Source organism: Homarus americanus, unplaced genomic scaffold, assembly GCF_018991925.1.
Source record: "Homarus americanus isolate GMGI-L3 unplaced genomic scaffold, GMGI_Hamer_2.0 scaffold17820, whole genome shotgun sequence".
In the NCBI taxonomy this organism is placed as follows: domain Eukaryota; kingdom Metazoa; phylum Arthropoda; class Malacostraca; order Decapoda; family Nephropidae; genus Homarus; species Homarus americanus.
The window spans coordinates 622,824-694,912 of NW_024741913.1; the positions used below are offsets into that span (position 1 = coordinate 622,824).

Below are 72,089 nucleotides of genomic sequence, written 5' to 3' on the forward strand. Positions count from 1 at the left end.
ACAGATTTTCGCTAGTTTTGAATCTATGAGGACACAAGATAATAAAAGGAACTCAAGAAAACGAGATGAATGCGATAAAGTCGCTAAAAATATAAAAATTAGAAAAAAACGATAACACGAAAAACAAGAAAAAATTAAAACATCTAAATTAAGCAATCGAAAGCAAAAAATGTGACAAACTGAAAGAAGAAAAAATGAATTGGTGAAAGAAATAGGCGAAAGTGGAAGTAGAGAAGAGAGGGACAGTGATTTAGGCAGAACACAAGAACCAAACCAGTTCCGGAACCACAAAAACAAGTATTTAATTCACTCGACGTTTTTACAAGGTCGAGGATATGACACCAACACTTTACGCCACTGTGTCAACCGGTATCTAGAGTCAGGAGTGTTCAACCGGTATCTAGAGTCAGGAGTGTGTCAACCGGTATCTAGAGTCAGGAGTGTGTCAACCGGTATCTACTGTAGTCAGGAGCATGTCAACCGGTATTTAGAGTCAGGCGTGTGTCAACCGGTATTTAGAGTCAGGCGTGTGTCAACGGGTATCTAGAGTCAGGCGTGTGTCAACCGGTAATTGGGGTGAGTCAGTGTGTATAAATCAGTAAATTGAACCAGGTGCCTGGTGTCTCCATGACCACGTTAGGTCCTTCATATCAACACCCGAGGACGAGTTACTACACCACGTGAACACCACACCACCTGGTGTCTCCATGGCCAGCCCAGGCCCGGGCCATCAACTGTAAACTATAATAATTTGTATGTTCAATCATTGTTCCTTCTCCTTTCAGTAATGAAAGCATGTGTGTGTGTGTGTGTGTGTGTGTGTGTGTGTGTGAACCAGCATCAAGACTCGACAGTGTGTGACAACCACCACCACCACAATCTGCCTCACAAACACATTGTTTAGTAACAAAAGGGGGTAACCAAGATACATTAATTTAAAGTTCACCCTCTACCACACACTGCTGAGAAAAACATACACACACTAAGAACACGCACGAAAATACACACATACACTCTCACGCAGAGAATAAGTAAACATACACAGTACAACACACATATACTGTACAGCACAAGACATAAATGCACACTACAAAACGCATACACAAACAGTACAACACACATACTGTACATTTTACAAACACGTACACCCTTCCCAGCCAATCCCTTTACACCCTCATGCTTCCCAACCAATCCCCTTTTAGGCCCCATACTTATTCAGCCAATCCCTTTTATATCCCATGTTTGTTTGTTTTTTCCGAGCCAATCCTCTTCCACCCTCAGCAGTAGCACCATTACAGCAGACTTCCATCACACGGTCACCCAAATTAAATTAAAAACAAATAGTTGTTTACACACACTGTTGTTCCTCAACGACTGTCTCGTCCCCTTTTAAATCAGGATCTTCCAGGCTAAATTAAAAACAACCTGTTTACCGACGCTTTAAACACTCGAGGCTTACGTCGGCGATGCTAATTTGTTTTTTTGTTGTAATACCTTGATGTTAATTCAATTAATTTTGGTTCTTTTGTCAAAAATTTCGTTGAACGTCAAATTGAATCTCTCGTGATTTCAGAGTTTCAAACACTTCTCGTCTTTCTGCTTCTCTCTTCTCATTCAATCCAATTTGTTTATCGAACTTTACTCTTATTATTTTCTTGGTTAGTAAAATCATTAGCGTAAACCAATTTCCGGGTGTCTTATTATTATTATCATTACCAGTCACTATTCTTATCGCTTCAATTCCTATTTTGTACACTTATTCTCCTGTCAGTTCTCTATTTCATTATCATTATTTGTTTACCTTCAAATATTTCACCTATTTACATATTCCATGATATATTACTATTACCCTTAGTTATCACTATTATTATACAAGATTATTATTTCATTCTCTTATCAGTTCATTAATTATCTGCTTAATTTCCCTTATTTGAATAGATAATGATAAATGATAAATAAAGGATTGTTTTTCAACTAGAATACAGTATGAAGCGGTGATCAATACACATACAGTCCTTAAGAACTAACAGTAAAGTCTGGGCTTAATAACTTATGTGGGAAGAACTCGAGGGACTTTTAGTGGCTTCAAAGTAAAGTTTGGATTACAAGTTAATTCTTCATCCGGCGACGTAAAGACAAACACGGACTTTCCAGAACGCTCCCAGGAATCATTTAAAAACAATGCAATGAAAAGGAGAGAAAATGAGATACCAAGATAAAATAACAGGGTAGGCGACTTCAAAAAAGGTGAATAATTTCGTATTAAAATCTAAAAAAACAAACAAAAACAAATGAAAGTTGATATCTCACTCACAGCAGGAGGTAAACGAAGTGAAACATTACCAAGTGTTCAGATCTATACAAGGAGAAGCCTGGGATAATATTTTGTTAATAAGGGTCCATACTCATGTTCTATCTCCAGGTTGCAGGAGATGAAGGAACACCGCGAGGCATATTTTATTAAGAAAAGGCGGGTAATATAAAAAACAAAAATGACGTCACAGCAAAGACTCCAGCGTATTGTCCAAGGGATAATAAACTTAATTCCTCACACCCATATCTAGTTTTTCATCAACATTAGATCGTAATAAAATGTTTAATCAATATTTTTCCTTCAACGTTTAGAGAAATGCTTGAAATGTTGATTGTCGAGATGATGTAATTAATATTAGTGGTTGCATCTGGTATTTTTATTCCAGGGTGCCAGATACTAATTTTGCCGGAATTTCCCACGAGACAAGAGAGTGAAGTGTAAGGGCACCTTCACTTCTCTACCTCACTTTAATTGTTGACGTTTAGTGTATTGTCTAGTGTACATTACGAGCTCCAAGGCCTTAACTTAGACGTTTAAGCACACGAATACATTAAAACATCAACACTTGAGAAACACGAAGAGGAAATATCTCGATACGCTTAAATTTCAATGGTTGATATCAATAAAATAATCATTATTTTAGCGACGAAAAACAAATCACATGAAATAATCACCTATTCTTAAGTAGTATAAATAAACTAAAATTTGGTTTGTGACTTTTTCCCTACGTTCTTGCGTTTCGAAGACCTCAGTTGTCGGAGTACAGACAGGCACAATAACATCAATAGCCGCTGGATAATAACAATAACATCAATAGCCGCTGGATAATAACAATGACCCAGTATCCTGCCCGACCTCCGCGTGTGTATGTGTGTGAGAGAGACAGAGAACACACGATAACACTTTTACTGTTACATCTTCAAGCCGAGGTAGGCAGATATCCTGTTATGTAGTCTTGTAATCGATTACATTGTATTCTCCCGGTTATATTGTATACTCGTACTTAAATCACATTACATACGCTCGATTAACATTGTATACATTCGATAACATTACATACGCCCGATTACACTGTATAGTGTTTTAAAACCTTTCAAATCTAGTAATCAAGTATATTCATATCCTGGGGCGACGTCCTTTTGAGACAGCTGCTCCACCACCAAACCCAGACATTAGGAACACACTGATAAATACTCAAAATAGATCGTACCACTGAAAAAATAATTATTATCTATCATTTCAAACAATGTATTCAAAATTTAAACATTGTCTTAAGTTTGTAAACCTAGCAAGTTCGCCACGGAAATGAATCACAAGAGAGCAAACACTGCCAGCTGCATCCAAGAAGTCGAGGGCCACAGTTGCAAACACACAGTAAACATAGATTCGAGCTGACTCGTACAGTAACTCACAGGGTCACTCAAAAAAATCAGGAAAATTAACAACAGCAATAATAGTTATACCCTAATGAAAATAAATAAATGACTTGTATAACATGTTACTGAATAAATATCTATATGTCTCAGCCACTGAATCAGCCCATATTTAGTTACAGTATACGCTTAACTCGCCCAAACAAGCTCCCTCTCCCCTCCCAGGTATAACACGTATTAAATAACTAGGTGTAAGAACCTCTCGTCCTCGCTAACCCTGTGGACATTTCAGACACACCTCGCCAGTGTTGTTCAAGGTCTTCGTGTGTCTTCCAACTCTGGTCAGATGTATGATGGTTGATTAACGCCTTGCCAAACATGAATGAATCTCCCGACACACACGTCACCTAGCTATTTTTAGTTCAGGAAAAATTATTATCATTATTGTTGTTGTTGTTGTTAGTATTATTATTGTTATCATTATTAACGATATTATTATCATTGTTATTATTACAGTATTGATGTTATTACGATTTTTATTATTATTATTGTTTCTCGTGATGAAAATTATTAATATGAATACAGCAAGATTAGCTGATGTACCCACAGACATACACGAATATGTATATTACACCAGACAGTAAACATACACACCCACGATACACACCATACAGGCTATAGTATGAATGTCCCTAATCGGATTGTCAAGCGGGACCTGCAGCCAGTAACCCCCCCCCCCCACCACGACCTACATTAACCATTTTACTGCCTATTTCTTCTCCTTTTGGAATTTCTAAATCAATATAACTTTAATATTTAATATATAATTGCCACTCCCTCCCCTGTCCCCTCCTCCCTATCCACGATTAGGCGTAGCAGGAGGAAGACTGGGTGGGGAGGGGGAGGAAGACTGGGTGGGGAGGAACACGGGGTGGGAGGGGGAGAGACAAGGTGGGAAGGGGGAAGAAAACGGTGTGGGAAGGGGAAAAGGCACGGGATGAGAAGGGGGAGGATATGTTTCCACCCCTCCCCCTTACGACCAACGAATCCTCAATTCAATATCTTCCTTCCATACTGTAAGGCAAATTTCCCAAGGTATATTAACACAAGAAGGAATGACACTAGAGATATTATTTCAACATTAAGCTGCTATCTGCACTGTGATAGGTGGACCGCTCCTCTCTTTCATGTTTATTTGTCCTACTGGTTTGTAATTACACACAGGCGGGACTTGATTGGCTCGAGGTCGACAGTGATTCAGAGAGAGAGAGAGAGAGATGACTATAGCTAATATTAAGATTGTCTTTACTCTAATGTCAGTCCGCCTATTGAATTATCTGGGTCAATAACCTAAAGCAAAGCCATAGACTGACCTTCAGCCTTGCATCATCACCAAACACTGCCTCACACCACCAAACCTTCCCATACTATATAACTTTCACCGGACCTAAGATGACGAAAGCGTGTGTCACAAGCTCTTAACACTGTACAGTACATTAACTAGTACAATGAGAATGTTTTTTTAGTACAAGATCGTGGATATGGTACACACACACACACACACACACACACACACACACACACACACACACGATGTATGTTTTTCACTTCCTTGCATCACATACAGATTTCTTGGTAGAGATGTCAAGGTCGCGGGAAAAGAAGTTGTGTACAGTACTTAAAGATCGTGTGTCGTAAGGGAAGAGAAACCTTAAGATACTGCTATTTCTTGTTTATATTGTCGACATCAGCATTGCCGTAACATCTTGCAACAGGGAAAATATCGCAATGTTGCAGAGTGAAGGGGAATATTCCCCTTTTTTGCCATCAGTGTATTGGGAAATAACTTCTCTCCAGGAACAATATAATGAAATTATGTATATAAAATGTTCACATAGTGCTATATTTGGGTCGTATATTTTATCGCATTGCGAATTTTTCGGTCCAAGTAAATTTTTTATTACAAGATATCTCCTGCTGTTAACTACCACCGAGAATTGTTAGTACACCAAATAATGTATACTATTATTATTAATATTATTATCACTATCTTATATTACTAATATCATCACTATTATTAGATTATTGGTGTTGTTAAGAATACACATCATAACAAGTAACACTCGCCCCCAAGAGTATCTATACGGCGGGTATTGTAGGTGTGTTGGTTAGGTTAGGTTGAGGGACAGACTAAAGTGACCACACTATCAATTACCATTTCTACAGCCCTTCTCCACCTCTCTCTCTCCACCCCCTTCCCTACCCCATCACACCACCACTGCCACGTGAAAGGGAGAGAGAGGGAGAGATTAATAAAGTATTAACCTAACCTAGAGACGTACAGTAAATAACAACACCATAAACTCAGTGTTATTGAACGCCTGTGAAAGCTGAGTAAATATTAACTTGAATAACCATGTAAACAACTGTATCCACCCACTAAATACAATTTCACACAACGGTAAAAATACAATACTGATTAATGAAAGCTTTGGTCTGATAATACCCCCAAAAAGTCTTCTACTTTAATGTTTCTTTTTTGTTTACTGATATTCCACCAGACACACAGGAATAAATGTAATAATAGAAATTGATAAACACACTGCCGCCATATTGGTAAACCTTACTGAGCCAGAATACTATATAAATACCCGGTTTATTATTGATATATCTATTTCATCAAAGTTAAAAGTAGATTATTTTATATAGTGTCATTACATACAAAATAGTTATTGTTGTACATGTATGTACAGTCAAAGAAAACTATCTATACAAAATTATGTTGAGAAAATATGACACAACGGATGAAGGATTTTGACAACCCTACTGAGACAACAGGAGTCTCAGTGTTCATTCTGAAATTCAACGATTACCCCCAAGTACAAATAGTTTTGCGAGACTCTACCTCAAGCTTTATACTGTATAATGTGTTAAGATCTCTTGTTCTGATAATCTTGCCTTAATACATTACATTTATGATAACGTCGTTATTTTTATCCCAACTATACTTTTTATGGCTAATATTTATCTTAGTTAATACATTACACTTTTATGAAACTTTAATCATCTTAATTTAAATCTATACATTTTAATCATAATGCTATCTTATCTACAGGGTAGGTTAATGCACCACGTTTAGGGAACTGCCAACATAGAAATTACTCAACATATCCTTAATGTACTCCTAACATAGCACGTGGTCTGGTATTCATCAGTAAACTCTCACATAACACGTGGTCTGGTATTCATCAGTAAACGTGGTCTGGTATTCATCAGTAAACTCTCAGGTTCTGGGCAATGACCGCTCTGGAGGTGGTAATCCCTAAGGCCAGGAGAAAATCACTCGTTCCCGATGTCACTTGCTGGCCTAAGAAGGTTCAGAGGAATGGTATTATGTAAACAAAGAGAGGAGGACTGCCATTGTGTTGGTCACGTCTCCTGAGAATCACACAGGTTATGTACAAGGACCTATGATACAATTCTGTACCCCTCCCTCTACACTGCTCTCATTACTGCTGTATGTAACTCCTATCATTCATTTTCCTTATACCTCCCTTGTTTCTCTCTCTTTCTGTTTATCTCTTTTTTTTTCTCCCGATCACGTTACGCCATGACCCAACCAAAATTAATTTGATTATTATAGTACTCTCTCTCTCTCTCTCTCTCTCTCTCTCTCTCTCTCTCTCTCTCTCGACAACGGATATGAATTACTCCCCCAAGAAAACAGGATACCTAACCCCATTTTCATATCTCCCCTAAAACAGATACCCTCCCTCTCCTCTAAAACGGATACCCTCCCTCTCCTCTAAAACGGATACCCTCCTCTCCTCTCCTTAAAACGGATACCCTCCTCTCTCTCTAAAACGGATACCCTCCCTCTCCTCTCCTTAAAACGGATACCCCTCCCTTCTCCTCTCCCCTAAAACAGATACCCTCCCTCTCCTCTCCCCTAAAATAGATACCCTCCCTTCTCCTCTCCCTAAAACGGATACCTCCCTCTCCTAAAACGGATACCCTCCCTCTCCTCCCCTAAAACGGATACCCTCCCTCTCCTCTCCCTAAAACAGATACCCTCCCTCTCCCTCCTAAAACGGATACCCTCCCTCTCCCTCTCCCTAAAACGGATACCCTCCCCTCTCTCCCCTAAAACAGATACCCTCCTCTCCTCTCCCTAAAACGGATACCTCCCTCTCCTCTCCCTAAAACGGATACCCTCCCTCTCCTCTCCCCAAACGGATACCCTCCCCTCTCCCCTAAAACGGATACCCTCCCTCTCCTCTCCCCTCCCTCCCTCTCTCCCTAAAACAGGATACCCTCCCCTATCCCCTAAAACGGATATACCCCCCTCTTCCACATCTCCGGTCCGCCACGTGAGGTGTGGAATGGGTGATCTCCCCTCCCAACTTTCAAGGTCAAGGTCCTTTTCACAGTGGCTGGTGGGACAGAAGGAAGGAAGGAAGGAAGGAAGGAAGGAAGGAAGGAAGGAAGGAAGGAAGGAGGGAAGGAAGGAAGGAAGGGAGGGAGGGAGGGCACGTCTGCGAATGAATAGGAGTGTCAGGGGAGGAGGGGAGAGCCGGATGCTGCACGGGGGAAAGGTGGAAGGAGGGGAAGGGAAGGAGAAATGAAGGAAGGGAAGAATGGAGAGAGAGAGAGAGAGAGCAACCAGGCAAGTCAGTCTTCCTTCTGTTGATTGCCACAGTTTGAACCGTACAGGCAGAGATGGTGATAACCCCCACCCCTCACCATCACAACTCCACCCTCACCATTACTCCCTCAAAACACCACCTTCACCCACACCCTCACGCCCTCGTGGTAAAGTGGTCATCCATAACAACGAGTCAACCATCAATATCACACCCACCCACACGCTCGCTCGCTCGATCACCACCCGGCCGCCCACACGCCCAAATCTCTGTAGCTCACCTCCCACCACCCGGCTAGACTGGAACAAATACCCTCATGACCACGCCCTCACCACCATATCACCCTTCATAACGCCCACAACCACACCCTCACCATTATAACGCCCACAACCACACCCTCACCATTATAACGCCCTCACCCCTATAACGCCCACAACCACGCCCTCACCCCTATACCGCCCACAACCACGCCCTCACCACTATACCGCCCACAACCACGCCCTCACCACTATAACGCCCATAACCACACCCTCACCACTATAACGCCCATAACCACGCCCTCATCACTATAACGCCCACAACCACACCCTCACCATTATAACGCCCACAACCACACCCTCACCATTATAACGCCCTCACCCCTATAACGCCCACAACCACGCCCTCACCCCTATACCGCCCACAACCACGCCCTCACCACTATACCGCCCACAACCACGCCCTCACCACTATAACGCCCATAACCACGCCCTCACCACTATAACGCCCATAACCACACCCTCACCACTATAACGTCCATAACCACGCCCTCATCACTATAACGCCCACAACCACGCCCTCGTTATACTTTACTATTATGTCGCCATTAAATGTAAATCAATAAAAAACACTGATGCAGAATTACTGTTTAATGTCAAAGGTAACAGTCGGGGTCATATACGCCCTTACCACACGTAGCTTTAAGGTGTGGCACTGTGCCTCTGATTCCTGGAGCTACAGTACAGTAAACCCTCTCAATACCGGACTAATTCTAGCAAGCCATGTCCATTATTGAGAGGATTCTGTTAATGAGAATATCTAGTAATAAGAAGTCCGTTATTGAAAGGGTTAACAGTACAGAGGTAAGTCAGTGCGAAGCGACGACGCCATCCTCTTTGGTTGGGTTAATAGACGGTACATACTTGTATCCCTACCTGCTTCACCCCCTTCCTATCCCTCTCTATTATCTGTCCTTTTTACTCTCTATAACCCTGTCTCTCTTGCTGTTTTTTATCCTCGTCTTCCCATCCGCCCTTTGCCTTATTTTAAGTTCTCTCTGTCTCTTTTGTCTGTCTGCATCTCCTAACGATGTTTTTTCCCGTTCATTCTTTCTCTGTCTAATTTGCTTCTTTGGAGGAAAGTTAGGAGGTGGGAGACAGGGTGATAAAGAGAGGAATGCCGATGGAGGGGCTTGAAGAAGAGAAGAGGATGATAAGATAGTTGTAAAGGAGGAAAACAGGAGATAGTTGTGGAGAAAATGATGTACCCACTTCCTTCCCCCCCCCCTCTTTCTCTCCTCCACCATCCTCCGTACGCTCTCATGCAACTCCACATTTAATTGCTTCACCACATAAATCTCCTCAAAGTAAAAACAAACCCTGTTTGGGCCACGGTCAGGTTAAGTTGGGTTCGGTTAAGTTGGGTTAGGTTAAGTTGGATTACGTTAAATTACGCTAGGTTAGGTTAGGTTAGGTTAGGTTAGGTTAGGTTAGGTTAAATTTGGCTCTAACCACCCAAGCCCAAACGTCCTACATTCGCCCATACATAAATAACAGCCCACGCGGTACCCAAACCATGAGTCACGTGTTTCCATCTACGAGACGAGAAACGCTTTATCTTATAAGGTATACAGTACATGTTAATGGAGTAGATGAGTAGAACCACCTTGTTTACTTATATTTCACTATACTGCACTTATCTCACGTCTCAGGCCAGCGTTAAACGAATATACGACTTTGGTATTACTAACTTAATTCATTACTAACCATTACACACGCTACAGCACAATAAATGAAGGCTAAAGTATGAAAATAAATTTCCATCCGCAATTCACATCGTTCACTTATTCTTGTCTATGGGTAAAAAAAAATAATAAATATATAAAAAGTGAACACGTACCTAAGAGAATATGGCGCATGAAAACTGTGAAATATGATCGCGGGCGGACATGTTGACAGCGTGTGTTGACTGGGAGTCGCAAATTCCCTAAACCTTACAGACGCTTCTTGAGAAATACCGCCACCAAAACATTCTCATAAATCAGCTCTCGGCAACCCTAAACAGACCCTGATATTTTCATTGATACTTAACTTTCTTCTATTTTTTTTTACCTATGCACTGAATTTACGCTCCGTCACGAATATATATGGTGAAGATGCATAAGATGTTACACTGTGACTATCGTTACTAGTTAACTAACGATACCTTTAAATATCAATAGTTAAGTGAGAAAGAAAAAACAAACAGAATACGACTTTTTAAATCCGGGTTCAATCGTCTAGTGAAGAGTTAAAGGGGACCATTTTTCGTGTCTGGCACCAAAATGGCGGGAAATTTTGAACGTTTTTATTATTAGTGCGTGTGCTTGTGTATGTGTTTGAGTGTGTGTGTGTGTGTGTGTGTGTGCGTGTATGTGTGTGTGTGTGTGTGTGTCAACAAGACCGGCCGGTTGTCGTTGCGAGTCGTTCTAGTTGTTTCATGGCGACAAACGCCCCACGCAGACCAGTAGGTATGACCCGCATGATATAATTCAAACTTTCCGTTCTCAGCCGCCTGGTCAGGGTACCCAACCTGTAATATACAGTGACGGGGGGAAGAGTCGGCGAGGGGGGAGGGAGAGTCAGCAAGGACAGTGATGGAGAAGGAAGGAATGGGGGAGAAGGGAGGAGAGAAGGAGATAAAAGAGTGAGGGGGCAAGAGAAGGGGGAGAAGTAGGGAAGGGGCGAGGGAGAGGATAGGAGTGAGACAGGTAGAGAGTGAGGAAGGGAGGAGGGAAAGAAAGAGGGAGAGAGGGAACGGTGAAAAAAGTAGGGAGGGAGGGAGTGAGGGAAAGAAAGGGAGAATAAAAAAAGGACTGAGAATGAGAAAAAAGTAACAGTGGGAGATAAATACCAAGATACAGACAGACAGATATAAAACAAAACAAAGAAATGGAACAGGAAGAATATGTCAAACTTACGCACCACAACAGTTATAAGGATCCACAACCATAATAATAATAATAATAAAAAACTACTACTACTAATAATAATAGTACCATTAACAACAACTACTACTACTAATAATAATAATTAGTAATTACCCGCATAAATAAATCAACAACGATGAAGAGATAACACAATAATAACCCGCATAAAATAAACGATAATAACACGAGCACAAGACATAAATTAGACAACGAACGCTGATGAACGAATGCGATATACCAACCAACTTATGTTTACGAAGGTGAATAAATAAATAGACATGCATAAAATTAATATAAAAATACTATTGCAACAATACATATTATAACAGGACGTATTTCTTAGCATAAATTTATATAAGTATCATGAAAATAATACGCCTTTTTAAAGAGCAAGTATTTACAGTAAATTGTGAGGAAATTAAAAAAGAGGACAAATAATATTGTAAATAAACATACAATCAACCATCATACATACATAGTAATATCGCTTGGATTAAAACAAAACCAAATATATTAATAACTGCTAAGAGTTAAATAAGAAAAATTCACAAAACAAACAGACCATCAGTATCACCACCCGTAGCAGACCTCGCTAGTGTGATAATCCCCGCTTATTACCAACGCTGGGTGAGAGTTTATCCTTAGAAAGATTAGATTAAACAAAGGAATGAACACATGTTATGAGTGAACTACTGGTACTTAAAATGATGTTTTGGAATACGTGTAGTGGAAGGTGGAGTTTGTTATTCTGTACACACATAATCAAGACACTCGTGTATTGAGGTACACACGAACATTTTTTTTGTTTTTTGTTTTTTACGGGAATTAGCCCACCCGGGCACAGGTCAAACGACCCACAACGGAGCCTGGGGGGCGAAAAAAAAAGAACGGAAAGAAATTGTAAATATAGAAAAAAAGGTTATACTGTATTAATCTACACCGCGTATACAGTACATATATAATGACACTCACATCCATACAAACGTATCTACACTTGAAGGCGAACTTATATAAATACATACACACATTTATATACATATAAACACATACACGAACCTAAAAACCCACACACTACACATACACACAAACACACACACACACACACGTATACGTTTTAAGTTCTGTTTATCAGGTTCCAACCATTATAGGTAGAGGTAAACAATGATAAACATTAAGGATGATTACTGGTGGTCAGGGAATGAGAGTACCAGCAACACAGCTTTGACCTCCGTGATGGTATATGCGAGTTGTGTACATCCGCCACACTCAACCTTCGAGAGAGAGAGAGAGAGAGAGAGAGGCCACCGGATCGACCAGTGTTAAAATTCATTCTTGGACACACACACACACAGGTTATTACACCCCCCCCTGCTTACGTAACACACCTGTGGCCAAGCCTACTGATGAGGTGATCAAGTGACTCGGGTATTAGACGAAGACTTTCACATTACACGAGATAAACAAACAAACAAACATTCATAGGTAATAGAGAAACCTCAATCTAACAAATATAATCTGTTAGATAGAGGTTTCACACGGTTTAACGGAGTAGAGACCACAGTATAAACGGTACTTTATCCTTGGTAGAGACTAAACTGCGTGCAGGACATGGTAACATCTGGATTCATTTTAAGATTTCTGTTTGAAGTCACATCTTGATTGAACTCTGCTGCATCCCGTATAATGACCCGGGGATTGACGGTCAGTATATCCAATGCAGGAAGCAAAAACGACAGCAATATAAGATTATATTTTTATATGCCTCCCTCTAGGTCTACCTACCGCTCTTATATTTTTCTCTCTACTTCCCTCAACTCTTTCGATTCTCTTTACACCCCTCATCCTTAATTTTCCCCTCCAGTTCTTTCTGATCAGGTTTCCTTCCCTCCCCGTCTACTCTATATCTGTAAGTTTGACAAGATTCACACATAGCCTAATGGGATCCTGGAAAGGTAGAAAGCGGACGTTTGGGACATGTTTAGGTTAGGTCCTAACCACCCTGGCCCAAGCGTCCTACATTCCGAAAAGGTTTAGCAGTGTGTCAAACCCCCTTCGTCGTCGGGGCCCTACTCTTCACTTGCCAAATAAATGACAACTTCACAGGATACGAGGAGGAAATTTTGTTGGACGAAATTTCATTGGATATATTTATAGCAACAATTTAGACGAGATTATTATATAAGCTGGAGAGATATTACCGTTATTCTTCAGGTGATCCGAAAAAAAGTAAACGAACTAGTGGGGTATGCTATAACGAACGTAATTGGTTCCAGAATCTCGTTCGTTATAGCATTCGTTCGTTATAGGATTAATCCGTTCCAGGCCCCCAAATACAACCGCTTAACACTGAAAAAATTCTGTGGAAAATGTAAAAAATACGGTACTTTATCTTACCTTAGTGTTATTCAGCATGCAGGTACCCCTAAACACTGGCACATCACTATCACTTCCACTGGGAGTCTTGGCTTTAAGGTCCTCAAACAATTGTTTAGCCTTCTCACAAATTATAGCTTCACTAATGTTACCACCTGCCATTTCTTTCTCCTTTATCCACACTAAGAGTAAATTTTCCATCTCTTCAATCACATTACACCTTGCTTTGCTAAGTCTAAAGATTCCCTTAGCCACTTGCACAGTTTTTAACTCCTCTTTATTCTTCAAAATCGTACATATAGTCGATTTAGTCATCCCATACATCACTAAGTTTCGCAATGCTTCTTCCATTCTCACGTTTCTTTATAATTTCTTTCTTAGTTACAAGGGTTATTAGCTTTCTCACTCGCTTTGGACGACTCATTGTTACAATTGTATACTTGTATAACAAAATAGTTATACAAATAACGCGAATTTCCACATCAAAAGACGAAATTTCAACAATAACAGCGGTGCACAATGAGACAAAGATGGCGCCTGACGCTCTTGTTGTGGGTCGCGGTACAACAATATTCATGCAGGAACACCAAGCCCCCTTCCACCGCCACCTGATTCCTACACCTCAAAGGCAGCGAGCAGCAGACAGACAAAAACCGATATATATATATATATATATATATATATATATATATATATATATATATATATATTATATATATATATATAATATATATATATATATATAATATATATATATATATATATATATATATATATATATATATATATATATATATATATATATATATATATATATATATATATATATATATATATATATATATATATATATATATATATATATATTTCATGTAAATCCACAATGAAAACGTGGATAAATCTTGATAACACGAACAACGGAGTACCTTAGCTTTCGTCTTTATTCAAGACATCTTCAGATGTCTTGAATAAAGACGAAAGCTAAGGTACTCCGTTGTTTCCATTTTCCCGTGTGATTTTATCAAGATATATATATATATATATATTGTACTCGTATATATTACTACTAAACACATATCTGATCGATACAAGAGCTTTACATTGAAGTATAATAAGGAATTTGGGAGTTTTCGCACTTGGAGCATACCCATATGCATAAATACTTACATGTGTACGTCATATATAGACACGAGAGAACAGTCGCGTCTCCATCACCTGCTGGGAGGTCACAGGTAACACTCGTCTCCCGCTAATAATTAGGTCTCACTCACGTCGTGCAGTTCACGTCTCTCCAGCGTTAAAACAAGAAAATTATCTACTCTGACATCCTTCACTCAAGAGTGTGTGTGTGTGTGTGTGTGTCGCAAGACCAGGTCATTCCACGGCTCGAGTACTCTGCCAAAACTCTCACCATGAAACATATACTTTCTTCTGCTTTGATATTTCTGTATATTTTCTTGTTCAGGATCATAATACCTTTAGCAGTTTCCTCACACATTAACCTACACTCCCCGTGTCCTAACTTCTGGCTGTTCTCACCCGCGTAAATCCAGGACAACGAAGTTTTAAACCAATTCCATTTTGTACTGTGTTTTTAATACAATGAATACTTTCCCCCAGGTCTGATTAATTATGACGTCATAATCTTCGTTCCTCCTTCACTCTCTTAAAACACCCAATGGTACCACGAACAAACTAACCAAACAGGATATCATAATGAACGGTAAACTATTACTGCCGTCAATAAACAACGGCAACTTAGGCGTAACAGAAGGCTGACCTTGATAACAGTAGTGACGGGATAAGAAATGCCGCTGGTAGCTCTCCTTTAAATATGCCAAGTCGCAACCCCAACCCTATACCACCATTTAGGTCCTTACTCATTTTTAGGCAATTTCGAACACCTGAAGATTAGGCCACTCCAGTATATTTCATCTGATAATCAAACATTATAATGCTAACCCAACCAAACTTAGTTCATTTAAATCTCTATGACTTTGTTTGTCAACATTAATAAATTTCCACATATTTGGTCTGAGTCGCAATTGTATTACAAGATTGTAAGAATGAAATCTACATATGACTATCACAACTTAATCTTACGTAATGTAATGCTTTGTACTGTAATTTCACTTAACCATAACTTACCGGAATATTGTTACTAACGAGATGTAATACGCTGAGATTATCAAATGGGGATTCGTCCGGTCAAACAATTATATTTATTTTGGTTCAGCTATTCCCGTTGTCTTTTGCCACTCTTAAGTAAAAACGAAAATAATATATTTACATGGAAAATCGATGCAGAAACTATTAGCTAGCCACCATCTCCCTCCCTACGAGAAATTTCCTATATTGTATCACCCACGTCTGATAACTTCGTCTTAAGAACAACTTATCGCTTCGTGTAGAAAGCCTGGCCTTCTTACTGATACGATTATCTTAACAACTCCGTGACAATGAGATAAATGACACAGTTTTAATGAAGTACAACTCAACTGCCTTAAATCTTGGTTCAGTAATTAAAAACTTATTACCTACCTTTCATGTGCCGTTTTTGTGTTGACAATTAAAGAAACGAGTCCTATAGGTACAGAGATTACAAAATGATGACTGTACCTACACACTAAAGGATCAGTACCTATTATATTGTCACGATGTACTGTCCTGTACACACCTATATAGAGTACCTGGCAAGACTCGGCGGATGCTGGTTTATATCGGGCAGTGATAGCCCGTTCTACTTTCAACTCGGTTAAATAAGTTAACAAAGTATATATGTTTGTCTATTAGGGCCACTGAAATGACGATGGGGAGGGTTACGTTTGAGTTTTTCAAAGATTAATTTTCGCTTTAGGTTTAAATCAAGTCAAGCTGGAAGCTGCAGTACTTTATGTTGGCATCTTAATTATATCGTACTGTATTTCACGGTCGACTAATAGTTGCAAATCTCCAACAGTTAGGAGCTATCTAGACGGTCCGTCCCTCGTAACGATCTTCAGGAGTTAAGTGCTTTCCCATCTGGAGTACTGTCACCCCATCTGGAAATGTTCAAAGGAGGGCCACCAGACTGGTGCCTGCACTTCGGCACCTCAGCTACCCTGAGAGATTGGAGCGCCTGAACTTGCCTAGCTTATACTACAGACGGGCAAGGGGGGACCTAGTTGAGGTCAGGGGGCACTACTCAGTTGAGTGTCCTTACTTGGAGCTGGCAGACGCTCGCCCCACAAGGGGTCACAGTTCAAGATTGAAGAAGCCGCAAGTCCAGAAAACTGTGAGGGCAAACTTTTTCGGAGTGAGGGTTGTAAACTCTTGGAATAATCTACCAGAGAGTGTTGTGACGGCACCGAGTGTGAGCTCTTTCAAGACAAGACTTGACCAACACTGGAGCAGGTTCAGGTACATTCAGGAGCCGGTGCATGCCCAGTACTTGCCAACAGTGCGTGACAGAGACGTGACCGATCGCCCGGGCGGCTAGCGAGCCGATCAGTGGCGAAGAGGATAAAAGTAAAAATATCCCAACAATCAATTACCAAAATCAGTAATATGACACCTAATTCCGCGTACAACTATAAACTACATCCACAATTAAGAAATAGACAAAATAGTTATGGACACTCACCTGGAACGTTCACTATAGCAGATACAAGTCTGTGAGAATGTTCTTATTCTTGAAGTTAAACCACCACTTATTGTCATGCAAAATACGACAGTCGGCTTAGGAGACTTGATCAGCACATGACAAGGTAATACCCACAAGCGCGTCGGTATGGAGCGAAGCACGTGCAAAGGGGCAGCAAATACCAAGCGAGTAATACTTTATGTGACTGCAGCGCCCGACTGTGAGCCGATTCCATCCTGGCTGGGATCAATGCCGACCACGTTGAACACAGTAGCCAGTACACAATTTAGATGACTAATTCACTTTCGATTTCATCACATTAATACATTGTCTCTTTAAACTCTGATTTATATGTGAGCATTTTCAATATCCAGAGACTTGTATAAGGGTTGCTGCTAAGGCTATATTAAGGAGGTGAAATACTCAAGAGAAATTTGGCAACTCTCTGTTGGGTGCGTTCTAGAGAGCGCCAACATTTGTCGTCTGATGTTTTCCATTCATTATACTTATGGTCTTTTTTAAAGATACTAACAACAAAAAACGAATTATGAATAGTAAATAACTGGTTTATCTGCAAGGAGAACTAGGTGTGCACTTTTGTTCATACGCAGACAATTTGAAGGATCACAAAAACTGACAATTAGGTGTCAAATATACATGTAACGTCCTAGGCTGAAAATACGAATCATTCTTTATAAAGAATAGCATAACAGAACGATGTGATATTAAAAATATATTTTTTAAACCTTTACAATTGTTTTCCTTTGACCTTGAAACAGGTGAGGGCAGACAAATCCGGAAATTTCCGGGTAGGTGGTTTCGTGTAACAGCGAAATATATCGTTCTCAGAATATAATCCTTTACGTTAAAATCTAAAGTAAAAACATAGTCTGGTTAATTTAATATACTGTTAAAGACTATAATAACTAATATTTTGCATAGAAGTTAATGATAACCGTGTAGTGTGCTAATACAATACCTTTTAAGTGGCTTAAGGCTGTCCGTTGTAGCCGACGACGACTCTGCTTCATTATGAAATCGATGATGAGGAGTGGTAAACTAGGGTTGTTGTTGGCGGTGCCACTGGATGTGGCTGCGGAGTCCGATCCTTGACCAGCAGACTCATCACACATTGGGCAGGACAACTCTGGGTCGGGTGGGATATCTCTGGGAGTCCGATTGGCCCTATTACACTCGTTCTCGAGATGTTTGAAGCCTTTGGAGGGATGTTACATTTTTGGGGGGAGTAATTCTGAGCTGATCTTCGTACCTTCTGCATTGTCCACCAGGGTTGCGGCTTGACTTGGGCAGCTGCCCCGTAGAGGATCTGGCAGGGTTGTCTGTGCTCTGGCATGCAGGTAACGTGTCCCATCCATTGCATCTGTCTCTTTGCCAGAAATGCCTCTATGCTGATAGTGTTGGCACACAAGAGGATGTCAGTATGAGGGACTTTGTCCTGCCAGATCAGACCAAGCATGTGCTGCAAAGAATGGATATGGAAGGCCTAAAGAGATCTGATGTGGTGTAAATACAGACAGCTTGGGAAACAGAAAGTTTGGTCGAAACTTTGAGACTGTTATTGTCGAGCACTAGCACACAGACGACCAAAGGTGGCAGCTGCAAGATGGATCCGAGCCTGGATCTCCTCGTCGATGCTGTGCTTGGGTGAAAGAACGTTACCGAGGTACGCAAAATTTTCTACTTGTTTGATTGTTTCTCTGTTGACCAGGAATGTAGGTGGTGGGTCTGCGCCTCTGTGTTGAGAATTATCTCTGGGTTTTTTATGTTAATTTTTAGTCCGATGGCCTGATATATTGCGGGGACAACCGAGAGACTGTGCTGGAGAGCCTCTGGGGAATGAGCACCGAGCTCGCAATCGTCAGCACATTGGAGCTCCAGGAGGTGGGAAGTTGACGTTTTTGTTTGCCTGGAGGAGGTTGAACAAGTTGCCATCTAAGTGGAATTGGATCTTCAGACTGTCATCGTCGTTTATGAGTTATGGCTGATCAGGGTTACTGCTGTGAGGTACAGATTGAAGATGACAGGGGCCAGAATGCACCCGTTTCACATCGACCCCAACACAAAAGGTTTGGACTTGGTGCCTCCTTGCAAGTACACATGCTTGCATGTCCTCATGGAAGTTCTTGAAGATTTTAATAAATTTTGGCAGGACACCAAACATAGAGAGAACTGTCCAGAGCAATTTTCTGTTGACAGTATCAAAAGTTTTCGTTAAGTCGACGAAAGCCATGTAGAGGTCACGGTTCTGTTCCAGTGGCAAGAATGGACTCAAGACGACCTTCAGGTGACCAAGATTGCAGGGGACTTCCAGAGCTCCAGTTAGTTGGAGATTGCCTGACGCTGGTCACCCAAGTGCGGCTTTGTGTAGGGTGAGCTCCCCTAGCCTTATGTCCTCCCAAACTAATCTGCAAGGCGAGGGGGGGGGGGTGCAGTGGTTGGTAGGCATCAGGGCGTGTCCGCACTCCAGCGGACCTGCGCACCATACCTCTGGGGCCCACTGCTGCTTCGAGATCCCTAACAGTATTTGCCTGGGGTCACAAGACACCCAGTTACCGTACATTGCCACGAGGAGGCACTGAAGGGTCTTGGTGATGGAGAGGCTGTGTACCGGCAGAGGAGAGACTTACACACTCGGCTCTCCCTTTTCACCACAAGGGCTACCCGGCAGCAGCAGCTGAAAGCGTACGAGTAGCAAGCAAAGCACGCACCTTAACACTAACTTAATGTTACCACACTAAACACATCACATCACCCTGTGGGTAGTACCCACCAACACACACAGTATATTGTTATGCAACAACATGCATGTATGGTACCAGTGTGCTGTTTCTTTATAATTAAAATTTACTATATGAAACAAGTTTGTTGATGCACACTTTGTTACAACTTCCATTGTCCAGTGTTAGTACAAGAAGAAACCAGAGTACCTGGAGAAAACTGGAGATGATTGATAAGGTCACACTGGATATGTAGCACCCTTCTCACATCTGACCAGACACAATGGTGAGAGCACGCGTGTCACCACTGTACCACCAACACCGCCACAATTGGAGGCTCAGAAATTCAACAATCAAGTATTTAACTGACATCTACAATACATGGACATTCGAAAACAAAATTCTATGAACAGGAAAGGAGCCCAAGAGCAGTATATGTGGAGAGTACAGTATACTTTTAAGAGTAACAGGTTATTACCTGACACAAATCATCACGGAAAGTATGTAACACAAACCAGAATTCACAATGACAACAGCAGTGCTTGTATATCTAACTGTAGGCAACTCTATTTTGTCATGAAGAAGCAAATGTGAACACAAGCAGCAGCTGCCGCCTGAATAGAAGTTTCTACCACAGGAGTCACATCCAAGGACTGGCCGGTGACACAGACATATCTTTGTCTTCCTAATTTTCTTCCTCTGGTTACACAAAAACTTTTTCACGAAGGTTTTAGTGACTAAAGATTAAATACTATGGGCAAACATATTTATATAAATACACCGTCCTTGAAGCACTAATAGGACGCAAAGGAATTTGACTTCTGGGGTCACTCTTGCAAAGGCTGATCTTATTTACAAAGTACAATACTTATATACCCTGATACATGCAAGTTAGACTGACAGTGAGCAGGAAAAAGGATATTGTATGCTGGGATTTTGTGTATATGAGTTTTTTCCCAAGGGATTTTGTCTGTGCAGCAACAAAAAAATGTCAGTGGTAGGTGGGTGTGCATGCCTAGTACCACTGCTACTTTAAATCCTTGAATTCCACTTCACTGCTCCAGCCTACTGACTCGGTCTCATTTACTGCATTGCTGAGGACTGCCATTCCCTTGAACCGTCTATTTACTGTCTGTACCCCAAATATCCTCACTGCTAACTTCATTGCTTAGTACAGTATGTATAAAGAGTATATATTGTACTGCATATACCAATTCTAGTTAATAAAATGGTAAAACCTAATCTATGTGTACAGTACTGTATTTTGCCCATATGGATACATAAAAATAATGTAATATATTCAATGAAATTCAGAATGAGAAAATTTCATGCACCTAAGATTAGTCGCAGCCAAATTTTGTATTGATGTTCATTTTGTAGAAGTATAATTACAACAATAGGGAAAGACTGATACTTTTGAGAGAAGATGAATCAAGTAGACGTAATATCATTTAAAAATATCATACACAGTGTCTTTCAGTGATAGAGTTATTCAGAAACACTACGAGGCATCTAAAATGTTCCTATATACTGTATAACAAAATCAGAATTTGTGTTGTCACAGCTGCCTGATGCATCTAAATTCATCTATCAGTTGTTATTCATACTGGTAATTATTTTATTATTACTGTAATATATATATAAAACAAGTCATTTCTGCACCATTCACACACTGGTTAAACATTTTGTACAGAAAACTTCAACTTGGAAAATAATAGTACAAGCAGACAGTCCAGAATTAAAATAAAGGCTTTATTATACCACATACTGCACATAGGAAACATTAATGTAAGTGCTAAGAATCTTTCTCCACAACATAAAACAGTTATCAGATCATAATCCAATTCAGCAATGTTAATAATCCATGTGCAACAAATTATTAAATTATTTATTTAATTACTGCACATTAATTATTTTACCCAAGACCTTGTAATAAACTCAAACCTAATTCACATTAATATTTTTCCCAAATGAATAACACTTATTGGGCAACACGTAATACCACACACTTAACATCATTCAGTCTACCATTTGATTAACTGTAAAGTAATGTACTGTATACAAATACAGTATTGAACACAGTTTTAAAATTTCTAAACAAAATTAACACCATGCATTGTTTCCAACTAACTTTTGTTCTTTTCAGGACAATACTAATTTGTGCTTAGTACAGTGCAGTAATATGCCCGAATAATAATTTTATACAACTATACATGGCATTATTTTGTGTAATTACAGCAACTAAACTAGCTATTACAGGTTGACAACCCTTTATCCGAAATTCCAAAAACCGAAAAAAAATAAAAAATTGTGGGCAAAACTTTTTTTTTTTCTTAAACAGGGATTAGCCCACCCGGGTATAGATCACTGACCCACATCGGGGCCTGGGGGGCGAAAATGTAATAGTAATAATAATTATAATAATTATTCATAGTAAATAAAAATTTAAATAAAAAATACACCAAAATAAATAATGATAACAATAATTGCCTCCTAAGATGTCCCCACACACAACGCTTCCGTGACGCCTGCTGGACCACCACTCCACGACCCCCTGACGGAGACACGATGATCCTCCCCATACTGGCCAGATATTTTGTAAATAATATTGATTATATGTTAAAGGAATATCCTTCCTTCCTTAGGCTTTAGTAAGCCCCTTTATAATATTTATACTGTATATACTTGTCACACTTGCCAGATGCTTCTGGTGTCATTGTACAGGGGTACCTAGTGACAGCACTAGGATCCCGCTTCCTCTATCAAGGAATAAACAATTGAAATTAAAAAATTGAATTGATAACAATAATAATAATAATAATAATAATAATAAAATATAATAATAAAATTAATAATAATAATAATAATAATAACAATAATACTGTAATAATAATAATAATAATAATAATAATAATAATAATAATAAAGAAATACAAGAATGAAAAAAAGATCAAGTGAGAAACACGACCTAGACCTATGAATTGTTATTATTATTATAATTTTTATTATATTTTCGCCACCCAGGCCCCAATGTGGGTCAGTGACTTGTGCCCGGGTAGGCTAATAATAAAAAAAAATTTAACCATTCTGAAAACCAAAAAATTCCAAAATCCGAAATGCCTCTGGCCCCAAGGATTTCGCATTAGGGATTGTTAACCTGTATTTGTGCAAGATGATAACAATGAAAAAAGTCATTTGATGCTCTGCCAATAATTTAAAGAGGATAAAATAACAGAGCTAAAAAAGGTAGGTTATGAATGCGAGTCTTCTCCCCTTCATATGAAAGAAAGCCTGGAAAGAAGGCCCATTCATGTGGACTGGAAGGATGCTGTGAAAATACAGTACCAACTAAAATGAGAAGGGACTGATCAATGGAATACTGTTAACAATACCACAATGTTTATGTAAAAAAAAAATAATAAAAAATATAAAGTATACTGTATGGAAATGAAAATAAGCAAATGGCAACTTAAAATAACAAGATAAACAGAAAATGATTGTACATTATTATGTGTATGTGCACTTGGGAGAATAAAAATCCTATTTTCATATAAACGAAGAGAGAAAGATACGATGGCGACTATATACAGTATACATATAAAATAAAATTAATAAGATATTTTTCAATGGCAAGAATTTTACAGTATGGACCCAGGCGATGAATCACAAGAGCCATACTGACACTCTCAACATCTGCGGCCATTCAATCCAATTCTAAATACCTGTACTGTAACATAAGTAATCTGCTATGATATTCCCCTTCCACAATGTGGGCCACATATTGGTCCCAAAATTTCCAGTTGATTCTCTCAATGCTAAAAACTCCAGCATCACCCATTAGCACCACGCTAATCTTCATAAATAATTATTTAACACCATAAACTCTTCTAATGAATGGGTACCACTGCTTCCTGGATGTCCAACTCTCCTATCCAATGCATGGTACCTCTTTCCATCTTAGGCTCCCCATCTCAGCTATTAAATATAGAATTTAACTTTTATACATACCCCTGTACTGTACTGTATTTCAATCTTCATTATCTTAGTAGGTTCATATTCATCCTAACACAGGACAATAAGGTTCATTACTAAGTAGTTACAAACAACAGACCAACTGCCCAAATGGCTAGTTATAAGTTAATTGGTTAAATGAGAATTGTTACTCATCCTACATTACTCCATATCTCATGTCTTTTAAGCAATATGTATCTTAACCTGCATAAAAAACATAACCACCATAAACTTGTGACAAAAATATGCATTCTTGAGCTACACTGTACTGAAAATTACCTTCACTAGGATTAAAGTGAAAGCGAGTAAAAAAAAAAAAAACTTCTCATAACCATTAATCTTGTTTCTTTATTTAATTTTGCAAGCTTACCTCATATTCTAAAGAAATAATAAAAATTACCACCTCTTAATTCATGTGAGCCACCAGTCTTTAATTTCTATAGAAAATATCAATAAGAGCACCAAACTACTGTCTTTATTCACGCACTGTAATTAGTGTACAGTAGACATAAAAGGATTTAGTTTATAAAAAACAAAAAACTAACTCCATAATTGCTAAGCACCAATTGTATCAATGAAGTCAGGCAGAAAAACTGCTCCAAATTCATCCCAGCAGTTATTAACAATAGTTCACAGAGATAAGAGATTATTACCCTGTTCATATTGTACAGTATTAAAATAGGTAACATCCCAGTCTGTGTACTACCACTTCGTTTACTTCCCATTAGGTAAGGTAAGGTAAGGTTATATTAGATTAGATTAGGTCACCATTAACCCACAATAGACACTCTGATAATATGTAACATTTTCAGAGTTAGAAATAATGGGAATAGACAAAATGGGCATAAACCTTAACTAGTAACCATACAAATTGCTTGTTTGAATCAACATCATATTTTCACGTAAAAGTGTAATCTCACACAAAACTTTATGCTAACTTGAGTGGCATACATTTCTTATATACTGTACATGGTACAGTATAAAAAATCAAGAATTACTCAGGGGAATTTCTTTGGAGGGGAAAAAGGGGAGAATGGACGGTGTTGAGGACTATGGATGCTAAAGTTGGATAGGGGAATAAAGATCTGTATTAATTTATCCCTTACAAATATTTGAGTTCTTATTTAAGTAAGTAATTCAGCCTAGGTAGAGATATGCTCCACATTAGCAGATATACTTATTTAACTTCTTTATAATTTAAAAAAAAAATTAATAATCAGTTCCAGTTTTCAAAATTCTGAGATGACAATATGAATACAGTACTGTACAGTACTTCAATTATTTTGTGCTTGTGAACATGGAGGAGTAATGGGATAGTGCCAAGAATATGCATAATACTGTTTAAAACTACAAGATGAAACATTAAGGCAAGGAAATAGATATGTTTAAAGAGAGAGAGAGAGACCTTACTAAGAACAGAACTTGGATGAATTAGTGAGCTGATATGCAATTTATATACACATACTGAAGGATGATGAGTATGCAGTATCAATGTGTATATCCAACAGTAATAACATTAAATTAATGATGATACTGCACAGCAATAATCAGAAATGAAACCTAACAGTATGGCAGCTTTGCATCCACCATCAGTATCAAATATACTAGAGAAGGAGTAAAAAGTAATTAATCTGTTGAAGTTGCTGGTTTGGTATATACTGTAGTAGGTATTATGAGAACTCCCTTAACTATGAAATACACAAAACAGCTTCAGGAATAACAAAAATAACTGATTAAAGTGATCAAACTTGAAAATACATTTTGTTTTCAGTAGTTTTCTTAAAGGTACTCAAGTGTTTCACATCCTAGTGTTGTCCCCATATTTCAAACACATATCAGTCTGTAATTATGACACTATTCTTACCAATACATATGTAAAAAATGAAGAGAAGTTAATCAAGTTTATATATTCTTAACAAGTCATATGAAAAAATTAAAATTTAATCAGCTTACTTGTATACTGTATATAGTTATACCAACAGACTGATATACTGTATAGGTATTGCTATGAATTTGATTAGAAAATGCTTCAAAACTTAATCAAATTACTGTACATATATACAGTATACCTAAACCATAAGGCTGATAAATTCCTGACAATTTATATGATTTTTATTTTTTAACTTAACCCTTTAGTCATACAGATCTAACCTAACTGCGAAGAGAAAATATCACACAAATATCTCCCATGATTCTTTATCTTATATTCTCAGACCAATATAGAGATTAATATGCTCCATCATACAAAGGAAAAACGTGATCACTTTTAGTTTTCCATTACAATGAAGTGGTCATTAACTTAACCATTATGCAGAGTAAAATATAACAATCATCCTACCCATGCCTGAACTAAGCATTAATATTGAACACTCTAAGTTTGCTTGACCTGACTTGACCTCACCATGCAATCAAGTAGTGTATGTTATAAATTAAATGAATAGTTTAGAGACTCGGCTCAAATAATTAGCGTAAGTTCCCAGAGCTTACTTGTAACAGCACAGGAACATTGTCTTCTTCAATTTTTCCCCTTTAGCTGCACCCACTGTATTAGTGGAATATTTAACTGAAAGAAAAAGAGAAAGACAGAGATACAGGAATTCTATGGGTACAGTACTGATAGACTACAGAAAGTAGAAAATTGATCAAAAGTTCAGAAAGAAATTTACTTTACAGATTTACATTTAATCTTCTAGTTAAGATCACAATAATCCCTTTCCTGATGGATGAGCTTCCCAATCTCCTATAATACTATTTACTTCCCTGTTTTCTATTGTCCTTTTTTCTGTATGCTCACTTTTGCTTAAACTTTCAATTATATTTCTAAATTCCTTTCCCGCCACATTCTCCCCAAATTTTGCCGTTACCGGTAACTTGGTTTTTATAGTCTTCTTCTCTAGTTTTTGCAAGTTATCCATCTTCTTCTTGGCTAATAACTCATTCTTATTTGTAATATTGGTCAGCAACTCAACTATATAGCTTATACTTCCTTTGCTCCTGAGTATTCCCATGTGGTCTACCCCTTTGTAGGTCTTGTAGTAAATTTTTTTTGTCTGTTTATTTGTCCACTGCAATGAAAAAAATACATAAAGGGATTAACTCTAAGTAATATTCACAATGAATTATATATACATTATACTACTGCATATGGCCTCAGTTACACATACAACCTATTACAATTAATATGTAAGTCACAAGTATCATTCATAAGTTGTTGCGAAATAACAAATATTCTAATCCATTTTAGCTACTAAAAGTGACCTTGTACAGTCACCCACAAATGTCCTGTCACCTCTCCTCCAGAACCATGAAAGAATAATGTCAGTGTCTACTGCCTCTGGTTCACGAATTTGAATCTTGGCATTTGTGGAACAGCAGGAGAGGCTGCAAGACTTTTCTGGATGACCTTGTAAAGTTGAAGAAACGTGTTCCTACATCCATGGATCCTCAATTACAAGCCCAATTTTTTGTAGTACTATACACAAAAATTCCCCGAGCTTGCAAGGATTCCACAGATGAAATCCGTCGGTCAAGAGCACAAACGTTTGAAATTCCCACCTACCTTCCATTCTCTTAAAGTTAATCCTTCTCGCCCCTGTCATCATAAGTTTGCGTTGGCCAAACAGATAGTAGATATAATTTATGGAGAGAGAGCGAGAGAAAAAAAGCCTCCCTCCATTAAGGAAGACTAATTAATGATTAAATCACAATCAAAGGTTTGGCAGGTATCAATGTATGAGGAGCATAGATAAAAAAAAACAAATTTTTTGCCTTTCTGCGGCCTTGGGTCCTGAAATTATAAACAAAGTTGTAGTTTATCCACAGGACTGAATAATGCAAAAAGAAAAACTTACCTTTAAAGGAAGTTCAGCACTGCGGGTGTTGACAGTACCATCACCTCCTCCATTTACGAGAACCGGGCTGTCAGGAAACTTGCCATTTGCATAAACGAGTCTGGACAGAAAAAAATATCTCATTTACAAAGCCCCAGTTACAGCACTTTGATGATCTCAATAAAAATTTCAATACATAATAAAACCAAACTAAAAATATTAAGCTTACTTTTCTACAGTGTCGATCCCTTCACCATGCAAACAATGGAGCTCCACCCCTGGAGCAGGAGCATCCTTCAGCAGGTCTTTTGTATCCAGGTACATGTTATAGGCATCAGGTAAATTCAATGCCCTGCAAAACCCCATTGTAAGTAACAATTTTAGTTATTCCTACCTACATCAAGTAAGGAGACCACAAAAGATGCCTTGAAAATATGAAGATCCAACAATGCTCAAAATATTAAATTAGTACATACTGTATTACCTATACTGATTTGGCCTTTATGTAATTGTAAAAACAACATGGAAAACTTACAGGTGGCGAGTAGTAATTGCTGCTGTAAAATGAATGAACTTTGTCCAAGAATCATTAGGGAAAATAATTATCCAAATACAGTACCTACTTTTTTACCCCATACCCTTAAGTCTACAGAAAATAAATGTAAAATTTAGAAAAATGGGAAAACTAAATGATATCTCCATTAGCCAGAACAATTGGTGCAGAGCAATTCCGGGAATGAGAGATCTCCAAGTAACGAGATGATTTTCTCAAAGCCGAAAAAAAATACCCCATCCCTAAAATTTTCCGAGTCACGAAAAAATGTTCTCAGAAGTTCCAGAAATTGCTCATTGCATCATCTCTCGAACCCGTAAAAAACAACCCCCCCTCCCCGGAATTTTCCAGAATTTTCCTGGTATCGGGAAAATTTTCTTGGAATTTTCCGGAAAATGTGCCCCCTAAAAAAAAAAAAAATTTCCAAAGCCAGAATTTTTCTGAAAATTCCGGCTTTGGAAACGATTTTCCGAGAAAATTTCAATTCCGGCTATCGGAGAATTCCGAGTTTGAGGGATCCCGGCTAACGGAGATATTACTGTACAGGGAAAACATGTAAAAACTAAAACAGAAAATAGGAATAATATCGGAAAATAAGAAATTTAAGTGAGATTACATATAACTTCCAAGGATGAAAGGTGGAACAGAAATAAAGTAAAAGAAAGAAAGAAGAAGATGAAGAAAGAAAAAAAAAGAAGGAAAACATGAAGAAAAAAAGGAATGTAATGCACTGACTCAAATAAATCCTTGAAGTTGCTTGCGGTGTAGTTCTTGGTCAGGGTCTGAACTAAGACTTCATCAGGGCCCCAAAGCTCAGCTGAAGGCAAAAGGAAGGCCAAACTAGGGGCGGAACGCTGCTCTGCTCGGACTTTGGTTGCACTGATAACATAGATCCCCAAGTTGTCTCCTGAAAAACAGTGACACAATGAATACGATTTAAATCCAATAAAAGCAAAGAGTACTGTATATTATATAAGTGAGTGTGGATATAATGAAAATTCAATAAAGAAAAAGAGTAATGATTTATGAAAGGTATTTACAGAACATCCTGTATAAGTTTTTATAAGTAATTAAGAAAAGACAAACACTGCCTAAGTCAAAAAATATAATTTTTTTTTTCTACAAATTAAATACTGTATTGGGTAAAGTCAGGAACAACTTGCAATGAATATAGTGTACAGCACTATAGGGCCAAAGAAAAGATTTGAGTAGTTCTTTCATGGAGGGTTCTTTCACTTTGCTTACATTAATCATCACCGTAAACGGCCATTTTCCACACTTGCATGGGTTAGCTACGGTAACTTAGGCCAATTATGATTCAAACATTTCAAGACCAACCTGCAGTATAAACTTTCACAGCTTTCATAGAGCCTCCCCAAGCACCAGCTAAGGCAACCACTGATTCAATATGCTTGTCCTTCCAGTGCTGAGGCTGGTGGTTCAAGAAATATTGAGTCATTGGTGCTCCCATGCTGTGTAGCACAAGAACAACTTTTTGCCCACAATAACGGTAAGTCTCCTCGATCAGCTGACGTAGTTTTTGAAAATATTCTTGGTGTTCGTCTGCAAAGAAAAGTTTAAATTGCAATACAATCTACAGACAAGCAACATAGAGTATTCAAACATAGTGTACGGTACTGCATGCAGAAACAGCAGTTAAATTAATTCCCAATATACATTCACCACTGGATGTGAACCATTGACTGCAAGGACAAGAGGTGAGTCTTGTACTGTTTGGTCCCTGAACAGAGCAAGATCAGACCAGGAAGATAAAGCATGTGACTAAACAATTAAGAGAGATCTATAAACACTTCAAAACTCACATGACTCTTAAACAAAACCAATATTTTTTTTAATAATCTAGAGCTAATCCATTTATATAACTCGATACAGTATTTCTAATTCCATATCACAAGTTTTCAAGGGAGACAACACCATAGATCCTAGAGCCATTTTAATATGATTCCTAGAAGTTATACCTGGATCCATGGAAATTATCTCAATCTAAAATAACGTATTGAAAAACAAAGGTTAAACAAATACGTACTAAAGTTCCTGCCTTGACAGAAACCAACCCAGGTAACCCATTAATACCTGGTTAACCAAATTTTCTGAATTGAAACTGTTTTGTGATCAATTAGGACTACAACTCCTTTACTGTAGGAAAATAAAGGACAGAAATAATTTGAACTTCCTTTCCCAAAATAGCTTTACAAAAGAACTTTATACATTACCACAGCTTCTTACTACTTTCACACTCCTCTGTCCTCTTACTGTATTTAACATTACTGTATACAATACTGTATTATATAACAGAAAACAGCAGCTTACTTGGTGCTCTACGAAAATCAAAAGGAGCCCCTCGGACGGTGACACCTCGCTCGTATCCGAGTGGTATGATAGCATTGACAACATCTTTGAAGTAACCAGTTAGAGAACGTTGGCTAGGGTCTAACCACTCAACTGTTGATGAGTTTCCAAAACCAGGAATTCTGGTTTGCACTCCTGGAGCGTTCTTGGTTGTACGAGTCACGTTGTCATACACGAGCTTCATGTTATCAACCTGGTGATAATGGATCAAACTATAAATTATCCTAATTTACGGTAGCCTTCTACAATTAAAAGTCTGATAATTCAATTACCCTGTACACAGTGTTCATCACCTTGTACTCTATTTTAGTTTTATTTCACATCACTATTAACTTGCTGTTGTAAATGAAAATAGGGCTAGTTGAGAAGTGGTTCAGTATGTGTTCAGACCACTCCTCAACAACACCCAGGCCTCAACTCCATCCCATTATTTTTGTTGTTTGGTGCCGCCTAAATCTAGTTGCAGGTAAAAAAGTGTACTGTACAGTATAAACTTTTATCCACACCATCCATTCTAATTTGTGTTAAGACAAATTTGTTACTGTATGGTAATGATTTGAATAAATTCTCTACAAGTTTGTTTCAAATTTTTCCAGACATTCATATGCCAAAAACTCAAAGTGGCTGAAAACATTCATATGCCACCTTAGTAGAGTGGTCTTTGCAGGTTTGGTGTGTGTGTGTGTGTGTGTGTGTGTGTGTGTGTGTGTGTGTGTGTGTGTGTGTGTGTGTGTGTGTGTAATTTTCAGTAATAATTTCAACAAATGTAAAAACTAACTAATAAAAACTGGTAACATACCCAACAGTCAATAATGTATGGAACAAGCAGCTCCATATTGAGCCAAAGGTCAAACCAGTCATTTTTCTTTGTACAAATGTAATGGATAACACTTGGCTTGTCAATCTTGGCCTCAATTTGTGATCCTCCATCTCCTGGGACTGGAAATATAACAATCCATTATAACTCTGGTACAAAATTAAAATAAGGTTACAGTATATTGTATTTGATAACACTGTACAGTAAAAGGAAGAATACAGTCTCAATGTGAATTGTAAGCCAGGAACTATTACCCTCACACTCTAGTTACCACATGTATAGTGTTTGTCCCTTTAACTACACAATGTATAGTACAATTATGGACAAAAAGTATTTGGCAAAGCAGGGAAGGAGGTAGTGTATGGGAGAGCAGGACTGGGTGGAAACTTGGTACAGTCGCATAAAGGTAGTGGTTCAAATTCAGCCTATTCTAACCTTTACTGAATTCCCAGATCATATTCCTTTGTATGTTGTGGTGTATCTAGAAATTTTCAAAATTATTTTTTCTAATTGTGCTTCCTATAAAATTTAAGTACAGTACAGTACACCAAAGTACTACACAACCCTCAGGATATTTTGGTAATGTCCAGATTGACTCTGCATCATTAATCATATTTTCGTGTTTTATCAAGACCTTCCCTTATATATTTGTTTAAATCCAGAAAATATTCTTTTAGCAGAGCAAAGAAAAAATAACCTGGAATTTACCTAAACAACGAAGCAACACATGAGTGACGTCAAACTATGATTGAGCTGTCTGACTTCAGTACAGTACAGTACAGTTCAGGGTTTCAAAACAGCCAAAGACAAACTAACAAGCACAATGGAAATATCCTACACAGGCCATTGGCCTCCTTCCCTTGGCATGGCCACCTCTAGTGGCTGGCCATTATAAGAGGTCCAAAAAAAAACGAGACTGATGCAGTAACTCTTTTTATTTACCAAATTAAGAAAATCAACAGTGATCGCCTTCAAAGTAGTTCCTTTCTGAGTTGACACACAGCTGCATATGATGCCGCCTCAGTTCAAAGCAATTCTGCAGATCATGTTCTGTGAGGCTGTTGAGGAATTCCGTTGTTTTTGCTTTCACCTCTTCTACCTACAAAAAAATTGGTTCCTTTGAGCACGGACTTGATCTTTTGGAAGAGGTAGAAGTTGCAGGGAGCCAGGTCTGGCGAATAGGGTGGGTGCTCAAGCACAGTGATGTTTTTATTGGCTAAAAACTGCTTCAAAGACAAAGCATTGTGGGCTGGTACGTTGTCCTGATGCAAAATCCACCTGTTTCTCCAAAAATCTGGTCGTTTCCTTCTCACTCGTTCGCTCAATTTCGTCAAGACTTCAATATAATACTGCTGATTTACCGTCTAGCCGCTGGGAACCCACTCTGCCATCAAAATACCCTAGATATCAAAGAAAACAATCAACATGGGCTTGAACTTCGAGCGACTCATGCGTGCTTTTTTGGGTTTTGGAGATGTTGGTGACCTCCACTGCATTGATTGTCGCTTGGTTTCGGGATCATACGTAAATATCCAAGTTTCATCACAAGTACAGCTCCTCCCCGACTTACGACGGGGTTGGGGACCAACATCCAGGTCGTAAGTCGAAATGGTCATAAGTCGGAAATGCTTAAATAATACATAGAAAATCTAAAATGGGGGGCGTCTTTTTCTTCTCAGCACCACAAAACACCCACTTTTAAGCTTTGCCAGCCATTTTAAAGTGAATTACAGATGAAAATTTTGTCTGTGTACTGACTTTGGGACTCAAAAATACATAGTTTGACCACATTTTAGTACGACTGAGGCAGGTCGTAAGTGCGGGTGGACGTAAGTCGAGTTGGTCGTAAGTCGGGGAGGAGCTGTAATTACCGAATTTAACAAATCTAGTTCGTCCTCAATGCGTTGTAAAAGGTCAAAACAAATTTCCTTGCGATGTTTTTTTTTGGGTCATCTGACAGCATTTTTGGAACCATTTTTGCACAAAACTTTGTCATGTTTAATTCTTCCGTTAGAATGCATCGAACACATTCCCTGTCTAAATTAACTTTCTCAGCTATTGCTCGGACACCCAACCTACGTTTTTTTCTAACCACATCTCGCACTTTTTCAATGTTGTCATTGGTAACTGCTGTGCGTGGACAGCCAGGGCAGCCATAATATTTCACAGTTTCTCTGCCTTCCGAAAATCGTTTGTGCCATTCAAAAACGCATGCATGAGACATGCAAACTTCCCCATAAGCCTCAGTCAATAATTGAAAAGTTTCTGTCGCGGATTTCTTGAATTTAACGAGAAACTTGATAACTCATTGCTCAGTTTTGCAGTCCGACATTTTCCGACCGAGCATAAGAACACGTCTATACTTCAACACGCTTCCACTTGTACTGAGTTAAGCGATAAAGTTGAGCCTTGTCACAGTGTGTCAGGTTAGAACATGTTCAATAACCGTCTGATTGTCCCTCCCTACCCACTCTTGGTTCCCGAGTTATAGGCGGTCAGTCTCGTTATTTTTGTGTCGGACCTCGTATACTGTAATTAAGTTAACAATTAAGCAGGGTGATGCTCAAGGATCTGCTCCTACTAATATCACATTTCAGCGATATTTGACATTTTACTTAGAAAACATTTGTTAATCGACTGTTCCTATAGTTAGCGGATCCTGTGTTACAACTGTGATGTAATTACCGGTATTTTGATTATACAGCACTTAGGAAACAGCAGTAGTACTCTAGCGGATGAAAATTATCAGAGAACTATGAGTTCAAGGAGTGACCCCTGAGCAATACAGTATCACACAGATACTAAAGTCTGGCAATACACTGATGATCATTCCTGCTAAAATAAGAGGTACAGTCTCATTCAAGATTCTTCCAACACTGCTGGAGACAGCTGGCAACTCAAGGCCGTAGTAAAAATTATGAATGAATGCAAAGTGATCGGTGATTGGTTACTTAGTTCCCCGTTGCTTAATTACCGTTTTTTTTTCATTCATTCATAATTTTTACTGTGTACTATAATAAACAAACGGCCTTGAGTTGCCAGCTGTCTCCAGGAGTGTTCAAAGAATCTTGAACGAGATTGTACCTCATTGATTTTTATTTTTTTCTTCAATTTACAAAAGATGTGGAGGGCACAGTCTAATCATCATTTCTTAAATTTCTTCACACCTCTTTCACTTGATCTATTAACTGTATATCTGTACAAGTCACATATCCCAACATTGAAGCACTTGTTGGAGCCTCTCTTGTATAGTATTACCAAAACAAACCTATTGGTGAAAATGACCATTAGAAAATGTGTAGACATTCTGGACATTTACTGAACACTGTTTTGAATATACAGTACAGTATATAAGGTGTTTAGCTGAACAGAGGAATTATACTATAGGTAAACTGGTCTCTATTGATACAGTGTAAATAAATAAACATTTGTAACCTAGGCAATTGTTCTGATCCCAATTTTCACAAACACGGATTTTTCAATGATAATCATTTTAAACTTACACTTTAAGATAATATATTAAAAAATTGGGGTGGGGGGGGAGGCAGGTGAACATAATACATAGTTTACTTTAGATACATACAGCACCTGAGTCATAGTTTTGCCTTGGTTACGTAGTAAACAAAGGCAGCGTTTTCCCTAATTAAACATTTCTTTGTATCTACGTTATACAGATATACCTATGAGGATGATCTCGGCTATTTATGTCATGCTGTGCAGACAAAGAACTTATATAACACGAATTTACGCAGTAAATACAACTGAATTTACGCAACAGTTGTGTACTACTGTCTTGGTTTAAAACGTAATACAGTAACTTATTTGGCTGTGATTTAATCTGTCCCTAAATACAGCGCAGACATATTTACTTACTTAATACAATAGGCGGAATATGTTTTGATCTGCTGACTTTCGTAAGCGAATGAGACGCCAGAAATAAGAAAAATAATGAAACTAAGAGTCCTTTTGCTCTCATCCCGTCGGAATCAGCTGGTCGTCCGCTCCCTCGTGTAGGTCAGCTGGCACTAGCAGCTGTGGAACTTGTGGCTGGCTGGCACTGTAGGGCCTTACCAGTGGGGACGGGGTGACTGAGGTTATGGCCTGTTGTTAACTTGTGGCTGGCTGGGGCTTGGGTGCTGGGGCTGGCCTTGCATACTGCCACTCTCGCAATATGTTTCCAATCTATTACTCCAGTCTTCTGTGGATTGACATCATCTGAAAATATTTAATATGTTCTATAAGTTTTTTTTCCAAAGGTACACGAGAAGTTTATGAAAATTAAAAAGATTTCATGATATACGTGACTTATTCGTATTTATTATACAACCCCATGTTGTACTGCTCCCCCATTATACTTATGTTTTTCAATTCCACTGTAAAAAAAATATATATATATATATATATATATATATATATATATATATATATATATATATATATATATATATATATATATATAACCGTGGTAACATTATGAGATGTTCTTATTACCACTATGCTATTGTGCTATTCCAGATGATACTAAATGTTACATAATACTTCCTTGAGATAAAATGTATAGTATACAGTATATTATCAGGTGCCTCGAAGAGAGCTCAGGTTCTCAACTGGCTCAGCCATGTTAATATTGTTATTATTATTCACTCTGTATTTGTATTTTTCTGGCTAAATAAACTGTTTCGATTCAATTCAATATTGTTTACGTAATCTGGAGACGGTAAGGTTCCTCATCTGAGTTTTTGGTTGTTATAAGATGAACAAGAATCTCAGAAAATATGTATACTGTACTGTACATGAAAATTATTTCTTCGGGAAGAAACATTGTGTACTGTACTATATACTCATGGCTGCAATTCTGTATCTTCTCCAGTAATTTACCGTAAGTGATTATCATTAATTAATAAAAGTTTTTGTGTTCCACATGATAAAGTCGACAAGCAGGATTTTCAGAGAATCTCACATACAGTAAAAACGTAGTAATAATGTCTGAGACAAACAATTCGAATACGTAAACATGTATTAAACAAAAAAAATGTTAACGTCGCCATATCCTTTGAATCTATAAATATGAACAAGAAAGGCTCACACTTCCGGTGAACGAACACTGGGCGTTACTGTCACGCCGCAGAATCGTAAGGTCAAACACTGTATAGTGATGACCCAAAATTGCTGTCTTTCTTTTTTATTTCTATTTAGATCTCTATGTAGTAAAGTACATCTACAAAAAAAAATATTTGCTGAAATTACTGTCTGCCAATGAATTTACCGTAATTGACCAAAAGAAAGTTATTGTCAAGGCCGACATACAGATGGAAAATGTATTTTTTTTTATTTACAGTACTTTATAATGTCCAAGGGGCCAGAGATTCCTCAGAAGACATGCTAAAAAGTTATATTCCTATGCCCTCTAACTTGTTGACACCTGTCTACGAAACAATCTTGTCCGACATTCAGAAAAAGATGCAGGTTTATGAAAACAGATGTCATAAGCAGCAATCAGGTAACCAACACATATTTACAGGAATTAGACAGACGTACATAGCAAAAGTGAAAAGGGAGACGGTCCTAATAGTCAGAAAGAAAAGCGAATGACAATTAAGCAGGATTGACCATACCTCCCCCTCCCAGACCTGTAGATAACGTGACCACACAACCTCTGACATAGTTCGATAACACCAGTACTGTACGTCATCCACCCCTCCCTCTCGAGTACACTCATCTATATCTCCCTCCCTGTACACTCCCTAGAAGTGATACAGTCGTTAATACCCTCCAAAAACCAAATTTAATTTCAGGTGAGCCGCACACTGCCATTATGACGCATATACTTTTGAAGGCAATTGCCATTCCGAAGAGTATCTAACTGATTCGGTTTTAATAGATTGTGTATAAGGACTGCGCTTTAAATATATGGATAACACGGAGATTGGCCGCACTACATTGTAAACTTTGTAGGGACCCGACTTTCATACCCCATTACCTACATCTTCTCGGTACGTCCCGAAACTTCCTCCTACAGGTCCCCCCAGCCGTCATCATCACGTAGTTTCTTCATGACCAATTATCTTTTCTCCTATAGATAGGCCGAACACTTGACAATATTTGGATTCCAACCACACTTTATCATAGCTATATATATATATATATATATATATATATATATATATATATATATATATATATATATATATATATATATAACTTTTTATTAATGTACTACGATTCGAAAATACATTTGTTTATATAATTATTTTAGGCATAACATATTTGTTATAAATTAGATAACGTTTGTTCAACGTGAATTTTTTTCCAAATACTGCATAAATACATATTGGCCCTACACTATCAGATTCTCCTGTACATGATATGATGTGTGTGTGTGTGTGTGTTAATTGGTCAAAAGCGAAGAAAAATAGCCCGAATGCCTCACCACGGTTCACCCTATGACCTATGTCGCCTCACACCACATCAAGTAACACACTTATCTACTCGATTCACTCTATATTTACCGAAATGTTGATTTTCCTTTCATGGGGTTACCATTAAAAGATCAAATGGCACAAAATATTGATCAGTGAGTCGAGCGATTCTCTGTACACAACTTAAATTTTGGGCAGTAGAGAATAATGCACCCGCACATTAACATCATTGAAGTCTGTCATTAAGGGCTGATTGTTATTTATAATTATCTTATCAATTCCTCGCTTGTAATCACCTTATGATAGCCCATAACTACAACATGGGAGTGCCTTCATATGATACAGTAGATAATTATCACAAATGTTTGACGTAAACAAAAGTGCTCAGGTGGTTGCTCTCAAAGACGGACAATGGTGATGTTGTCCGGAGCCTTTCGGTGACATACATAATATGCTGTACATGTTGTTAGTATAAAATATAAAGGTACAGTCTCGTTCAAGATTCTCCGAACACTGGTGGAGACAGCTGGTAACTCAAGGCCGTTTGTTTACTATAGTACGTAGTATAATATAATACGAAACAAAGCCCAACCATTAATTATGCCCACAGGCCCCACACTGATTAGTCTTCAATTAGAATATGACGTCCAATGTATATGGACCACTGTCTTGCATTACAAATGAACAGTGACATCAGGAGTGAAGTACTTCCCCATCTGGAGTACTGTCACCCCATCTGGTCCCCGAGATATGCGAGGGACTGTCAGTTGGTTGAAAATGTTCAAAGGACACCAGACTGGTGCCTGCACTTCGGCACCTCAGCTACCCTGAGAGATTGGAGCGCCTGAACTTGCCTAGCTTATGCTACAGACGGGCAAGGGGGGACCTAGTTGAGGTGTATAAGCATCTCAGGGGGAACTACTCAGTTGAGTGTCCTTACTTGGAGCTGGCAGACGCTCGCCCCACAAGGGGTCACAGCTCAAGATTGAAGAAGCCGCAAGTCCAGAAAACTGTGAGGGCAAACTTTTTCGGAGTGAGGGTTGTAAACTCTTGGAATAATCTACCAGAGAGTGTTGTGACGGCACCGAGTGTGAGGCTCACACTGTGAGCTCTTTCAAGACAAGACTTGACCAACACTGGAGCGGGTTCAGGTACATTCAGGAGCCGGTGCATGCCCAGTATTTGCCAACAGTGCGTGACAGAGACGTGACCGATCGCCCGGGCGGCTAGCGAGCCGATCTTTTGGTGAAGAAGATAAATGAAAAGGAAAAGTAATCAGAGGCGTGACCGATCGCCCAAGCGGCTAACAAGCCGATCAGTGGCGAAGAGGATAAAAGAGATCACCCACATGACTCTGACCTATATATACTGCTCTTGAATATGATGTATTTCTTTGTGTACGACCCTCTGTCCTGCATGGCAGTGATCAGTGACATCACCCACATGACTCTGACCTATATATACTGCTAATGAATATGATGTATTTCTTTGTGTATGAACCTCTGTCCTGCGTGGCAGTGAGAAGTGATACCACCCTCAGTGTCAAGACCTGAGTGAATTATTCAGAATAGGCAAACTGTACTCTAAGCTTTGTCAATAAATTTGTTAAGACTAAAAAAAAATCTTCGCCCCTGATCGGCTCGTTAGCCGCTTGCGTGACCGTCTCAGTTACACCACTAGTCTAGGGGTTCCGTCTTTTATAACACTGACTCACGAATTGACATCTAAGTAATTGCTGCTTGCTGCCATGTAATATAACTATAACAAATTTCAAGATGTTACAAAAGAAAGTTTTTTGAATTTTCCCTAAAATTTACGCCTTATACGGTATATTACGGTACTGCAATATATACTGTTTACAGTGCTACTGAAGTTGATTGAAAATGCTCAGAGGGCCAACAGACAGGTGTCTGCACTACGGCACCTCAGTTATCCAGAGAGAGATTAGAGCGCCTGCAACTGCCTAGCTTATACTACAGACGGGCAAGGGGTGATCTAATTGAGGTGTATAAACATCTCAAAGGGAACCAGCGTATTCAGTCAAGTGCCAATACCTGGAGCTGGCGGACGCCCGCCCCACTAGGGGTGAGAGTAACAGCTCAAGGTTGAAGAAGCAGCAGAACAGAACTGTGAGGGCGAACTTTTTCGGAGTGAGAGTTGTGAACTCTTGGAACAATCTGCCAGAGAATGTTGTGACGGCACCGAGTGCGAGCTGTTTCAAGACCAGATTTGACCAACACTGGAGCAAGTTCAGACACATTTCGGAGCCAGTGCATACCGAGTGGCTAGTACTTCCCATCCCAACAGTGCCCGAGTACCCAAACTGCTAACTAGCCGATCATTGGTGACGAGGATAAAAGTAGAAGTACAGGGTATTGTCAATAATATAGAGGAAACAAAAATATAAAGTTGTATAACTTAACAGGTGAGGTGGCAAAGATTCTTTTAAGTTAAAAAAGGTGATTTAAGTATTTTTAAAGGTGCAGTTTAGGCCTACACCCATAATACTATACAGTACTGTACTGTAATGATTTGTTTTCTTCAGGATTTTAACTTAAATATTTGAGGAACAAAGAACAAATTACAGTATATAGTTAAAGTATAGACTATACTGTAACTATATACTGTACTATATACTGTATAGTACAGTCGAGTAATTGTTAAATGACAAGTTGGCTGTAATTCCATGTTTTCTTTGCTCTAGCAATTTTACAAAACCATCACATAACTGTTTTTTATTTTAATAGGAATGAACTGCTAGGTGGTGTGGACTGTACTCAGTATTTCGTTCTTGTTAAAATCGAACATACAGTAAAGTACAGTACAGTAGTCTTGTGATGGGTTTTGTTGGTATGCTGAAGCACTACACAAAGTTATTTTCTATTTGCACCAGATTTCCTTCTGTGAATGAAAAAAGTGTAATTTTTGGTAAATTTGTATTTTCAACCAATATGGCTCTAATTTTAAGGTAAACAAAGTAAGGGCACCCCATATCTCGCTTGTTATTTAATTGTGACAAGATTAAGTAGGGTATTATTTTACTTTTGGACATAGCACACCCGAAAGTTGTAAGCTACTGAAACATTTAGATCTCCCTATTCTGAGCATTTTGAACACCATATTATACCAGGCGGAAATGGACAATAGCGACACAATTTAATTTAATTGACTTTACATACTTTTCAGTCTCCGTCTGTTAGGACATGTTATCGGCATGAAACCAAGTTAGTTATGGATCACGCATGCACAACTCTGACTGACGTCATCCAATTGTGACCAATGATGTATCGGTATCATCACACGATTTTTTTTCGACCAATCACATTTTAATTTTTTGAAAGGAAGCAGCCTAGGTACGAATTTGAATTTCATTGACCAGTCTGACTAAGGTATTGTACTTTCAGACATGGCATGCCCCAAAGTTTTAAACTACTGAAACATTTAGGTTAGTTTAAGCTTGGCCTACCAGGGGTTCGGGGACAGAGGTTAGGTTAGGTTAGATTAGGTTAGGTTAGGTTAGGTTTGCTTAGGTTAGACAACTCGTTTTTCGTGTTCTTCCCCACCCAAAACCCAGATTTCCCAGGCTCTCCCCCATAATCGTTGGGTGGGGTGGGGACAAAACGAGCAATTTCCGCCAAAAAGGAAGGTCAGATTTGTTTAAAATACACTGGAAAAACCTATTGGTCAACCCCTAGGGACTCATGTCCGAAAGTAAAAATTTACCAAAAGTAGGGTTCAGAAGATAACTTTCGACGAGATCTGTTAATTTTTTCTAAGTAAAAAAAATCTTCAGCTGCATATTGGTTGAAAATGTAACAATACCAAATTTTCTAAGAAAACAAAATAGCTTATATCACCTGATGAGTAAATGCCTTAATGCTAAGTGAGGGGGATTAAGTTTGGTATAAAACTCTGGAACAAGGGTATGGGTTAATAAGCAAATTTAGAAAATTTTTGTGTAGAAGACGACTCCTTTTTTTAATTTCAAATATACTATCCCCAAATTATAAAGGATTTGCAGAATTTTACAGTATTATTGTGACTTTTTTCTTTTGTAACACGAATCTGTGTTGACTGGCCACGCAATCTTCATTGTTGACAACTCTCACCCTTTTCCTTTTTCCTTGTATCCTTTTAAAGGGATAAAAAGGAAAAGGGTGAACGAGTTATGTCAGCAATGAAGATTGCATGGCCAATCAACACATATTCGCATAAATAAACGTAAACAAGTTAAAAGCAATGCTATATGCTTCCTAGATACTGAGAAGATATCCGGCAATCATCCTAGCCTTACCTAAAAGGCAGAACAGTGGCAAAGAGGATTAATTAAGCTAATCTAAACTACTACTGTACAGTATACCTAACTAACTCAGGATACAGCAGGTTGGTTGTCCTATTGTTGATAACTCGTGTAAGTAATGTACTGTACAGTAATGTAGCAGTAACTAATATTTGTTGTTTGCCTGTATGAAATACTGTACTATACTACTCAAACATCAATGGCAAAAAGATAAAGTAAATGTAAGAAAATTGCAAATCCCAGTAATTTTGGGGATATTTTTAATGTAAGAAAGAATTTATCATCTACACAAAAAAGTTTTAAAGTTGATGGTTGTTTGATTATAATACAGTACAATATAGAATGGAAGAATTCTTGTCTATGAAACATTTCATGCTCCTGTAAACAGTCAATATGACATCGCTGGGAGGTTGGAAGCACAGCGGTAATGTACGTATCTCTCATCGCTATGTCTTGAGCTCAAGTCCTAATGCAGGACAGACGTGGGAAGGGTGCTATCCAGTGTGACACTACGAAACATTGCAGGTTTCTTCCTGCACTACCAATGAGAATAAAATTCATGACAAAGTAACAAAGAGCAGCCCAAGCACCCAAAACACTAGTACATAAGCTCATAAGTGGTGAATTAATATTGTGAAAATTGCAAATCCTCCACAGGTTTTTGGATATTCTTGGGGTAAGAAATAAGTTATCTTCTAAAGAAAAAATTTCTAAAGTTACTGATTACCTTGTCACCCTGTTTCTGAGTATTACCAGCCTCCCCCTGTTTTCCAACTTCCCTCCAGAGTTTTCCCAGTGAATTGAACATCGCTATATTAAAAATTAACCATCATTAAACAAGAATGGGCATTAAAACATTTTTATCGCTAAACTCAAATATCGCCAAGTGAATGTTCGTTAATCGAGGGATACCTGTACACCTGTAATAACTTTTTACATCTTGGCTGATTGTGTCCTGGTACAGTAAGGTACAGTACTGCATAACATAAACTTTATACCAAAACAGCAACGAGTAATGGAACAACCTTGTACAATGGCAGCAGAATATGAATTAAACACACGAGCCTACAGCCTAAGTTACCCTAGCAGCTTGCCCACCCACGTGCCCGGCATGTAGGGATGCATTGGAACATGATGCAATCTCTCGAAACTCCCAGAAAATTTTTTCCCATGACCAGAACGAAGAGATTTTCTCAGAATATTTCCAGAAAGTGCATATGATTTTATCCTCGGAAACTCGTTCCCATGCCCGGAAGAGAGAGAGTTTTCATGGAATTTCCCGGAAGACTCAGAATTCATTCCCGCTATAGGAGAGTTCCTTGGACCAGAGATTCTGGCTAATGGGGAGAATACTGTACAGCATAGGTAACCTGAGTGTACAGCCACACCAGAGATTATATAAGGGACAGTCACATTATAAATGACTTTTCCCCTTTTGGTGCCGAACAAATTGACAAACCGGCGAAAAATTAAAAAGAAAGTTCTCACATTTGGCTTCGCATTAGTAGCCCTGCTTTCCTTATTCTGTACAGTAATATATATAATAATAGTTGCCCCTCATGTACAAGGATGTCTGGCCCAAGGGCCACATTGGCCTGAAGGTGTAGAAGCTGTCACCAACACAACAACAACACCCTAAGTTAATGAGTTGCATGACACAGTCACAGTGTTAAGGAATAGTTGGAGGAGACCAGACAACTTGCCAAAAGCACTGGTTAACCATTACCCCGGAACTCAATTCATAAATCAATTATCCAGGTTTCCAATTACTGCTGGGTAGACATAGGCAAATGGCCCAAGAATCAAACCCCAGACCACTCACTTTTTTTTTTTTTTCTTTTTTTTTTTATTGGGCACTCCCTTACATCATTGTGTAAGGTGAAGCGCAGAAGCATTTACAGCGCCCAACAGGGAAGCATGCTATGTTCATGCTTGCCTTTATGTCTCATGAGTTAAGGGCGTAGAAGCCTGAAGAGTCAAGGGCGTAGAAGCCTGAAGAATCAGTGGTTTATGTCCTCAAGTTATTGGAAGCTCCAACAACTTGTCCCTGAATACGAATTCGCAACTTTCGACTTACACCAGGAACCTACTTTACTGCTAGGTGAACAGGGACTAATGGGGACTAGGAAGTAAGTCCAAACAACTTCCACCGGCCCGGGAATCGAACCCGGGACATCTCGCTTGCGAGGCAAGAACGGTACCGCTTCTACCACCGATCCCCCCCACTCACTTGTGAGGTGAGCATGCTGACCAGTACAACCATAGATAAATTATTACACCACTGACCATAACTGTGTTTTTGCTGTTAACCTTTTACCCCTTCACTACAGTCACTCCACTTTTAATATTTTATTTGACAAACACCAGATGATTTTATTCAACACAGAGGAGACCCCACACACAAGGGATTAAAATGAAGCCCAAGAAAAATTGGCTTCTCTGCTAATTTTCAATAAAATTGTTTTGTTTTTTGGTTTTCAAATTTGAGAAAAATGTGAATATTTTACACAATGGTAGACAAGCATGCAGAATAACCAAATATGGAAAAAAATATCTTTACTTGTGTGGTGGGTTTTTCGCCATGTGTTACTCAAATGTAGTAAAACACAACAATGACCAGGTACAGTACTGTACCTCGCTTTTGCCAAATGTTGTTAACGGTCAGAAGTGGTTGTTGGTAGGTGGGAGATATTGTACATTTGGTACTGTACTTGTAAAAATTTCTTCCCAACTTTCCTTACTTACTTAGAAGCAACTACAGAGGGAAACAGAGTGTTTACCAGTGGTGGCTGGCCTAAAACAAAGTGCAGGAACACCATACTGTACACACTTCAGTGTCTCAGTGGGAAAGGACCAACGTTGGCCTTAGTTGCCTAGGTTACCATCAATAGACATTGGCTGCAGTATAAGGCTTAAATAGTACTACAATATACTACTGTACAACAACGATTGATAAAATTCATCAAAACTTGAAAACCTCATCAAATTTACTTCACTTGTCAAGGCAAATCATTGTTGTTAAATCATGTACGATACTGTACAGTACTGTAGTAATATTATACTGTACAGGTACTGTATACTGTATACAAAAAACAGTCAATACAGTACTGTAGTAATATTATACTGTACTGTATATACAAAAAACAGTCAATACAGATACAACAACAGCACAGTAAACCATGCATTAACTTTTTCAGTGACCTCATATACAAATGATCATAATTCAGAATTTACCTTATTTTGGCAAAGGTACAGCCCCCATTATTCAAATTAAAAGTTTTTTATTTATTTAAAACCATGTTTTCTCTGTAGTAGTAACAATCTAAGAAGACCTAATGGTCTCTTTCAGGCTGTTTCCATGGCAGATGGTATAAATGCTGACAATGACTACCAGTTGCCAAACCAAAGGCATTTCCCCAGAAAACCTGCATTGGCTGAGGTACCAATACGTTGTCAACAGAGAGGGACAAAAAATACTATGCAAGGTGTTTGACTGGTCCTACTTGGGAGGCAATATATCAATCAAAGATTATCTCTTCAGTACCCCTGATTTCAGTAACACTCAGTTCAAAAAGATCTTCAATACCCATCAACAGACAAAATTAAATGCTGGGGATCCAGTCACCAGCTTTGATATCAGCTTACTTTATGTTCTTTTTCAACACGTTTGTGACCTGGAAAAAGACATCCAATCATGGACTAAAGAGGAAACAGCTGGACCCTCTCTGGAAAATCTTATATACAAGGTAAAGCAACATCGGAATCACTTGGCACATGAGAGCCAGCAGATGACCGAAGAACAACTGCATCTGAAACTTGATGAATTGAAACAGCTGTATAAAAGCATAATTACTAAGGCTGCAAGTAATTTCTCAAAACCACTTGAAGAAATTAACCAGCTCATCAATACCATTAATGAGAACTTCGATGAAGTCTGCAAAAAGATTCGGGAGCCACTAGGACCAGAAGATACTGCCCAGTATCAACAAGAGGTTAAAGAACTTCGAGAACAGTTGAAGAGCGATATAGAACAAGTTGCAATAAAAGAGGTGAAGCAGCTATATCTTGATGCTTGTGACATAGACCCAGTGCCATGGTTACTGATGGACTGTCAAGTGAAGCCAACACAAATATTTACTAAATTTCTCATGAATGAGGAGATCACTTCTAAAAATTTAGGAAGGGAAGAACAGCCAAAGGAGATTCCATATGATGAGATTTTCAGGGTTAGACGAGATGATGGTAGTTTGCCCAAGGTACTAATCCTAACTGGAGAGGGTGGAATGGGCAAAACAACTTTTTTGAAATTTCTGACTGAGGTGTGGATCAACAACCCAAAAGCAGTGTCTGGTTTGGATAAAACTGAACTTTTAATAAATGTTGAATGTCGCCACCCAACCATCAGCACTTTTGACCAGCTACTAAAACACATACTCCATGACACACCAAGGAGTATAAATGTAGAGTTTGAGCATATTAAAGATACAATTCTCCACATGCAGCTACTCATCCTTGTAGATGGGTTTGATGAAGTCAATCATGCCTCTGGATGTCTAATCCAAGAACTACTAAGTCTCCCTGGAGAAAATATAAGGATCATCTTCACTACCAGACCAAGTAGCACAAGTGCCCTTGCTAAACTAGTGCCACACTCCAAAAGACGAATAAACTTGGTCCTTCGTGGCATTACCCAGGATAATCACCAGCAGTTTGTTGAGCAACTTTATTACAGCTTGGAGGGGGAAGAGAGATATTCCCATATTAAAGGGCAACTGAAAGATCACTTGTCATTCTTACAGCAACAGCTTGGAATGCATCTGAATAACCCATTGACTCTCACACTCATGACTTTTCTCTATGTCTTAGATCCAAACAGAGTCAATTTTCTCACCACTGCTACTGAGCTATATGAAGAGCTTAGGAAGATGATTACAGATAAACTTGTTATGAGACTATCCAAAAGTTTTATAGAGTCAGAACTAGACTTCAAATGTTACCAGTTTCTGGACTATAGTGATGAATTATCCTACAGGGCTATGAAAAGGCAGGAGTATGAATTATATGAGGAAACAGTAGAAAATTTAAAACAGAAATGCCGGGACTTGGGCCTGCCACATGAGGAAGTTTTGTCTGCTTATTTCACCACTCGCCGATCAAGGCAAGGTTTGCGTATTGTTTTGTATTTTACCTACCATCATTTAAGACTACAAGAATTTGCAACAGCTAAATATCTACTGAAGAAACTCACCCATTCTGCTGAAACAGAAAATACTGTCAAACATTTCGTTAAAGAAACTGAAGAATGGAAGATAGAGAAGAGGTTTCAGAATGTACTCATCCACCTAACAGGACTTCTTGCAAAATCTTACAAAGATATCTTGGCCATATATGCAACATCTATACTGGAACTCGTCTCTCTCAACTCCACCAATATTGACACCGTGCTCGCTCATGTCACAGAGTCAAAAGACAATGAAGACATTGTCAGAGCTGCAGCAGCAAAGCTTGATGCACACAGCAGAGATGGAAAAGGTTGGTGGGAGATTAATGAAGGGAATAACTTTTGTGCCATACCATCAGTACTGAATCACACTAAAGAGTATCCAGAATTGGTAATGCTTAGTATTGATTTTTATGGTACCATGCATCCCCAGCTTGCATTAGCATTCTCCAGTTTGTCAAAACAGAGCACCAGACTGGTACTAGACATCCCTCAACTTTATTTTAATACTAATTTATGCTATGCTGATGATGTGGTAACGAAACTGTCAGGTTCTGGAGGATTGTGCCGTTTAGTGGGATTTCGTGGCCCTCTGTCTCCAGCGGCACTGTTGAATCTAACTGATACTGTGGAAGAACTCCGCCTACGCATTGATGCCAATGGTCTCCAAGCCCTGAATTTTCGACTCCCCAGTCTCTCTCAGCTCAGTATTCTAGGTGAGTAACCGATTTTCACTTAATAAAGCTGTGTGTATCGATGAGAACCAATAAAACAAATAGCTAGCTATCTAGACAATTTAGGAATGCAAGTGTACCCCAAAAACCAACGTTCCGTTAACTGCTGATTCGCATAACCGACAATTACATATAGAGGAAATACCCTGCAAGTTTCATTGATACTCCGGAGATCCGACGATCGGCAGAACTGTTTTGAATTCGGCGGGCAGTGGAATTGTGTGAATTCTGTCACCAGAGGGCTCTGCACACTGTACTGACTCATTCCTGCCATCTTTCCTCTTTTTTACACTTACTTTGTGTGTCTGATTTTGTGTATTTTTTATTTCCAACTTATGGTAAGTGTGTTACTCAATCATGCCTAAATGCCCCAGTGATAGTTCCTTGTGCTTGGCAACTTGATGTGATGTGATAAGGCATAAGGTAATAGGGCATAACAGGAGTGGTTTTGGACCAGCAAAGAGTATTATGGACTTGAACTTGCCACCTTAGACTGTCCCTACCATCCTCAACACAGGTAAATACTGTAATAGTCTCAGTTTATGCTTTAATTTGCTTATTTAAGGCTTATTATGCTTTCTTTATATGTCAATCTCTCATTCCCGGAAGTTGCTCTGCACCAATTGTTCCGGCTAATGGGGATATCACTGTATTCCTCAAAACCTCGGAAAAATACTTCATTCTTTCACTGTAATGTACAGTCAGCCAAAAAAATTTCTGCACCTTTATGGTGTTATACAATATGACACACCTGACCAAGAACTCTGAAAAACACTCATTTATGCATGCGATTCCTGTTAATTTCTATGTTTTAACTATATGTGATATAAAAAATACATCATACTGATTATACAATGCATCACACAACCAGAAATAATAACCTTACCAAATTAACATGGCCTCAGTTAGTAATCGTTGCAAGAGGTCATGCAACGTGTGACTAGTGACAGCCCTCATATACCAAAATTTATCGTCCATGGTCTCATATTGTTTCCCACAAAGTATGCACAGATATTTGTTTTAGCTACTGTACATCCTCTGATTCTATGGGTTTAATATCTCCTTGTCACTATACACACACCATCAAAAGTAATTTTCTTAAACTTTTCAGGATAATTACTTGCTGCTTCAACACTGGCACTAGCAGCCTCACTCTTATGTTATGTAAATTTGTCAGAGAATGTCATTACTGAAATTACATAATGTTTTATTTTCAATGCAATAAACAAAACATTATCATAACCTAAATTTGGAATTTTACATTAATAACAAAAATACCATAAGTAACATACAGTACAATACAGTGGTCCCTCAGTTAACGAACACAATTCGTTCCACAGAGTCGTTCGTTAACCGAATCCATTGTTTCAATGGGATATTGGGTAATTGGTTCCAGCCCACAGAAAAGTACATACAAAGTAAAAAAAGAAATATGCAGTTAAGTACACTTACTTTGAGGCGTGTATGTAGAAGGTTCCTGGTTGATGCTGATGATGGGAATTAGAAGTGGGGGTGGAGGAGAAATCACCTTTCAGGGAACCCGTGCTTGATGCAGTAATTTCACCAATAAAATTTTAAGTTCACTCGGTGTAATTCAATATTATTTTGTTTAAATCAACACTGCACTGCGCTATATATTATCAATATGTTAACTAAATTTCAGAATGACCAATAATTTTAATGTAAAAATGCAAAAATATTCGAGACACCAACAAAATCGATGTTCACTCCACTGTAAACAGAGCCCAACTGACGCCTTGTGGCTGAGTCAAGCATCTGAGGGACGCACAAAAAACTAGTTCCGTGTACTGCATATATTATCAATATGTTAAATGAATGTTAAAATGACTAAAAATTTTAATATAAAAAATGCAAAAATATTAAAGAGCACAACTTTCTTGATATTTACTCCACTGGAAATGAATGTAAACATAGAACAGATTACTGAATTGGCAGACTAGCCCATCAGCTGATGCTCACAACAAAACGTGTTTGTCGTAAGGATTTCTTTAATCGAAGTTTTGTTCGTTAACCGAATTGAAGATCCTTATGGGAGGTAATTCGTTAACCGAAATTTCGTTAATCGAACCGTTCGTTAACCAAGGGACCACTGTAGTATAAATAATTTCCTCCTAAGTTACTGTATATTTCTTATTCCGTCTCTAATTACTGTATGTTTCTTGCTTACTCTTGTGTGTTTATTGGTTCACTCTACAGTATGTAGTTTTTCCAATACAGTATTTTTGTATTTAGTGCAAAATCAATATGAACATAATAATACAGTACAAGTACTGTATATTACACCATACCAGTAAATAATAATTTGGTGTTATTTTTTTATTTTTGTAAGCACATTGGTGAGTAATGGGTGAAAATAGTTGGCGATGGGACTGGTTCCCAAGGGTCCTGGAAACTAACCCCATTTTCTCATTAGCCCTTAGGTTCTCTGTTCAGTTTCGATATTCAATGCATTTTCCAGTAACTTTACCCCTGCCAATATTGAGGGAAAGGTTTACTTGTTAAGTTAAATCAAAACCGGTAGATTTCTGATTAGTACATAATTATTTATATATTTATATGATTTTTCAAACAGGTATCAGCTATTTAGTCTGATTTAGTGTAGGCTAAGAAAACAGGCCTTGTTAATGCTAAATACCTATACTGTGTCTGGCAATTTCATAGGACAAATACATCTACAGTATTTGCCTTTAATGCTATTACAATATATAGTTTATGGTAAACAAGTTTTTTTTATGACAGGGGTGAGATATGATGACGAGAAGCGTATTGACCCAAGTACACTGCCTATACTGAAGTTCACAGGACGTGATCTGTGTTTCACCTTCAACCCAAACATCACAGAAAAGGAAAGTGACTTGGATTGGGCTTGTGGAGTTCTGGCTAGATTGTGCTCTGGCAGAAACCTTAGGACCTGTACAAGTATCCTCTTCAGACACACACAGCTTACAGGTACAGTATAATAATATTTTTACAATACAACTTTTTCAATAAAATCCACCAACTTTTTTTTCACAGTTCTACATAAAATGTAGATGATTTTCTCTTGACAGCAAAATAAATTATGATTAACAGTGATTGGAACAATTCATTGAAACATACTGTACATTGATACACTTGGGGTAGGTTCCTGGATAATGCCATGGATTTTGAATTCACATTAGTGAATATTTCTGACTAATGGGTAAGATGGGATATTATTCTGGTCTCTGAATTTCCACCCTATACCTTTGAGACTTAACAACATAATATCCTAAATAGTCCATTATACTGTAGTAATGATCTTCAGATTCTGGGTTACAGTACAGTGCCTGTAGCTATGTGTCACATAACAGTGTACAATATACCTAAGAAGGGAACCAGGCCCTTCAGGGATTGAGAGTGTCAAAAGACCTTTCCTGAAGTACTGTATAGATATATCTTTTATGAGCATCACTTGCCTTCTAGTAGTAGTACTTTCAGCCATTTTGGTGGTGACCCCTGCAGAAGGTGAACTTACTGTATATACTACATGTCATATTTAATCCACAAAAAATCATGACTTGATTTGCTAATATTGGCTGTACAAACACTAATGGGAGGCATCAGTTTCTTTCTTTTTTTCACCAGCTGTGATAAACGATTATGAGTAAAAATTTAATTGTCTCAGTAAAGAAGTTGTACTGTACATGGCTATCAAGAATCAACAAAATTCTCTCTCTCTCAAGCCCATTTTATTAAAAATATATTAATATTTTCCATAAATTACAACAATATTTTCAATAGAAATCCAGCAGACAATCAATTATTTTACTGTCAATCCATATGCTACATATTGGTAACTGGAATGTGATATTTATTTTAGTCATGTAATATACAGTACAGCTTCACTGGACTTATGGAAGTCTGTTTATTTTTTAGAACACAAACACATGGGGCCCCATGGTCAAGTACGGTAGGGGTCATGAGAGAGCAGAAGTGAGAAATGCCTTTTTTCTGTTTTATAGCTCTCTTAGTTATGAATGTAGAATAACATAGTTGTGTTAGTTTGCTAAGAATCTCTCTATCTCTTCCATTTAGGCAAAAAGAATAAAAAAATGGATCTTTTTGTATGAGTAGAAACCACATGATGTATCGGAAATACAGAATATCTATTTACTCACCCCCTATTGTTACCCATTATCTTCTGACAGCAGCATTTTTTTTTGTTGCTATACACCTGAAAAATTATAAGTAATTATAAGTACATGAATATTTAAACAAAAAATGAAAATTATTGCAAATGAGAACATAAAACCAGTGTGGAAGCAAAGGTAAAATACAGTAAATCCCTGCATAACTACAGTAGGTACACTGAGTAACTGCAAGTACCATTTGTTATCACCTTAGGTCTCCTTCATGGCTCAGCAAGCTAAGGTCTACTCCGAACCTACCTGTTTGATTTAAATGTGCTTGTCTAAGACATCATCAATATGCATACTGAATTACTGTATTAAAAAAAAACTAACGTACCGGTACCTGTGGCATCCAAACTGCTTGAGTGTACAGCGCCTAATTTTCATTGCCACACATGCAGCGTCCAAAATACACGAGTGCTAACAGTACTTACATGTACTGTATATAAAAAAAGTAAATTAAGTTTACTTTAATTGTATCTGGTAAATGTAATTTGTTTTATTTATTGTATATGTGCAGCAGTTTTTGGCCCGAATGGACAGTTTTTCAGTTGGTGGTGATGTACAAAGGCCAACAAATGGCATTTTGCAATCTGAATTGACAGTTGTAAAACATGAACAGACATTCTGTATACAGTACAGTGTAACAAAAAATGACATAAGAGACATATAATTTGAGTGTGAGCATTCACTGTGCTAAGTGTCCAAGTGAATGCTTGAACTCAGTGGGTGAAATGGTGATGTTAGGAAAGTATTCCCCCTTAATCCATTAAATCTTATGGGGGAAATTGCTTTGATTTACATCACTTTGATAACCATCTCACATTTTAGGGATGCATCACCAACATAAACTGGGGTCTTACTGCATTCCATCCAAGTAACCTCATTATGGGAGTAGAATAACAGGATTTTTATTTAATATGAACGTTTTTGTCCATTCTTCATGTTCGCTGTCGCACCTTCTGGCAGTCACCATAAGGTAGGGGCGGGCAGATCCAGGGGGAGGGTCCTGGGGGTCCAGACTCCCTCCTTTCATAAGACAATTCCAATACTTTTTCTTTAAAGCAGTATTGTACTCGGGCATTTTTGTAATAGTAAAAAGTAATTCCTATTGACTTTAGAATATCTCCTAATATCATGTGCACATGGATTCAAAATGACCATGATATTGGTCAGATTTCAAAAGAAAATTATTGGGGGGGGGGGGTGTTTACCATGTTCTCCCACCTACAACTCATTGGACACCCCTTCTGGATATTCCTGGATCCGTCCCTGTAAAGTCGGGTGGGTCTCGTAATACAGTATTGGGTCTTTGAGTCCAATTATGTTGCCTTATATTTCAAGAGGCACTTGGCCTTGGGCTCTAGTAAAAAAAGTGATTTCAGGACCGACCTTCCATGCTTATGATACTTCATTCATAAACATCACTCCTCCTGCAGTATTTTATATGCGGTTGAATGCTGCCATATGGCATCACAAAAATTGTGACCAAGTCCCAGGTTGCTGATCTGACTTTCTGCCTCATTTACACACAATTGCAGGGTTTCAATTGTTTCTCTTACTTTGACAACACAACATACATATATTGTTTCTCACTACAGTATTGATTTTTGTTTCCATTTTTGTATTTCTTTATGGTTCTTAATTATTATTACAGTGTTGTTATTGTTATTATTATCATTATTATTTTATAATTTTTGTATTTTTATTCGTCTATTAATTTAATTACTATGAATTATTATTATTATTATTATTATTATTATTATTATTATTATTATTATTATTATTATTATTACATTTTTGCTCCCCAGACCCTGATGTGGGTCAGTGACCTGTGCCCGGGTGGACTAATCCCCATAAAAAAATAAAATAAAATAAAAAATAAATAAAAATATTAATATTAAATATGGTTTCAAATGTTCCAATCACTGTACATTTCAAATAGGCTATTAAACAATGAATTTCCTTCATTTAATGTGAATACAAAATCTGTTTTCAATCATATTTAAGGACTAATAATATGGATTAACTTTCCACAGCTTCTGGATGTGAAAAACTTTTAATGGGTCTCCATCAGCAGGGGGTGAGGATAAAGAAGCGCATTGACATCTACATACCTCACAGATTTGAACATGATAATTACAAACACCTCAAGAACCAGAGTCGATCTTTGAACCTTGGAGACCTCTTATTGCATCTGAGTGAAGGATAAACATAATTGAAGTGATGGTTAAAATAGATGACCTTATTCAAATCATTATGAAAACAATATACTGTACATGTATAGCTAATGGACATAGCTATGTAAGATTATGAATGATTCAAGTGTTATTAAACAAAGAAGAATATTTTATTTAAATTTTTATTTAACCGTATGAAAGATCAACATAGCCAGTACAAGGGTCACTACATTGTGTGCTTGACTGACATCTTATTAGTTTTGAGTCTTTCTCCTAACTTGAGGGAAACTTATTCTCAGACCAAAGTTCCCATATACAGGGTATTACATATTAGATTGTACAATGCCAATTACAATAATATACTGTACTGTAATCACTTCTTAGACAAGACCAAATGTTCCAGTATCAAGAGATGTGACCTGTATATTCGTACTGTACAGACATAATGTTATCAGTGATTTTTTTTTTTATTTTTTTTTTTTAAGAATCGAGGTTTCTAATTCACTGGCCACTGGCTTAATCATTATGATTACACTCATTGTTGTCCAGCAAAATTGGGAAATCTTTAAAAATTTGGGGAAGGGCTGGGTCTAATGGGAAATATGTGATTTGAGGAATGAACCCGAGACACACCTGCATCAAATAGAAAGTATTGGAATTTTCTGATGAAAAAGGGGGGGGGGGGTCTTGTATTAGCCCCTATCACCCTACTATATTGTTTACGGCATAGACAAACGTCTACCGTATGACAAACTGTACTCACAGACAAGCCATGCCCAGTCTATAATGTGGACGATTTCGCTACCAGGCAAATCAACATATTCACGGATATTCATGGCCAAGTACGTAAACATTTAGCAGCGTCACGCACTGAAATAATATACTGTACAAGCAGCATAAACAAGCTAAGCCTGTCATGCTAGAAATAGGCGATGCTGCTATGGTGTGAGAACCTGAACGAAAGTCCAAGCTTTCACCCAAGTTTGACGGACCATTCCGCATTATTGCTAAAGAAGTGTGCAACAAATAAATAATTTTGAAGCCAAACTCACAAACTTCAGATGTTGTGCATGTGGACAGACAGACTTAAAAAGGAACATTCAGATTCATTCCCCAGGAATGATAATGATGTTCCAGACACAACTGTTCAAACAGCAAACACGTAAAATACACCCAGTGTATCTGATGATTATTGTTTAAAACTGCGTTCTGCGAAACGTATATAATAATGTTTCTAACTTTTCTACAATGATATTAACACAAAAAGATTTCTGAGTCTAATCATTTATTTAAATTTTTATAATTTCATGAATTCAGTGCCTACACTAGAATGATTCATTTCTTTTTCCAAGCATTTTGCATGCTACAAAATCTTCAACTCAAGCTGTATCAATTAACAAAAACGAACTAATTGCAAGTATGGTTGATGCAGGGTTAGGACGAGTGGATGCACAGCATGTGTATGTAAAAATTCTTCTTGAAGCCTTACAATAGCCAAGACGAGTTATCTGTTAACTCCAATTTTCGCAGACGAAGAGGTAGAATAGTATATCCTTGTGTTAGAGTCAACTCTCACGCACTATGTTTTCCTCATCCACGTAACGAAAGATCAGAGGAAAGAGAACAATTAATGATGAGAAAACTTAAAAATTACGTTGCCTGTGTGGCTGTGGAGTTCTTCGGGCACACAGACAGTATCGGTGATCTTTAGCCATCTGTGTTGAAGTTCTGGACTCAGTGCTAATTTAAAAGTTAAAATCAGTAAATTATGAGTAGCTACAGTACAGTACATAAAAATGTAATCCCAACGAAATATACAGGAGGTAAAAGGTAAAAATAGTCAGTTCCTTCCTAACATAAAATAAGACCTGTACAGAACACAATGAATATTACTTTTTGTTTTTCAAAGTGAGAGGATAGAACTTGTTTACTGGTACATCTATACAGTACAGTATAATTAATAATATGTATGCAGAAACAAATTAACAATAAGATTATTGCAGCCTAATATTTATACAGTTTCATACAGTATGTATACAATTACTTAAGTGTTTTTGTCTTATATTGTAGTATACAGTATTTTGAAATTTCTGAAATGATTCATACTCATCTAAATATTCAATATGCTATTTATTTATTAATGAAAAACGTGCCACTTACAGTGTATTGAACAGTAATCCTCCGAGGGTCGACACACGGCCTTCAGGATTGTGCCTCAGACAGCTTCATTAAATTCTGACGCTCCACTGAACCACGATTGCCAAGGGCCCAAACGAGAGACGAAATCCGCTAAGCAAAAATATTTGAATTTCTTTCTCTTTCATTAACGCTTAAAAAGATTTAATATCCATTTACGTACGTACAGTATGTTTATGAGGAGTGAGAAGTGACACATTGAGGTCATTTAAATAAATCAGATATATTTTTGGGCTTAATTCATAGAGTACAGTACAGTACTTGATTTACCTGATTGTTAATATTTTTATCAGCTTAGCAGATTGAAGGAAGGTTGGGAATTATGTAAAGAGTCTTTAAACCAGATGAAATGTTAAAGGTGTACAGTATTGTACTGACTGTGTACAGGTTAGTAATATTCTTACTTTGACAGAATCCATGGGTACCAGCCCACAGATACTATCATACACATTATCCCACAGTTTCTAGCGTACAGATACTACTCCACAGTTACTATCCCACGGTTACTAGCCCACAGATACTATCACACACACACATTATCCCACAGTTACTAGTCCACAGATACTATCCCACAGATACTATCCCACATATACTATCCCACAGTTACTAGCCCACAGGTACTAGCCCACAGATACTATCACACACACATTATCCCACAGTTACTAGCCCACAGGTACTATCACACACATACTATCCCACAGTTACTAGCCCACAGATACTATCCCACACATATTATCCCACAGTTACTAGTCCATGGGTACTATCTTATAGGTACTATCCTACAGGTACTATTTCTTCCTTTTCTCCTTTTTATTACTCTTCTTCTTCCATCCATTTTGTACATTTCTCTTCTCACTCCTTCGACTCTTCTCCTCCTTATATATTTGACTCGTATCTGCTCTTCTCTTATGTACATTTTTCTCCTTTATCACCTCTACCCCCCACTTCTTTCTACATAGACCATTCTTTTCTCCTTCTCCTTCTCCTCTTCCTAACCCCCCTCCCGAGTGGTCATTTCCTGACTCGATATGTTGTGCCAGTTAAGAGGAGAGACAGATGCTATTTCCTTTGTAATTCTCGTTTCTTGAGGATCATTCTTCACTGTCATCACCAGCTCCGAGGTCATGTTCTTTGTGTGTAACATAGACCTTGGTGTGTAAGGCAAGATCAGTCAGGCGTCCTGTGATCACCTGATTGTCTATCACTTTTTAGATTCAGCTCGACTTTAGAAAAATATAAGAAAATCAAGGATATACTTTTTTGATAATGAAGAAAATTGTAGGACTTTTATATATACAGTACTGTATATTGTACTATTCAAGAAAATCCAAGAGAATGCATATTAGAAAAATTCAAGGAAATGTAATATATTTTTAACATCCAAAAATCTGAATTTTTTCTATAGAGAAATTCAAGAAAATCCAGGAAAACTTAAATCTAGTAAATGTGCAAAAAAAAAAATTCTAACAAGTTCAAGAAAACAGTAAGAGGGCTTTTTTTTTTAGGTAAATCTAAGAAAAATCTAGGACAATTTTTTTTTAGAAAAATCCAAGATTCTAGATAATCAAACCTTGAGACAGGAAAAAGAAATTTGATCGTCAACTATAAAAACTTCATAAAAAAATACCCAAATTCTAATTTATAAACATTCAGAATCTGGGCAAAATGTTTTGATGAACTTGTGTTTGGTGACCATAAAAGCAATTAGACTTTCATCAGATAGCCGGTTTATGATAAAACAAGTGTCAGAGGATGGGAAAAATTATACCTTGAAAAATCCCCGAGAGATGGGGAGGAGTAGGGAAGGGAGGGAGGGAGGGCGTTTTCAATCAGGCCCATAGTCATATAGAGATGCATAAACAAAGTACTGGTAGAATATCTGTAGGTGAGGAGTATAATGATGTAGTTTGGGAGAGTTGAGCATGTATATTGAGGGGTGGGAAGGGGCTGTAGCTAGAGGGAGGGGGGGGGGGAGGCTGCAGCTAGAGGAAGGGGAGGGGAAGAGGCTGTGGCGAGAGGGAGGGGTGGGGAGGCTGCAGCCAGAGGGAGGGTGGAGGAAGAGGCTGTGGCGAGAGGGGAGGGGGGGGAAGAGGTGTGGCGAGAGGGAGGGGTGGAGGGAAGAGGCTGTGGCCGAGAGAGGGTGGAGGGAAGATGCTGTGGCGAGAGGGAGGGTGGAGGGAAGAGGATGTGCGAGATGGAGGGTGGAGGAAGAGGATGTGGCAGAGGGGAGGGCGGGAAGAGGCTGTGCTGTGGAGAGGAGGGGAGAGGCTGTGGCAAGAGGGAGGGGCGGGAAGAGGCTGTGGCAAGAGGGGAGGGGAAGGGAAGAGGCTGTGGCGAGGGGAGGAGGGCTGTGGCAAGAGGGAAGGCGGGAAGAGGCTGTGGCAAGAGGGAGGGGGGGATAAGAGGCTGTGGCAAGAGGGAGGGCGGAAGAGGCTGGAGAGGGAGGGGGAGGGAAGAGGCTGTGGCGAGAGGGAGGGGCGGGAAGGCTGTGGCAGGAGGGAGGAAGAGAGCGAGAGGGAGGGAGGTAAGTGTGGCGAGAGGAGGGGAAGGAAAGAGGATGTGGCAAAAGAGGGAGGGGCGGGAAGAGGCTGTGGCGGGGAGTGGGCGGAAGGGGGGGGGGGAGGGGAGGGAAGAGGCTGTGGAGAGAGGGAGGGAGGAGGGCTAGAGCTGAGGGATGGGGCGGGAAGAGGCTGCATCTAGAGGGAGGGGGGAGGGAAGAGGTTGTGACGAGAAGGAGGGAGGAGGTAATTTATGGAGTTAATTAAGTAGGTGTGAATGTTTATCCTGTTACGCCCTCTCCTTCATCTCTACCCCCTCCCTCACCTTTCTCTCCAGTTCGCCCTTCACCCTCTCTTTTTTTTCCGTCTTTCTTCTCCCTCTCTCCATTTTAGGACTCGTCCTGTTTCCCCTCTCTCTGTTTCCTTATTCGTCCTCCTCCCCCTCCCCTTTCCCTCTTTTCCCACTTATTCTCCTCCCTCTCTTCCCACTCATTCTCCTCCCTCGTCTCCCCCTATTCCGACTCTTCCTCCCCTCCTCTTTCTTCACTCGTTCCCCCCTCCCTTCTTCCTCTTTCCCCACTCGTTTTCCTCTCCTTCCTCACTCGTTTTCCTCCCCACCTCCCCCTTCCCCACTCGTTTTCTTCCCCTTCCTCCTCTTTCCTCACTCGTTTTCCTCCCCACCTGGTCCTGGTGGTAGTCTTTAATTAACACAACAGGTCCCATAGCGGCCACTAACTCTCGTCTTGGCTCACAATGGTGTCTCAAGATGTTTTAAAAGTCTTGGTAACGTCTGAATATTTCCATATTTTCGGAGCAGTAATTACATTGTTGTGATTATCATACTTCCGGGATTATCATACTGTATAGTTATGATACTCCTGGGTAATTACTTGCACTAGTTACTAAATTGGGTCATTGTTCTATTATCCGATAAGGTAAAAGCCTCAGTTTAAAAACTAATCGAGATTGTGTTGATACTACAATATGTACTATAACAGAACCTACTCCAAGTTATGAAGGGTAATTTGTTATTTATTCTCAACTCATCATAACGACTGAGCGAGGGATTAAATTGACTTAGTTACATAAGAGGGATAATACTGAGGTAGTGTCACAAGAAACTATAATACATTGATAATAAATATGATAATTAGATCGAAGAAGTCAATATGGGGGAGGGGAAGACTACCACCTTGTACTTAAAAGTCTAATCATTTAAAGTTAAAAGATAGAAGTTTACGAATGTGGTTAATACCCGCTAGAGTATGTGACCTCTTAAAACACACTAATTCTGTATTTCATTTAACTCGAACATGTGTACTGTAAGGTAGTTGTCATAAGTGTGTGTGTGTGTGTGCCGGAGAGCAATGGATGGTTGTCCTTGACATCCCAGAGACACGGATCTCTCTCTCTCTCTCTCTCTCTCTCTCCTACCACCCACGATCTTTTACCAGCAGCGGGTGTGATGTAGGCACTGTTCTCATCTCCCGTGGACAAGTAATTTCTCTCCCGGAATAGAGTCCAATCTTTATTACTGCGGCGGCGGTGTTGGTGGTAGTGGTGGTGTACAGCTCACAGTCACTCCTCTTTGACGCAGTCTTATACACACGCCTCCACCACATACGGTAATCATGACCCTCTGTAAATATTGTTTCTTGTAGACATACTAATCATGTTACACTGCCTCCTGCACATAAACACACACGACACCCTTCTTCCTAACACCACCTAAGCGGAGTACCTGCAGCAATATTGTTATCTCCCCAGATCACCTGTCAAACTAACTGGCAGTAACACAGAGAGACATTAGATACATCACAAGAATAACTTAAGCTATTTCAATCGTCTCATCTTTTCAAGCCCCGGCGCATGTATCTCCCCGTACGGAGGCACAACAGATAACAATTGTCGACGAGGGTTTCAGCTGACAGCCAAATTATGTGTAAATTACTGTATAATTGTTCTTAATTCGGTGCACAAAAAAACATGAAAATAAATCAACAATAAAGACTTAACCAGAAAAATTCGCTGGATGTCTCATCACTTACGCTGGCCTAAGGTATTTCTCCACACCTGAAGATTAGTCTTCCCAGTTCATTTCACTTGGTGATGAAACAACATAACGTTACGCTGGTGGTTAAAGTTAGGTTAGGTGAGGTGAGATAAGCGTTAATGTGGTTAATCTTGTGGTGAAATAAGCAGGAGGTTAATTTTTAGGTGAAACAAATTCTATAAATTAATAAGAATCCTTTCCTATAGTAAGGAGTAACATTTTTTGTTAATACCATGTATAAAAATATCCACCACAAAGTGCCGGTTATAAATATGACACGAGGGAAGGAATTTCCAGCAAGATTATTTGTTTTCTTAATTTACGAAAATACGACGAAGTGCCTAGATGAAGTGTAGACTGTGTAAATATTATACGACTTCTGCCACTCAGGAAATACCTTATTTACTTCTTTGTGATAAGGGAGAGAGGAGAGGGTTGGGCTGGGTTGGAGGGAGCCTGGGAGGAGAAGGAAAGGAAAGGAGTTAGAAGAGGAGGAAGGAGGAAGAGTTGGGCTGGAGGAGGACATTAAACGGAACAGAACATATTAGTATATGAGCATAATTCCCCACCAGGAAGGATCATATTATGTCAGGAAGAACAGCGCATATCTTAGTTCGGCATGGAGGAGAGCGTCTATTGCACTAAACAGGTCGGGATTTGTCTTATGAAGCAGACAACAAGGCACCAGCGGCACTCGAGGTGCAGGAGACGCAGATCAGATGTTCAGACAACTTTCTGCAAATTTCGTATGTAAATTATTCAGTAACTTGGTGACCTCCGAGCTGGTGAGCATTTCTACCACTGTGGTGCGTTCTGGCAGCAGCGAGAAGCACGCAATAGTTTGTTGATCTGTGTTGGGTACAGTGTGCGTGTGTGTGTGTGTGTGTGGGTAATACTCATCAGGTATACTTTCTATGAGGATGGTGGAAGGTGGGAAACGAAGTCCGGGTTCCTTTGTCTGCACACACACACACACACACACACACTTGGCGCTGACAGAGCCAACAGAAGCAACTACAAAATCTTTATATATCACGCCAGAGGGTCTTAAGACCTTCTAGCCGGGAGATCAAGACAGTCTTCACGAATTAAATATGTTTCGTCTGTGTGTGTTTGTATCTGTCTGCCGATATATTTCACTCTCGCTCACATACAGTCTTAAATACCAGACAGCTCCGAGCACGTGATGGAAGCCTTCATATTATATTTTAAGAGGTTCCAGGGCGTCGTGCTGGAGCGCTGAGGAGATTATTGAGCAGCTGGAGGAGGAACCCTCGGCTGTGACTCGGCAGACGAGTCACTGATAAAAGTTTCTATTTGCAGTAATATAAATCAGCCGATTGTCCTTGGAATAATATTTTGGTAAAGTGATGAGGCGTAGCTTCAGCCAGGGAGCTTGAGTGTGTCACGGTTTCCTTCTATATTGTTAATATACAATTGTGTGCAGTGAACGAGTTTATTATTTGTAACATGTAAAGTCATAAATGTAATACACACATGCACACACACTTACACGACGCCATCATAACATAATATTCAGGAATATATTTTTTTAATCGCCTCCATTATAAAGGGGCACATCTGACGCCTCTCACAAGCTGGGTCGCTTCCGGGGTAATATAGGCGGACCATTTTGTTGGTGCGCTGTGATTAATAACGTCATTAGCGCCCTAACATGAGGCGGGAATTTTAGAATATTCGTGTTGGATAAAGAAATGGTTGAAAAATATTGTTGGAACATAGTTACACCCTTAAATTCTCTTTGGTTAGGTGTTAGTCTTGTAAATTATGAAAGAAGATAATTTTCCATTTTCTAATTATTCTTATTTATATTCTTGATATTGTAATAATAATAAATATTATTAATATAAGTATTATTAATGATAGTAAATGTATTATTAGCAGTAGTGGTACAATAGAAATATATCATGAGGATGTAGACCTCAGAGACGTACTGTATACAACGGGAATGTAATTGAACAATCTATACCCAGTACAAGTTTCTAATTAAATAAAAGTGAGATCATTTGAACATTATTGATACCTCGTATATAATTATTCATCTTCAACAGACGTAAACACATCAGTGACTGTAGGAATGGAAGCCAGACAATACTATTTACCACAAGGTCAACCTGCACCCAAGGCATGTAGTCTCTTCACATTCCTGGTCATCAACACGTACCGGAGCTGCCTGACTCCTTCCTGGACATGACCCCTGTTATCCGTGGAAGTAACAGATAATAAATATTTTCCACCATAACATCTTTAAGCTGTCCAGATATGTCCAGCCTCTTCCTCCAAAGCCTATGCAGTATACGCATATTTCTAGTATAGCTACACCACATTGGAGTCGTATACAGTATTATTACTTCATTATCTAACTCAGCAGGAAGCCTCAGGGAATCAATATTTTCCATCATTATCCTTCACTTTCACCGACACTTGGAACTTATCAGGGTCCTCCAGCGCCTTGCCTTCACTTCCCCCTCTGGTCGCTACCCATCAATGTCTTCCGGCACAATCCTTCATTTCCTGGAGAAGCCGCAGCCTGACTGAATCCTGTAACATAATCACTCACTCGGCTGGACTGGCGATGTACCGAAACTCCCCCCGCATACTCCTCCTTCAGTCTCGAGAATTATGTCGTTAATGGGAAACGTAGCGAATTGAAATGTTAAGAGATGTTGCTTTCCTCCAGTATTTCGGTGCGAATTTGCATAATGTTTGACGACGTTTATTGGTCAGAGGGGAAAGGGGAGAGAAATTTTATTATGTGCGACTGTCAACACTTTCTTCTCTCCCACTGCCAGCCTGTCTCTCCCTCACACTGCCAGCCTGTCTCTCCCTCACACTGCCAGCCTGTCTCTCCCTCACACTGCCAGCCTGTCTCTCCCTCACACTGCCAGCCTGACTCTGCCTCCCTCACACTGCCAGCCTGTCTCTCCCTCACACTGCCAGCCTGTCTCACACTGCCAGCCTGTCTCTCCCTCACACTGCCAGCCTGTCTCTCCTCTCTGCCAGCCTGTCTCCCTCACACTGCCAGCCTGTCTCCCTCACACTGCCAGCCTGTCTCTCCCCACACTGCCAGCCTGTTTCCTCACACTGCCAGCCTGTCTCTCCCACACTGCCAGCCTGTCTCTCCCTCACACTGCCAGCCTGTCTCTCCCTCACACTGCCAGCCTGTCTCTCCCTCACACTGCCAGCCTGTCTCTCCTTCACACTGCCAGCCTGTCTCTCCCTCACACTGCCAGCCTGTCTCTCCCTCACACTGCCAGCCTGTCTCTCCCCTCCCTATATCAACTTGCCAACCACTCCCTCCCTCCCCCTACCATTACTTTACAGGTGTCAACAATCAGCCAACTTTTTTCTTACCCATCAATTCAAGTTTCACTTCTTTTTCGTGGATTTCTTTTCAGCTTTTAACTTACACAAAAACAAGAACATTCCAGGACCCTGTTATTGTTTACAAATGCTTAATGGTGATAACTTTTATGTACACTGAGTTGGATATTAGTTAGGAAATAATAATTCACTCAACATAAATTTATCTAGATATGGGAATAAATATTTATCCTCAACTGTCGAGGTTTTCAGAGAAAGGAAGGACTTTTTTTTATATTACATAGACGACTCGTGTCGCCCTTCCACTCTCTGGATTTATTCTGTCATTTTAGAGAACATTTCATGACATGCAAATTTGGTGCGCGAACTGTTGTCAGGAAATAATATTGGTGTGTGTGTGTGTGTGTGTGTGTGTGTGGGCTGATGTCATCTTTATTTTTTATTATTGTTTCTTTTTAACTTGATATATATTAAGATGCTCCGGGCGAGCAGTTCGTAAACGACGAAAATAAAATAAATTAAAAGTAAAAACGCCAGAAAATGTAGACAAAAATTAATAATGATTATATATTGTTTCCTTATATGTTCACAATTTCATCATATTTCAGCATAATAAGTTCAATACAGTTTAAGGAGAGAGAGAGAGAGAGAGAGAGAGAGAGAGAGAGAGAGAGAGAGACCATCTTGTAACCTAAACTAAACCTCCCAACACAGTGCTGGGAGAGATAGATGCATTACACCGCGTGAACCTGAGCGACATAAACGGCCGCCATAACTCCTTTGGTTTAGACAAGTTCCAAAAAGTTAAATCACTTGAAATGGAGGTTAATGGGGCTGCGAGTTTGGTAGCGTGGGGGCTATATACAGGTGGTAACTGTAATTACCTGTACAGGATATTGTGTTAGTCAACACTAACTTGGGGGAGAGTCACAAGTTAGCGGGACTCTAACTTTACTGATGACGAAAAATGTTCCACTGTGTCTACACGTATAGTTTACTGGTAGGCGGGAGGAGGAGAAGGAAGGTAGGGGGAGGAGGAAGACAGGAGGGAAAAACAAAACATTGGTGGAGTAAAATTTTAATGGAAAGGGACGAAGAAAAAGGGTGAATAATACATACATATCCCCGCCCCTTCCTTCAATATCCCCGCCCTTTTAATCAATATCCCCGCCCCCTTTCTTCAACATCCTCGTCACTTCATTCATTATCCCCGTCCCATCCTTCATTATCCCGGCCCCTTCCTTCAACATCCCCGCCCCTTCCTTCACCCCGAAGCTATCTTACACCGAGGAGGGCCTAACCTTGAGTCAGATGATAAATAAAAACTGTCTGGCTGAAGTCTTCCCTGTAAACATTACGCTTGTTATTTTCACAGTCACTATGGAATCTTTTCCCTCCCGTAGGTAAGGTATTCTGAGACACTCTTTTGCCTAGTACTTCTCTTAATTGGTTAGAAAATAACTATAAAAACTTGGCTTTACTTTCTAATGACGTCAGCATGTTTCCCCCCGGCCAACTTGTTAATTTTTTATACAGGGTGAATAAGATGGCTGTCTTCTCGGGGAAATATTATACCTACAGAGGGTAATATCGCTCCGGTAAACCTTATTTTATATTTATTGAGAAAATTATTAAACAATATGCCTCTGAGAGGATGACTTATTTAACAAAGAACCTTTTTTGTTCCACACCTCGTCCTAGTTCTGCCGTTGTTATTATCACCCATTATCTCACGTGTCTCAGCCTCGACACTTTGCTCTGATCCATTGTTTATCAGTAACACACACACACTTATGTCTTTCTTATTCTCATCCATTATTTCTTGTGTCTCTTGTCGGCTGCCTTCTGCACACACACACACACACACACACACACACACACACACACACACACACACACACACACACACACACACACACACACACACACACACACACACACACACACACACACACACACACACACACACACACACACACACACACACACACACACACACACACACACACACACACACACACACACACACACACACACACACACACACACACACACACACACACACACACACACACACACACACACACACACACACACACACACACACACACACACACACACACACACACACACACACACACACACACACACACACACACACACACACACACACACACACACACACACACACACACACACACACACACACACACACACACACACACACACACACACACACACACACACACACACACACACACACACACACACACACACACACACACACACACACACACACACACACACACACACACACACACACACACACACACACACACACACACACACACACACACACACACACACACACACACACACACACACACACACACACACACACACACACACACACACACACACACACACACACACACACACACACACACACACACACACACACACACACACACACACACACACACACACACACACACACACACACACACACACACACACACACACACACACACACACACACACACACACACACACACACACACACACACACACACACACACACACACACACACACACACACACACACACACACACACACACACACACACACACACACACCACCTCGAAACTTTTCTGCTGTAGCCAATATTACGTGGACCTTCACTAAGTCTCCTTCCGTTTTTTCGTGTTGGCGTTACTCAAGCATATAAAAAAAAAATCGGTGCTACTATAGGGTGTGGTCTACAAACCTAACCACTACGAAAGTATAAACCCCCACGACACGAAAGAGACCAGACCAAAAACAAAGCCGCGTCACCTTAAGTTGCCTTGATGCTCACCTGCCACACCTGCATTGTTACCTTAATTGGACACACTCTTGCCCCGTCTCATTGCCTTGAAAGCATTAGCGTTGAGCGAGGTAATGAGCTGTAACACGGGGGCCCCACCTAATGGACGGGGCCGCCGGGGGGTACCTTGACAGGACGTCCACTCATGCTGAGATCAACTGTGACACACACACTACTCATGTTGGCCTTACCTAACACTTATTATTGTTTAAATTTGAACAGGTACTTTCATAATAAACACCTACATACGCATACATGCATACATTCATACACCTTAGTGACCTCAATGAGTGAGGACGTGTCTCCTGGCACTCCGTAGCAGCCAAGGTCATCACGTCGACCTGTAGCTAATTTAAAGCAGTTCAGTACTTTTACGGGAAGACAGTGCGTTTATTCAAGGTTTCAGTAATAAACAACTCCTGATTTATGTACTGTACAGCCCTGTAAATGTATTCAACGCATATCATTATGTCTAAATCAAATGTAAGTTTGCATATTTTCAGCCACCGGCTGCAACTCTATTAATAAACCGTTTATTATTATTATTATTACATACATACATACATACATACATCAAAACTCACCATGTTTTTTACTTTTTAAGGTGTTAAAGAAGAACGCAGGGGGAGCAACTAGTTTTTTTATAGTAATTAGCAGAGGTGAGACAGCGCACAGTGTCTCGGGTGACGCTGTGTTTTATGTTTCCGGAGGGTGAAGCTACTTATTGTCTGACAACAAGTGTGTGTGTGTGTGTGTGACCCACTTTCCTAAAACGCCATTATGGTGAATGGTAGACAGGTAAATTTTCTCCTCTCACCTGTCCTTCTGAACACCTGTGTCCTCCTAGTGATCTGTTACAGCTTCTCCTCTTTACCTTCAGTCTTCACTACCATGCCATTTTTATTCTTATTCCTCCAACTTTCTTTCTCATCTCATAATCTAACGTCCAGTTCTTTCAAGACTTCCCACGATTCCAGATTCTTTATTAACATTTCCCGCCATGAGAGGATGCTGACTCCACGACAACCACTGGGATGCACTGCCTGATTTACCGTCGTCACTCGGGATTTTTTTTTTTTTTTTTTTTACTAAGGAGAGGACGACCTGCACCAGAGACACGATATTAAGCCACGACAGCACGACGCGTTAACTTTTATGTAGCGCGATAATTTACCTCCTCTGAGCCAAGCGGTAGCTTGGTGAGGAGTGAATCACTGATCTGTGAATTAAGTCGTTCACCTACCATTCTCGCCTTCCATTACTCTTCCTTCCTTCACTCTCCCTTCTTCACTCTCTCTACTTCACTCTCCCTCCCTTCATTCTCGCCTTCCTTTACTCTTCCTTCGTTTACTCTCATTACCTTCACTCTCCCTGCCTTCTTTCTCGCCTTCCTTTACTCTCTGAGCCTCTCCCACACATCTCACCCAACCCAACACACGCCTTCCCTGAGTATGCCTTGGACAAACTACAAGGCAACTGATGGGCATATGGGATTGTGGCTCTGTGGGCATGAGCAAATGTGGGCGTCTAGGGGGTGTGGGCATGTCGGCACGTGGGCGTGAGGGTGTGTGAACGTGAGGGTAAGCTCCGCTCTGCTTCCTCCTCTTGACTCCTCAAGCTATAACTTCCCAGACGCCGCTCGACAGAATAGAGGAAATGTGACTAACTACCACATCTAAGAATTCCGACCTCCTTGTTGACAGACACGGTGGTGCGTCGGTCTCTATTATGACTCGGTGTAATAACCTTTAACTCCCGTTAGTGTAACGAGAGAGAGAGAGAGAGAGAGAGAGAGAGAGAGAGAGAGAGAGAGAGCTTTAGATCTTTACATCAAGCTATAAGCACCATCATTCATCACAGGGTTTAATTACGCCTCCTATAAGTAGCCTCAGTCCCCTCTTCACACACACACACACACACACACACACACATATTACCCTTCCACTTCACTCACTCATTAACCAACTTGAGGTACACTTTACACGGCTATTTCACCTCTACCCAGACCTACCCTCATACACTCATCAAATCACCGTCTCATGAATACATTCCTCGTTGAATTTGGGCTCGAGAATGTTGAGAAATATCCCCCGCTTGAGTCCCATGTTGCAAGAAACCCGAGAACACTTCACTCGTTCATTACTCAGAGAAAAATCTTCGTCTTATCCTTCATCATCTTCCTCTGAATCGACAAGTATTTATTATCGTTTTGTTCTTATAACGAGCACCACTGGAGATGATTTATAACCAACTCATTAGCCTATAGCCCTATACTGTACACATACATGAGAGAATCGATGAAAAGTAGTCTTCAGTGTGAACACAAGTACTGTAAATATAATCACGTACAGTGCTGGCTCAGTACATGCAATCACGTACGGTGCTGGCTCAGTACATGCAATCACGTACGGTGCTGGCTCAGTACATGTAATCACGCACAGTAGAAATAAAGTACCAGTCCGCTGCAACAATTTAAGAATAACAGCACTGGTTCACACACAGGCCAGGCCTTTATAGATAATCGTTCACTATAAAATAACCCCAGAACCTTCTCAGAATCTTCTCAGTGCTAAACGCAGAGTTTTGAAGCCTTAATCTAAACGGTTAATACTGGTAATCTGTCTGGTCAACATTTACACTAAGGCAATAAGAATGTTCAGAGAGAAATTACTAATTGAGAAAGTGTGTTAAGTTGGACAAGCCGCCAAAGCTAGTGTTTAATACCCAGCCAGTGAGAGAAAGTTTAAGTACGAAGAAAAAGTTGTTAAAAGACCGTGAGAGTTTTGAGAAAGTAAGTGATACCTTTGTGGATGTGAAGGAAGCTTAAATTCTTGTAATCTCTTCGTTGAAAGAATTTATTTATATTTCTTTTGTTTCTAAATACAAGTTATTCACAACGAATTATTAACTGGTGTACGTATTGATGATAATATATGTGTATCATCATGGAGGTGACCAAATGATTTATATATTTACATCTGAACTTCGCATCTAGTGGATATTTTAGTGACCAACCTCGCTATGCCAACCGAAATACTGTATCGTCAGTACCCATAATACCTGCAGGTCTCTTATGACGAAGGCATTACACACCTCTTTTATGCATGTTCTCTCTCCCTTACTCGTGAAAATATGACAGCTCCCTCTCTCTCTCTTTCTCTCTCTCTCTTGCTGACAGAAATTGATATAAGTAAAGGTTAATAAGATATTATGAAACATTTTTAAAGTTGCGAGCAAGAAGGTAGGTGGCAGGAGGAGGTCCAGTCACCCAAAAGAGTCCTGTTGCGAACCATGAACCCCGAGATTCAGACTCGTGAACCCGAAGCAGTAGACACTGATACATTATTCTGTCCATAAATGCTTCGGATTCAAGAGTCTGAATCTCGGGGTTCATGGTTAGCGACAGGAATTTTTTGGGTGACTGTACGTGACTCCATGAATGGGCGAGAACCTGCCTGATGACCTCACCAAGCTGGTACTCAAAAGGGGGAGTAGAGAAGAAAGTGGAGGAGCAAGAGGAAGAGACGACAGAAGTTAACAAGTAGTAATAACAGTAACAATAAGTCATAAACGAGGTTGACGGCAAGGAAGAATAACAGAATGTAGACTTGTTAGTGATGTCTAATAACCAACTTTCCAATAAGAATAAGCACAGGTAATATGCCGGGGTTCACTGCCTTATAAACATGTCGGCTCATACAGTCTGCTTCATTCACCTGTTTTGATGGCGAGTTTTATATTTTATGAGAACACGGCAGACTGCGTTCATTCTAATTACAATTTTGAAACTGGTATACAGGTGTTCAAAAGCGCGTGTACTGTATATGTGTGTGCGTGCGTTTGTGAATGTATGTGGATGTGTGAAGAGGAGTGCGCGCATGTGTGTGTGTTTGTACAATCACATCGTTATCCTACTCCCACCTCATAATTCACAGCTTAACGACGCAGATAGTGAAGGACAAGTGAGTGGTCCACAAACTTGACGGCCAGTTAGAGGAAGTGGCGATACAGTACACTGAATATGAAGCCTCTGGTTCACAAGGAGGCAGTGTGGTCGGCACCGCATTTGACGGCCGTTACTTCCCCAATATGAAGTTAGTTAGGAACCTATTCACAGTTAAGCAGTGTGAAGTTGACTCAAGCGCGGATGAACGGTACTTAGGCCATAAGACGAGAGCTGTGTGCAGTACACTCAGGCGCCGCATCTTTTCAAAGAAGTAACCAATGGGGAAAG

At 39.2% G+C, this 72,089-nt stretch overlaps 2 protein-coding genes across 3 annotated transcripts; one reads left to right on the forward strand and one right to left on the reverse strand.

Annotated features, from left to right (window-relative positions):
• Positions 1–24,753: 24,753 nt before the first annotated feature.
• On the reverse strand, positions 24,754–36,022 carry LOC121876404 (phospholipase A2 group XV-like). Its single transcript, XM_042381485.1, has 8 exons — positions 35,744–36,022; positions 31,853–31,992; positions 31,015–31,246; positions 30,022–30,246; positions 29,419–29,590; positions 28,360–28,482; positions 28,152–28,251; positions 24,754–27,365 (listed from the first exon to the last, which is right to left on the reverse strand). Exons 1-8 carry the CDS (start codon positions 35,844–35,846, stop codon positions 27,000–27,002), a joined length of 1,461 nt encoding a protein of 486 aa, XP_042237419.1. The 5' UTR covers positions 35,847–36,022; the 3' UTR covers positions 24,754–26,999.
• Positions 36,023–39,937: 3,915 nt separating this feature from the next.
• On the forward strand, positions 39,938–55,069 carry LOC121876398. 2 transcript variants are annotated; one of them, XM_042381474.1, is made up of 5 exons: positions 39,938–40,714; positions 42,547–42,672; positions 45,939–48,526; positions 51,305–51,514; positions 54,756–55,069. In XM_042381474.1, the coding sequence occupies exons 3-5, from the start codon at positions 45,964–45,966 to the stop codon at positions 54,926–54,928; spliced, it is 2,946 nt and encodes a 981-aa protein (XP_042237408.1). In that variant the 5' UTR covers positions 39,938–40,714; positions 42,547–42,672; positions 45,939–45,963; the 3' UTR covers positions 54,929–55,069. The 2 variants fall into 2 exon arrangements, with proteins under 2 accessions (XP_042237408.1, XP_042237407.1); XM_042381473.1 differs by lacking the exon at positions 42,547–42,672 and having other exon boundaries at positions 39,939–40,714.
• Positions 55,070–72,089: the final 17,020 nt, after the last annotated feature.

Excerpts from the sequence above, each read along its gene's own strand:
- LOC121876398 (XM_042381474.1), top strand. The coding sequence starts at position 45,964 with ATGCTGACAATGACTACCAGTTGCCAAACCAAAGGCATTTCCCCAGAA. Across the intron at positions 48,527-51,304 it reads CTCTCAGCTCAGTATTCTAG|GGGTGAGATATGATGACGAG; the intron begins GTGAGTAACCGA and ends TTTTTATGACAG. Across the intron at positions 51,515-54,755 it reads CAGACACACACAGCTTACAG|CTTCTGGATGTGAAAAACTT; the intron begins GTACAGTATAAT and ends AACTTTCCACAG.
- LOC121876404 (XM_042381485.1), bottom strand. The coding sequence starts at position 35,846 with ATGAGAGCAAAAGGACTCTTAGTTTCATTATTTTTCTTATTTCTGGCG. Across the intron at positions 30,247-31,014 it reads TGATTTTCGTAGAGCACCAA|ACGAACACCAAGAATATTTT; the intron begins GTAAGCTGCTGT and ends TTTTCTTTGCAG. Across the intron at positions 27,366-28,151 it reads GTGCTGAACTTCCTTTAAAG|TGGACAAATAAACAGACAAA; the intron begins GTAAGTTTTTCT and ends TTTTCATTGCAG.